At 46.0% G+C, this 72,089-nt stretch overlaps 1 protein-coding gene and 1 pseudogene across 1 annotated transcript; both read right to left on the bottom strand.

Moving 5' to 3' along the window:
- Positions 1–29,284: 29,284 nt before the first annotated feature.
- Positions 29,285–58,346, bottom strand: LOC120839200 (TBC1 domain family member 9). The gene is made up of 24 exons (XM_040209467.3): positions 57,967–58,346; positions 56,593–56,704; positions 54,265–54,316; positions 52,762–52,839; positions 50,840–51,019; positions 49,994–50,127; positions 48,295–48,360; positions 47,995–48,071; positions 47,591–47,716; positions 46,221–46,353; positions 44,489–44,596; positions 42,844–42,932; positions 42,442–42,482; positions 41,450–41,579; positions 40,604–40,712; positions 39,677–39,866; positions 38,769–38,915; positions 37,142–37,253; positions 35,704–35,764; positions 33,910–34,071; positions 32,202–32,312; positions 31,565–31,675; positions 30,543–30,713; positions 29,285–29,539 (listed from the first exon to the last, which is right to left on the bottom strand). Exons 1-24 carry the CDS (start codon positions 58,008–58,010, stop codon positions 29,285–29,287), a joined length of 2,799 nt encoding a protein of 932 aa, XP_040065401.3. The 5' UTR covers positions 58,011–58,346.
- Positions 58,347–64,841: 6,495 nt separating this feature from the next.
- LOC115311131 lies at positions 64,842–67,468 on the bottom strand (annotated as a pseudogene).
- Positions 67,469–72,089: the final 4,621 nt, after the last annotated feature.

Below are 72,089 nucleotides of genomic sequence, written 5' to 3'. Positions count from 1 at the left end.
TTAAACACGAAATCGCAAATATATGGTTGTGCTACTCAAAAGAATACGTGGGCAGGAAAGTCTACACGACGTTTCAGGCGGACGCCCTTCTTCCACCCCCCCCCCCCCCCCCCCCCCCCCCCCGAAAAAAATTCCTGGCTACGCCACTGTTACGAACGGTAATAGCTAATATGCTTCAGCATTAAAAAGGAGCTGTCAATCATAATAAAAGATTAACTCATTTAACAATCAATACAATCATTTTTTTAAAGTGATTTAGAAGACGTTGGCGTCTGCTCGAAAAGCATCAGGAGCAAGTCGTCTGTTCTTGCGCAAGAGTTGCAGTGACGTCAAAACGATGCCGTGCTATAATTGAAAGGATAGTGGGTAGACCTCAGTGCTGGATGCCTTGACGTCTACCCACTATTTTGTTGTTGTTTTTGTTTGTTTTTTTTTCAATCAGCGAATAAGATGTCGGCTGTAGTATTTAAATGTTTCCATTTTAGTTCTTTCTTGCCACACTAACCAGATGGCGCCACGTTCCGCCACACCGACCTTTGTAGCCAGGCGGCCATCGGGCCATGCCCCCGGGTTGTGCAACCCCTGTGCAAGAAGCAGACGAACTTGCGGTCCGCATATTTCGCCTGCTACAAAAGGCCAAATGCCGCTTCCATCACTGCAAAATGTCATCTCTAGAGAAGTGAAGCAGCACCGCCTAGCTTGCGTAAGCATCGTCGCCCGCACATCAAGCAGCGTCTCACAACGTGTACGACGCTGCTCGCGGCTACGCCAAGACGGACGCGCCTGCCGCTTTGCGGCGTCACTCGTCGATCTTGAGCGTGTTTGCCGCTGGGGGTGCGTCGGCGCCCCGAGCGGCACACGTCGCCTCGTCGCCAATGTAGAGTTGTTGAAGTGGTCAATAATGATCAGAAAGGCGGCAGAGACTGGAGCCAAGCAATGGCGACCGTCACTGTTCTCCACCTTTATTTCCTCTTCTTCTTTGTCCCCAATCTATCAACAAAGTCCAACCACTACAGGATCCACGAACTAAAGCTCCTCTATCCTGGGAAAAGTGGCTACATTTATTGCTGAGGAAATGCTCGAGACACGTGCCTCGCGCCACTTCTGGGAAGAACATGGCGTTTGAAATAGCTCAGAGCTGCGCTGTGCCGCCATGATCTTCCCAAGGGCTGCACGTTGCTCGTGCCTCGTGCATCGACGTACTGTGCGCTGCTTTTGAAAGATGAAGGGGCTTTACCACTAACGATAACGTCATATGTGCAGACCTTGTCCTAGGCGGTATTGCTCTGGCGTGCAGTGCAGCCGCTCCAGTTGTGGATTTAAAAAGCCCATGAAACAAATTTTGGGTTGGGATAAATTAATTTAGATTGGGACCTTACCAATAGCATACCGTTTAGTGAGGCAAAAGAAAGAAATGTAGAATGTCAAAAGCCTGATTTTAGGTACGAACATTTGAAAACATACCGGCTATTTAATCGTACCTCCTTCTCTTTGAAAGCGTTCTGTCTTTTCACTGTGATACATCCGTGGTACCCAGGGCGCATCGCCTGGCCCGAACGCACGTCCACACGACACCTGAACTCACTTATTCCCTTCATCCCTAAGCTGACAGTGCGGTGGAGGCTATGGGCTTGCCGGACCAATCAGCCGCCTCCCGATCCTCACCTGACCTCATTCTTTGCGGGTGGGTATGTGAGAGGGAGCGTGATCGCGTGGCAAAAGTGTGGCTGGCCCAATGAGCACGTAGCTTCCACAGTACTGTCAGCTTTGGGGTTAACGGAGTCAGGAAAGCAACTTTTGTCCGAGTTTCGATCAACGGGCTAATCTTCTAGGAAGAGAATGGCGGTGTCCAGGTACACAAACGAGGGTCCGAGCAAGAGGGGAGTCCCTCCTTTCTATCCTCTTGAACGGTTTGGTACAATGCGCATTTGTGAGTTGAGGAGAAAAGCTAAGAAGGAAAACATTGAAAAATCGTTGTCAGTCAGTCAGTCGGAGTCTTGAGAGCAAGGAAATCAAAGGAAGTGTTGCTGAGCCGGAAGCTGAATATGTCACCTTTGTGAAAAATCGTTGAAGGAGGACACGACCTTTTATTCATCCCCTAGATCGACCTTTTATTCATTGAAAAAAAGGAAACAAACTTTTTTTCTTTTTTTTTTGGGGGGGGGGGGGGGGGGAGGGGAGGGGGACGATGCCTTGTTCTTGGGGAAGTGGTGATCCTCTGTCTGCAATGTCACATCCATCCCGGACGTTAAATTTGTTCTAAAGGTATTTCGTAGCTTATCGCTCCGGTTATAGGTGTTTAGAAGATCATATGTATATTAACCACCGTGATATTAACGCGACAGTCATTAGGAGCTCGTGTCGCAGGAATGCTGGCGTCTGTGGCGTGACTGGAAAATCCTGATTGGTCGATAGGGTCATGACGTCACAACCACACGACCTCGCGCGGGAATGTCAAACAACCTACAACGCTCACGTGACGTCGCGCGTGGAATGAGAAAGTGATTAAAAGTAATGCGAATTAAACGTTGCGGAATGACTCAAATGATTTCACTTAATAAAGTAATTCATTTGCCTTAAAGAAACAATTTAAAGAATTTTAGGCGGGATTCACACCAAGGACCCTTCGGTTGCGAGCCAGACGCGCACTGACTAGACCACGCCGACACGATTGCACCAAAGTCCCTCGTGCGGTCCCGTATCACTACTGCGTGGTGCACGTTAAAGACCCCAGGCTAGCTGTTGTACTGCACTGGCTAAATTGCTCGTCTACAGCTGGGAGACTCGTCGCCCTTGTGAGGCAGACCAAGTTCTAGGCTGTATAAACATACACACAACCCAATTTTTTTCCCCTTGATGCTTCTTTTCCAAGTAACGACAACCAACGCAAATGGCAAAGAACATTCCGCTGAAACAAAATGGCGACATTCAGTTCACACCTCTGCTGTGTGCCACCATTCGCTTCCTAAACCTGCACCGTCACGCAGCCGGCGCTTCAAAGAACGTCGCTACTTGTAGGAAGCTCTCATCTAGGGACTTTATAGCTTGCATGGCTTGAAGACGAGCGGGAATTGATGTGTTTGCCTTTCGGGCTTCACTCGAAGCTAACACCCCAAAGGTCGTATTTGTTTGTTTGTTCTTTTTGTATAAAACGATGCAAATTGCAATCAAACACGCAAAAAAAAAAAAATTTTCTTGCGCGCGCGCGTGCCTTTTAATTTTTGCCGTCCTTCTCCTCGCCTCCTCACCTCCTCGCTTCTATTTGTGACATACTGTAAACGACTTCGTTTTCACGGGCTCAATATTTTGTGATTTAGGTCAAAGCTGAAGTTCTGGAATATTTCGCAGGTTCTCATTTTTGGCGACGCGGTCGGATCTCAATATATATTCCAATGTGGTTACATTTTACCGGAATTGTTCGCGGGACCTATTTTTCGCGAATGGACCTTTTTCCAGTAAGGAGTGCCTCATGACGGTTTCGCCGCCTACTACAAATGGAGGGCAACCGGACTCGCCTTCTCCCATAGGAACAGATTAGTGTCGCAAGAAAACAGTGCCCCCCAAGAATGGCGAAAGGGCGGTCAAGGTCAAGGGAAAAGGGTGTGCGCGTGCGCAGACGCTTACTGGAAAAAGGTCCATTGTAGGCGAGTCGCGAAAACTAGGTTCTCGCAAAAATTAAGTCGTTTACAGTAATCGATTATAAAATTTAGAAGCTTAGTTAGCGACATTTCTATAATATTTAATAACAGTATTCGTAAAACATGTTTTTTTTTTTTTTTTTTTTTAACGCAATTGCGAACGCACTACGGCTCTTCTTTTTGAAATGCCGAAAATCGGAGTCCGGAGTGATGCCGTCATTACGCCTCCTGGCTTTTTATCCTCCCTCAGAAAACATGGCGGCGCTCAACGCATGTAGTACTGAAGATGATCAGTAAACCGGACGAAGTTATCTTTTTTAGCCAAACGGTCAAAACAACTGGGTTTGGTATCTGTGCCTCGTAGTTTCGGTTGTCACTCAGCCGGGGCAGCCCTTCACACGGAACCGGCGCGGGGTGGCCCCTTACGTCACTTACAGAAGTCTACGGCGCGTTCCCTTCGACCTCACACCGTTTCAAAGAATTTGAGATCGCTGAAACAGCCCTAAAAGAACTTCAAACACGAAAGTGAAGCATCGGTCCGCTCACAGCGATAGGCAACTCGCATGGAGCGGTTGATCTTATGGCGAATTCGCGTGGTCATTTCCCGGCAAAATATTTTGCCATATCTCCGCCAAGGGCGTTCGCGTGGTCAAAGGCTGGCGAGTGCGCGCCGTTCGGGTGGCAGTTCTCAGGCGTGTGCTGGCAATTTACCGGCACAATTTTTGCCCGAGCTCCAAGAGGTCGGGCAGCTTGTCTGCCAGACTGGTTCGGTATTGTCATATCCGAATCGGGAAAGGGAACCAAACGAAATAATGGTCGCCGAGAGCGTGTTCGAGTAGAAAACGAAGCCACTGAGACAGACACCCCTCTGTGGTCCGAGAAAGGCAGCAAAAACAACGGAGATGAAGATAAAATATTTTAAAGGAAGCTTCCGCAAGATCAGTTTCCTATGGGACACAGCGTGTTATTACACCGCTGTAAAAATTGTATTGATAGTGCTGCAGCTCGACACTTGAACGCGCATTACTATTTTAGAGGGCTGGGTCAAATCAAGATGCTGAGGATTCCAGCAAAAAGGTAATAACAAGAAAATGGAATATAAAATGGCGACGCTGGTGAGCCTTCTAGGATCCTTGTAAGATGGCAACAGTTCCTCGAGAATCTAAACAAAATATATTACAATTTGTTTACCCACATCTCAGAGTCCGAATATATGTTGCTGATGCCTAGAGCCTGCCTATTGTATCATAAAATAATCGAGGAAGAAGTTAACGAAGTTCACGCGCGACCCAGGCAGACGAAAACGCCAGTTGCAGGCGCTTTGTGTTCGGGTGGAGAGGGTCACGTGGTGCGCCGCTGGCGCGGTTTTCGTTGCCTGTGCCGCCGGCGTGAGCTCGCCGGCGATTGACCACCCGAATTCGCCATTAGAGGCGGGACACGAGCGAACACGACACAGAGGCGTGAGAGAAACACCAGTTGCAGGACGACTTAATCGTTGACGTCACTGCATTGGCGCGGAACGCGCGGGGAACTTAAAATTAGGCTTTTACGAATTGTTTATTTTTTATTTATTTATTTTTTTTTTTTTTACAAATACCGAGTCCCCAAGTTTCGAAATTTGAGGGTAGTGTTCAGGCATCGTTTTCAATCGTTTCGGATAACAAAAAAAAATATATATATATATTCTGACCTGTCAGTGTCTCTTTAGCGTCCTCCTGTAATTTTTGTACAACATTAAGACATAAATTTTCTAAAAAAACAAAAAAAAAGTGAAAGCCGCTTACAACTCCCTGTAACGCCGAATTAGAGCGCAGCTCTTGAGGAGGAGGAGGGAAGGGCACTGGGGGGGGGGGGGTTCAACTAACCAGGGGGGTCACGTGACCTTAGGGGGTCACGTGACCTTGGGGGTCACGTGACCCCCAAATGCCGATGATGTCATCACTGACGTCACTGATGACGTCATCAGTGGCGATGACGATGCGGGTACCGATGACGTCATTAGTGACGTCACTGATGACTTCACCAGTGACGATGACGATGTGGATGCCGGTGACGACATCAGTGACGTCATCAGTGATGATTACGATGACGATGCGGATGTCGGTAACGTCATCAGTGATGATGACGATGACGATGCCGGTGACGTCATCAGTGATGATGACGATGACGATGCGAATGCTGGTGACGTCATCAGTGACGATGACGATGACGATGTGGATGCCGGTGACGACATCAGTGACGTCACTGATGACGTCATCAGTGATGATGACGATGACGATGCGGATGTCGGTAACGTCATCAGTGATGATGACGATGACGATGCGGATACCGGTGACGTCATCAGTGATGATGACGATGACGATGTGGATGCCGGTGACGTCATCAGTGATGATGACGATGACGATGTGGATGCCGGTGACGTCATCAGTGATGATGACGTCATCAGTGATGATGACAATGACGATGTAGATGCCGGTGACGTCATCAGTGACGATGACGTCATTGGGGGTCACGCGACATCGGCGGGGGTCACGTGACCTCAGGGGAGTCACGTGACTTCGGGGGGTCACGTGACCTCGGGGGGTCACGTGCCCCCCACGAGGTCACGTGACCCCGGTGGGGGGCTCGCGCGGTGCATTATGGGACATTTCCCATGATGCACCGGGGTCACGCGACCTCGGGGGGGTCACGTGCCCCCCCACGAGGTCACGTGACCCCGGTGGGGGGCTCGCGCGGCGCATTATGGGACATTTCCCATGATGCACCGCGCGGTTACGCCGACGCCGACGGCGACGCCGCTCAAGCCGGAAACGGGCCCCTAAGAGCTGCGCTCTAAAATAACTGGTCATTGAGCGGGCACATTAGAACCCGCGCAAGACGCGCGATCAGCTCGCGCCATTTCTCTAAATGAAGTTCCTACGCCCACCACTACGTGCGGCCTTTGCGCTGAAAATGCGAAGCCCCTTGGTGTGTTTGCGTTTGTCTTGCAAGTAGCGAGACAAACGCAAACACGAGGCAAATGTCTTCAAGCTGCTCTTGGAAGCGAATGGCTGCACAGCACTGGAATGAGCGGCCCTTGGAAACGAACGGCGGCCGAGCACCCGCTCGTGGCGCGTTTATCCAACAATGGTTGGCGGTAATTGTAAGGCGTGAATTTTATCGAGGGACTTTCAAAAAATGACCCAAGGAAACAGCCGCAACGCATCCACCCCGAATCCTCCCAGGTTCATTCGGTAGAGTTAGAGCCACTAAATGAGCTACGCTTAGAGATCGGCACTCCGTTCCCCGACATTGTTGTGGGCGCGCCGCCATTTTGGCTCGTATGCAGAGCAGACGCAACTGCCGATCGTCATGATTCAAAAGTGCGACTTCCTCGGCATTCGGTTCGGTGTTAGAAAGGTTATGTAACATTGCTTTGCTCTGCCGCGAACTGATTGAACATTTGTGGAGGGTGGAAAAGCGCTTCCTGTGATTTCAGATAAAGCTTCAGATAACTGACAACCATGATTTTAAGACACAATATGGCCAAGTGACGTTACTCTGAAGCGTAGCTTATTTAGTGGCACTAGGTAGGGTCTTTCTTTTAATTGAATGCCAGTGGCATAAATAATAGTCGGTGCCGTTGCAACTTCAAACTGGATGATTGGCAAGATACAGGACGATTCAACCCTCTAGCACCCGACCTTCAGGGTCCGTTTCCTCGAACCCGGTTAACTTTAAAGGGAGTAAAAACTTAACCGAATTTCTTCACGGAATTTTAGGTCAGGTGACTGGCAGAGTAGGGACGGCGTGGAAAGAGATTGTGCAAGCGTCGATCGCTTTGGAATTCCTTGATGCTTTGAACACGCACCAGCCGCTATTGCCGAGGCTTTGTCTTACTGGGCGAGGTAGAGTCTGGGGAGAATCGAATCTTAAATGAAAATAACCGGTCCGTTGCGGAAATCATGAATCCATGTTGTTTTTATTGCCAATTTTCTATTTTATTGTAAATCATTCTCAATTTTCCCCCGAACGGACTTCCCCCTCTCGTCCCTCGGCGGGGATCGGACCAGCGACATTTCGCTCAGTGGTCCGATGCGGTCCCCTCCGCCACGAATGCACCCTCTCATCTGAATTTTTCTACGAAATGACTTTTCCCCCTCTGAAGCTGGAACTGAACCAGCGACCTTTTGTTTGGTAGTCCGACGCGGTAACCTAATAATTAATTGGCTTGCTCTTTATGTTTATACAGCCTTGATGGAGATGCGCCTCAAAGGGTAATCGGTCTCTTAGCTGTAGATGAGAAATTTAGCCAGTGCGGTACAACCGCTAACCTGGGATTTTTAACGTACATCACGCAGTAGTGATCACACGAACGCGTGCCGGTACGAAACCCATCCAGATCGAAAGGGGCGGGGGCGGCGGGGATCGAACCCAGGAGGTTCCCAGCGCAAGCTTTCGCTCCACGCTCCGAGCTGAGACGCGTCAGCCCACTCGGCCACTGGCGCGGTAACCTCTACCACCGGTGCACTTATCTCTTCTCAACTTTCCTCCTTTCGTCTCAATTTGAAGAACTTTTCCCTCTTGTCTCTTCTCAACTTTACACCGTCCTCTCGTCCACGGGTGCACCTGCCTCTTGTGAGCTTCCCTCCGAAGGGACTCTCTTCCCTCTCGTCTCTCTTAACCAGCGACCTTTCGTCTCAATTTTAAAGGCTACTCCACCGATTTTTTCATTGTCTCCGATTTGCTTGAAATTTTGCTAAACTAACCAACAAACATCGCGAAAATAGTATCCCAAATATTAGGTCAAAATATTGTTTTTTCGCGAAGTTATTGAATTTACAGTTTTGGTCCTCACCGTTTTTTTCAAGCTCGAAGTCTCTACTGGCAACAGTGAAAAAGTGACGTCAGTGGAAGGCAGGGGTTCACTCTTTGGGCTGTAGATTTTGTTTTAAACTGATTCGAAGCAGTTTCATGGTGTCAAATGAATGCTTGGGAAGCTCGCTGCAGTCTCCGCGCTCCAGCACGGAGCAAATGATCGGCATATTCTATTTTTTGGCTGCTTGCTCGACTGGCAAGCCTGCCTGCTACTGACGTCACGGCCCTGAAAAGCGCGCGTATCATTTGAATGTTGGTTTTTGCATTATTTTCATTTGCCGATTTCGCAATAACTATTATGAATTTCGCGATTCTGAATAGCATACCGGAGAGAGTAAAGGCCGGGGAGTCAGAAAATATAGTTAGTTGAGGTAGCTCAAAAAATCGGTGGAGTACCCCTCTTTCTTTCTCTGGACCTTTGAATGGAATCTCTTCTCAACTTTCCTCAGAACAGACTTCTCTCTCTCGTCCCTCGGCGGGAATTGAACCAGCGACCTCTCGTTCAGTAGTCAGATGCGTTACCACTCCGCCACGGATGCATTGAACGATTTGCCAAACATGGGTTTACTGTAACCATCATTTGTACCACGAGCAACAAAAAGTGTTTCTTAAAGTACGCACGCAAAGGAAAAAAACATTTATTTTAAACAGCCAAGATGAAACAAGAATGTTGTAACACGAATTTACAACGAAAAGATATTAGAGCTATATGTACGACGCAAAACGAATTTCTAGTTGGCGCCCGCGGGAATGGCCTTCGAGATCCCGAAGTGCGCGGATCTCGGAGGCCATGCCGCGGGTCACGTGGTAGGCCTGTGCGCAGTCGCGCGGCGCCAGTCACGCTGTACACCGCCGCACTCTGATCGTGGTGCGCCGGTGGTTGTTTCATGCCGCCGCCACCGCGGAAGTTCGTCTGCTCCGGGCAAGCCCTCGTCAAACTTGGCTAACTACTTGTGCGTACACCTAGCAGGGAAGGGCGATTAACGTTTTGCCGCGGTTAAAGTTCACCGGCTTTTTAAGTATCACAGGTGGTGATACTTAAAAATAAAGTTAAAAATCCTCAAATTAATTCACATTGCCAAGTTCATGGGCTTTAATGGAGAAAGTTGATGAAGAACTTGCCGTCTTCTAAATTGCCAACAATAACCTAAAAAAAATTGCGATGGATTAGCTCGACCACGCCAGGATGTACGTAGCGTGAGCTTATGCGCACAAAATGAGAGGCGCTATCAAGCAGCTCCGGTACAGCGTCAGACTTGGCTACTGCGCAACGGAGGCGCACAGCTGGGCATGCACGTGGCGGCGCCAGTGCGTCCGCCGCGGCTATGAAGTCACTCCTCTGGAATGCGCAGACCAGCCAGGCGCGTGCGGCGGCGGCGGCTCCGGCGAGCCAGCTGTGCGCCGTGTGACGTCACTGCTCCTCGCGCTTGCGCAGCACGGCTCTTTGGGAGCCACGCGAAACTGCTCAACCTCGGCCAGCGTAGCTCACGCTACAAAAAAATATTACAGGGCAATATTCCTTTTGTGATAGACATCCAAGGTGAAACTTTTAATGGTCTCCAACATATAACAAAATTAAAAACATGCTCAAGATATGTACACAGAACAAATGCAGAGGCTTTGGAATGTACAGCACAATCAGCATATGAAAGGAACATGCACGAAGCAATTGCTACAACATCGCTGCAGCCTTCAGACACCCGATTACGTGCTCCCGTGAACAGCGTCCCCCCGCAGCAACAATACGAACGCTCCGTCGTTTTGCGGGAACCATTCGAATCCCACACTCCGTGAGCAAAACACAGGCAGTATTATGGACGGTCAATGGGTGACAGCCTGTAAAAGAATTTGTGCTCGGACACGTAACAAGTAGTGCTTTGTGCACCCGTGCGAGTGAGAAGCCACACACCTAAATATCTCTCCCTCTATACACCATATGGTGGAGGCAAAACTTCCATTATATACTAACGACCCCGCCAGCAATGTGACGCCATCCTCAACTGACCAATCGGAGACAAAAAGTCCGCTCCCGACTACGTGGTTGCCAATGACGCGGATGCGCACCGAAGAATGCACAAAACAGTTAGTATTCTCTTCAGTGCAGAAGCTTTCTAAACAAAACACCCATCGCTCCCCGCTGCTTACACTTTCTTCGAGCACCAGCACTCCACTGGAACTTATGAGAGTCGCTGAACATTTTGGCACTATGTAGACCCTTCAATGGTGTCCTCAGTGTGGCATTCATATCAACTTCACATCAGGGTTTAGTTGATAATCTATAGCGCATCCATCAAAACTAGTAGAAAGCATTTCGGCGCTCATGTAAGACGGCTTTAGAAAAATAGCTCTTGTAATTACCAGGCCTCTTGCTTCTCCTCAAGCATGTGGCAAACGCATGACTATGCATGACTCGCCTTGCAGAAATGCGTCTCCCTTTTCACTAGATTACAAGTCATTCTTATGCCACAGCTCGTGTAAAAACATTAACGTTTCGCACATGGCAATACATGACTTTGAATCTCTGGAATATGGACTGTCCACTTCTGCTTACAAAACAATTGGGATGTTGTACAGGAGTTACTCATGCCAATTCACCTATACATACAAGTCAATAATGAAAGACCATCGTAAGGGCACTGAAAATTGTGGCGGAAAAATTAGCCATCATGACAACTCTCGGCGCGCCAGCAAGCTAAAAAAAATTGCTGCAAAGCATACATCGAGCCAGAACGGCAAACTGCAGAATATAGGGAACAAAGACGGAGAATGTTTTCCGAAGATACACAACATTTGTGGATCATTATCAGGAATAATACTGCCTCCTTGTAAGCACTCCAATGTAGCTCACACAAACTCTTAGATCAGAAAAAAAACTATGCTCCATGAGAAGCGAAACACAGTGATTTACAAGTAGAATTGCGAGTGCAAGTGAATGACCTTGAAATAAATTGGAATTTGTTGTTCCTCTTTGGAAAAAATCTTTACTAGATCATTTTCATATTAACTAAGGAGCGTGTCGGTAACATTAACTGGCAACAGAAAGATTAAAACAAACTCGGGACGAACGACAACAAACATTTGCCGTCCTTCATCCCGAGTTTGTTTCATCTTTCTGTTGCCGGTAGATTATCTTTATTGCAAGTGTTTGTACAAGCAGTAAAAGCTTAACACAATTTTGCTTTACTGTATACATAATACTTACTATCAATCTTTACTATGTACAGCTTTCACTAAAATATTTAAACATTGTTTCTTTTCCATCAACACCGAAGGAAAATGAACAATACTTCAATGCTTGTTGTCTCAGGAAATATTTTTCCCCAAGACGATAGACAGCTTTAGAGAGAACATTCAAAAGCTAAATGCTGAAGAAACCAAGCTGAATAATTTGGAGACAATTATGTTCCTGTCTGCCCCTTCCCCCCCCTCCAAAAAAAAAAAAAGCAAAAAGGAAGTATGACACAGACAAAGCCAACCCTAAGCCATGCCATAGGTACTTTTCTAACACCTCGGAAGTATACCAAAATCGTCCTGGGACCTGTGCAGCATCATGATGAAGCCCTATCAGGTGGGCACAGCCGGGAAAAGAATCTCAAACTTTCACTCCAATATGAAACATCATCTTATGTTACGTAGAGTTGGACCCTTCATCATCCTTAGATGACACATTTTTTACATCCGAGACAATAACCATGCCATTCCTCAAGGTTGCACCTCCTCTCCACGGCTGCAATGCTACTTATAGATAAAGTTGGCGGCGCAAGAAAGACGTGTGGCCACTTAGAAAACTACGAGATGAATTGCACAAACATTCAGATTGAATTTCAAAAGTTTAAGTGAGCAGGGAAGAAAAAAGGTGCAACTTAAATATGGAACAGAAGTTGTATAAAAAAAAAGGTTTCAATCAATTGATAAAAAGCAAACCACACTTTTGAAGAGACGAATCAACACATTTTACAAGACCACAACTCATATCACCGAAAAGTAAAACTGCTACACATGTACTTGTGCACAGCGGTACCAGACAGAAACCAGACTCTGACAAGAACATAGCTATGCTCACAACTAACTGAATTCTCGCCAAGGTGCTACAGCGAGCCATTCTCTCTAACCATCCTTCTGCACAAACTCTCCGTGAGGACTTTTGTTTTGTGAGAAGCCACAGCAACAAGACGCATTCCTCGCAGGCTCGAGAAGATGTGGCCAGCAAAAGTGTCTACCCCCCCCCCCCCACAAAAAGAGATGGTCCAAGTTCGAAACTATGAATGCACTTGAAAAATATTGACAACATTTCTTCCACCGCAAAAACTAAACCACATGTTGCCGAGCACTCGGTCTTTGCCCAAATATAGCGTCAGCGATCTGGACCGGACGGCAAACTTTCGGGACTTGCTGTTATTCAATTAAAAACTCATAAGCGATTTTCCGAGATTTTCAACGAGAAATTAAGATTCGTACCAGCCATCCTCGCCGATTCGTGGGCTTTGTCAGCTACCGTTTCCCCATCAAGGGCTTCCGAAAATCACTTGCACCTTTCGTATCGGATGACGACTAGTTCCGAAAACTTTAGGTCTGGCTGTAGCCGATGTTAAGGTCCGACGCAGCCAATCAAGCGTCACCTAAAGTGCATCGTCACAACGCTGCCCGTCCTTCTGCGCTTGCTACCAATCGCGCTTGGTGAAGGCGCCGTGATCCTGCGTTTGTTTACGAGCGCGATTGGTTTAACCAATGATGACAAATCCGCAGAGACGAGTGCCATTACGATGCACTTCTGAGGCTGCTTCAATGACTCTGTAAAATCGCAGCGTCGGCTATGGCCGAACTTGGTGCGAGACGGGGTATAGCGCCGCGTTTGGGCGAAGACTAACCGTTCGGCGACGCAAAGTTTATTTTTGAGGTGAAGAGAACGCCCCGGCGACATCTCGAAAAGACGGTCCCAGCCGCAAACGGTCGGCCATCAGATTTTTACGGGTCCCTGGGCCGTCGGAACGGCGGACTTCTGCTGGAAGCGGCGGTTACGGAACGCCTCTAGCGCCGCGGAGAGCGCCACCTTCTCCTCGAAGAAACAGACGAGCAGGTCGTCGTTGTGCATGCTGGCGCGGAACTGCTGGAAGCTGATGTTCCAGTGCTCGTCCCACTTGGCCGAAGACACGCTCGCAGCGGTGGTGGACGACGCTGCTCCGTCGTCTGCCACCTGTTTCGACGTTGAGGCACTTTGTTACGGGAACGCTGAATTCCCCAAAAGGTGTATTTCACTGTAACAGTCGTCACTGGCAGGGGCAGAATTACTGATAGGCAGAGTGGGCAGCTTCCTAGGTCAGCAGAAATTTGGGGCGGCCAATTTGTGGCCGCCCCCAAATTAATTGACTCGTATTTTTAAATCTAGCTTCGAATTTAGCTACTTTAGAAACTCTAGCTCCAACCAAATCCAGCTAGTTTTAAAAATTTTAACTCTAAACTTACCTACTCCACTCCCCTACCCCTCCCTCCCTCCCTCCCTCCCTCCCTCCCTCCCTCCCTCCGCCCCCTCCGCCCCCCCCCCCCCCCCCCAAGTCCCGCACACCATGGTCACCGACCATGGGGAGCGGGGGTTGTGACGTCATAATGACAAGTGACGTCACAGCATTGTGACACCACAGTGTCATGTGATGTAATGATGCCACGTGACGTTAGCGTCACACAATGTCATGGTGGCACATGACATCACTTGCCACTGACGCCATGGTCTAGTCGACGTCAGTATCACACGATGTCATGCTGTTGCATGACGTCAGAATCTCAAGTGACGTCATGCTATCACATGATGTCATGTAACAACACAGTTTTACGTGACGTCATGCCGTCACATGATATAACGTCAGAATCACTATCAAGAATAAAATTAGGGGGAATGTTAGAATCGGGTAAATACAATAGATTGCATTATCCAATCTTTACTAACACAGACTTAATGTTTTTTTTTTATGTACTCAGTCTTTAGAGAGAAGAAATTTAATGAAGCTTCATTACTGGGGCAGTGCTACGATTTTAAAGTTGAAAGAACTTGCACCCTGTATTTCATGCTGCTTATCTAGGCACAAGTAAGAAAAAACGTGCCACCATCCCCCAGTATCTCGCTATTCCGCCGCATAATCGCGGAAAAAAGAATTCACCGTTAGCCGATTTGCAGCAGCGTGTGGCGGCTACGGGAATTAAGGTGTCACGCCAGTGGAATACACGCTGAAGTCAACATAACCGGACCCCTTCTGCTGCCACACTCAATGCCAGCCCCACGGCGAACAGCATTTTGTCTCTATTGCTCCGCGCCGCAACCTTTGGCGACGCTAATCCTAGAAAAGTCGACGATTGCGGAGAGAGCCTCTTAGGGCTCTGAAGACAGAACTTGACGGGAGACCCGGCAATCACCCGGCAACGTCACTCGAAAGACTGCATAAGAGTGGGAAAGCACTCCGACCTTCGATTTGTTCCATTTTTCCAAATAAAAAAACTAGCGTGCGCAAGAAAAAATGGTACGCGACACAGATTAATTCTCACAGTAAATTGGCCAGAGCCCGAAAATTGTTGCATTGCTTCCTTTAACAGCTTCACTCTCACTTCCCTTATCTGGACTATTGAAACAAGAGGTATAAAAGCAGGCTTGACCCTCTGTTTGTCTAAAAATGCATCTCAGCACTGTGATAATGCAAAGTCAGCGCAAAGAGTTATGAAAGCAGGTTTGACTCTCTGTCGGTCTAAAAATGCATCTCTGCACTGAGATAATGCAAAGTTAATGCAAAGTGTGTGTAGGCAAGAAGGGGGTCGCATGGGTTGGAACGCTGACACAGTGCTGATATAGCAGACAGTGAATGCTTTGTCTATAGTTTATGCAGCAGTGTGCGCATGAACAGGGCTATAAAGAGTTGTACTCCAGTTGTAAAAGAAAGAAAATGTTAAAATAAAAACGGCTGAAGAGCCTACCTCGGGTGAGACGGCGCCGGGGACGTCCCAAGACGCCGCCGAATCTCCGGAGGACATTGCAGTGCCGCTTTTTGCCCTATGCTGTTCCTGATGAAACAGCTCGCCCATCTGCAGCAGCTCCGTACCTGAGCACAAACGGCAAACTTAGCGTCATTCAGCAGAAACAGGACACCACCCGTTTTCCAGACGAAACCAAAAAGCTGTACCAGTTTCATAGTTTTTTTTTTTCTTTACGATTTGAATCGTTGCAGTCCATCTCTATTGGTGTGGCTGACATGTTATACGAGTCTTGTAAAGAGTCTTCTAGGTCCTTACTGAGCTGCTAAGCTGTATAAAATACCTACACAAAGCCAAGGAAAAGACAAGAACATACACGTGTAACCCAAGTTGCAAATGTCCAGTCTTTATCCTTTTTGTCTTCATGTGCAATTTTTTGTACACGACTTAGGAGGTCATAGTGATGATCAGAGTTCAAAACCAACTAGCCCCCTTCTCAAGCTTTGCTGATCATAAACAAAACAAGAATCAAATGCACCCAAGAATTAAAAAAAAAAAAAAAAAGTTCAGCCATGCAACAATATTTTTATGCAGCAAACAAACTTAACAGGCCTGTGCAAATAGTACATTTCGACTTTGAAGCAAATAGTGGTTTTGGCCAAATATTTTCTATTCGAATATTGAATAGTTCCTCTAAGCCTTTCACTACTGCAACATGTTTAAACGAAAAACCAGCTGAACTTCTGAAGGTTGTTGCCAAGCTTCCACTTGCTCACTTCTAAGATAAGTTAATTTTATCTAACTATACCGTGACCTCCAAAAGTCCAACGTTCACACTGAGATGGCAAGTAAACAACACATTTGACGTGAAATTAAACTTACAGAGGTGCCTAGCTATGCCTAATCAAAGGGACTTGTAAATTTGTTTGCTATGTGCAAATATCTCTTTTTCAATCACGTATGATTAACACAGGTTGCCAAGACAACATATACTCATGCGTGAATTCGGGAAATTTTACAGTAATGTATATATTAACATTCATGGAGTTCCCATTTCTAAATACGTCAGGTGTGCACATGCACCATCCCGCTTTGAAAATTAGGTTTCCTCCTAAGCAAGCAGCTGCAATATTTGTACTTTTTGAAGCGTTGACAGCGGCGGGTTAGCCCCATTGAGCGCGCTTCTCCCCAAGCACTGGAGCTCTGCGGAGAAGCCACAGTCACAAAGGCGAGCTCAGCAGGTGTGGCTTCCCCACAGCGCACCGGTGCTCGGTGAGAAGCGCGCTTAATGGAGCTAACCTGCTGCAATCAACACTTCGAAAAATAGAAGATCGCAGTTAATCTCGAAGCGAGTTTCAAATAGCGTATCATTCGCAACTACTATTAAAAAATTGGAATATTTTCACGACACTAAAACTTGAAGTATGAATTGGAACAAATGTAGGATATATTAGATCATCAAACCTAGAGTAAAAACAGTAACCAAAACATAGACTGTAAAACATTTTAGCAAGCTCATTCAAGCAAAGAGTTGATCTTCAATGCGATCCAACAGAAGAATAAAAAAAGATTTAAAAAATAAAATGCAGTTGCAACAAACAGTTTTAACAAAACTGCCTGAAAATGCAAAATCTTGAGCCAGGCTTACAAGTGTCTCAACACCAGTCTACTAATACAAAGATGTAAAATATGTGTAAAAAAGACCTCACCAGTGCACGCCAGAGCATGGTAAAAATCCTGCTCCTGCGGGTGACCAACGAAGAGGTTGTACACGCTCTGCCACATCTGCACAAACTGCTCCTAAAAAAGAAAAGAATGAAGGCAGAGAAACATCAGGTCATGGTTACTGCCAAATTTAAAGTGCGAGAGGATTAAGCAAAAATGCATGCAACACTGCACAACATGAGCTTTAGGTTGGCTATACAAAGACAAAATGCTGTAATGTAAAAAGAGCTACAGTAAACCTCTTCATCTCTGGGCAACATGGTATAGTACATTCCTTTCTGCTGCAAAAACGTCTGATAGCTATCTGTTGAGAAAAAGGGAACAGAAAAATTGAAGTACAAGTAAAAAGAATTGTGGTATCAGAGTAGTGAGCCCCAGTTTCATGACAATCTCCTGATCAGGAACATATCCTACATAAGCAACATAAAAAACTGCTTGTCTTCTTTGAGCAGATTTTGACTGTGGTCAAGTGGATGTAAAGTGGATGTACAGTCATCCATTTCGTAAAAGGTTGGCTTAGATGAGCAATTTACAAAAAGAACTCTTGGATTCAGTTCTAACATGCTTTAGTTACCTGATTCATGTTTGGCAGCACCTTGGACTCTGAGGATTTCGATCCATTCCCCTTAGGGTTCGGGCTGGCACTTTCGGCCCCGCTGTTGACATCTAGCGGAAAAAAACAAAGTACAGTCGCTCGTAAACCCAAAGTTGACCGTATCTAAAACGTTTTTCACTCCATAGGCGCTGTGCATTCCTTGGTGATCTGGGAAGCCTGGCAAGTCGACACAAAGAGCACCGCTCCAAAAGCTAAAAAGGAACTGGAATTACCGTATTTTACGGGCTACAGTCCGCGGACTATACATGTTTAAAAGTTGAAATTTCTGGCTGTACAGACTATCTACGCATGCGGACTATACAGGAATTATGTTTTTCAATATCGTTGATTATGACGAAACGTGACAGATTTCGTGAATAAAAGAGTATGTTATTGATAATTTATATATATTATAGGCTTTTTTTGTGAGCTAAGAAAACATACATATGTCAAGGTGTGCCGCGTATGAGAAGAATTTCGTGTCGACTAAGCACCAGGTGCAAACTATGCACTGGGTGCGGACTATGCAGCAGGTGCGGACTATCTAAGCAAAAACTTTCATTTTTGACCCCCAATTTGCCTCTGCGGACTATACACCGGGTGCAGACTATAGTCCGGAAAATACAGTATATTTTAAAAATAAAATAGGAAAATAAAAATATAAGCAGGCATTGCGTAACCATAGGAAATGTGCTCCACAGTTGTGCAATGCATCTTGGGAGTGTTTGTTTTCTTCTCAGTCTGTTACTGAAAAAAAAAAAAAACTTTCAAGGACCGGAAAGTTGTCTGCATCTTGCGCTGGAGTTAAGGTGACGTCAGAAGGATGCCGAGCTGATTGGCTCTGGTTGAGAGGATAATGGGTAGACCTCAATGCTAGATGCCTCGAGGTCTACCCACTATTTTTTTCAATCAGCCAATAAGAGCTCGGCGTTCTAAGATCATCGCAACACATGTGCAAGAGCAGACGAACTCGCGTTCCGCATGCAGTCGCCGACCGATTTTTCGTACGCCGACAACTCAGACTTGTTTAATATTTCGGCCCTAAAGCAGGAACTGTGATCTACCCGATTGAAATAGTGCACATTCATGACCATGTTTGAGACAGCTTGAAGTCCGAAAGTTAGAATTTTTCGGACAAAATCGTCGGGAGCGGTCAGCGGGAAGCGCCACCGAGAAGCTGCCATTTTAGATACTATGTTGGCTGCACATGGATTGGCTTGGTTTGGCAGAGCGACTTGAAAACTACTAAGTACTACCTAGACTCACTGAATATTCCCAGAGTACCGAAACCCCCAAGCTTTGTTTCAGAACCGAGTTGTGGCGCAGCAGTCCAGATTCCCAATACGGCGCTGACTTGTGCGGTTGAAGTGAAGCTCGTACAGTGTAGCGCTCAATCTCGTGCGAGCACTTCAATGGATCGGATCGGATGCGGATGTCAGGGGCTGCTTAAAGACACTCTTTTCTGAAAACAGCTGTTTTAGGAGGGTGCGACTCGCACAAAGGTGCGACTTGCATACAAACCTTCTTCCCGAAAATGGCCGTCACATAACAGGGAGGTGCGACTCGTACAAAGGTGACCCTTGTTGACCAGAAAATCAAAACAGGGTTTCTTTTTTTTTTTTTTTACTTTTGTTGGTAGAATTGTTTTGGAAGAAGTGTGCAAATGTAACGACTGACAACGGCTTTTCTCGAAAAAGAGCTGCTTGACGTGTAACTTGCACCCCCCCCACCCCCAAAATCCGTAAAACCCGAGAGCGAGCACTTGTATGGAACAGATGCCTCCTCCGCCATTTTACGGCATGCGACGACGTCCCAAATACGGCTGTATTAACGAAAAGACGTTCATTGAAAGGGACCGTAAACTCACTGCACGTCGACAAACCGCCCGAGCACGAGACGGTTTCGGCGTCCGAACTCCGCTGCCGCTTGAGCGCCGCGTCCAGAAGCTCGGGATGATGGCGAGGTCTGGGGGTCGGAGATTCGTCGTCGGGTTCGTCCATGGAACTGAAATACTCCTCCGCCTCTGTCGCAACTTCCGTCTTGTCCACTTGAAAAAAAAAATTAGTTGCAGTATAACAGAGTTGTTTCCATATTACTATGACAATTGCTGTTCAAAAATACACAGCCACACTATTGGTCAAAAGGTAATACACTAAAAGTGTGCTAATCCTGTTCTTTTAATGGGAAATGCTCTTTGGCTAGGGCAGAGCGTGGCTATCTGACGGCTGGCAGAGGCCTGGCGCCACGGCGGAGATGTTTTATTCGGGGTGAAAATGGTTGTATTCTTCGTCGTCTTTACAGCGGAGCTGTTAAGGGCTAGGTTTCCCAGGATCGTGTCCGGTATGTCGACACAAACCTACCTGGACAGCTACCGCCATCTATAAGCGACGGCGGCAAGCACACAACCAGTATGGTTTCCGCCGTCGCTCGTAGATGGCGGCAACTTTTCCAGCTATCATAGAAGAATGGATAGTTGGGCGCGTTGGTGGGAATTCATTGTAGGAAACAGTGCAAAAAACAGACAACGACGAAGGAGAAGCACATGTAACGAGCGCAGCGCTCGTCACGTTTGTTTCTTCGTCCTCGTCTGTTTTGTGCGCCGTTTCCTTTGCTCCTACGCCCTTATCAGTTTCGGTTTGGACTCAGGGTGGGTCAGCTGCGTGCCCTTCCGAGGAAAGAAGACTGGCTGCGGAAGGAGCGGCGACGTACGCAGCAGTGCAAATGGGTCCGTAACCGCCACAAAGCCGCTGTCGCCTCGACTTCCACTGCGACGAGCGCTTCAAATTCCTTTGCCAAAGAAGAGCACATCGCTCGCCTGGAAAGCCGCCGCCGAGAACAGAACCAGCGATGTAAAGGGCGCCGGCGGGCCAACGCCACTGACGACGATCGTGCCACGGAGGCCAAGCGCAAGCGCGAGGCCTGGCGACGACTGCACTCCACGCCGGCTAAACAGTTCCCGGGTGCGACGGCGATGTTCCGAAGGGAGTTCGTGGAGAGCCCGCTTGGCGTCACGTGCGCCGTGTGCGACTGACTCTGGTTCGCTGGAGACGTATTCATGATCGGCGGCGTGTTGGACGAGAAGAAGCGGGAATCGGGCGCGTTGCATCGAGTACAGCTCCGCTGGTCTTCCTTTTTCACAAGAGTGGAAAGGCTGAACGTTTTTTTTCTATTCGGTTGTGAGAAAGAATAAATTCCATCCTATCTCAAGCTCACGAGAAGAAAGCGTGACTTGCGCGAGTGGCAGGAGCTTATATTCAAAGCGCAAATTCCGTTTGGGAGCGGTCAGTTATTTCCATAGTCATGCTTCTTTAATTTACTTTTTCCTTTGCCTGGTGTAGAAGAATAACTGTCCATCTCACCTTACATACAAGCATTAGGAAAGCGAAGTTCGAGTGAGATATGATATGCGATGCTTGTCTATGCCACTTTAGTGTCAAAGCTATTTTAATTTTTTTTTTTGGCAGCTGTGCATTTTGCACACCTTTACTATATACTACTTAGTTTTTGTTCTGATGTTAGGTAACATCTCTTTTGTTTAGCATAGATTAATAAAAGGGAACATTTTCTTGACTTCTGCATTCTTAGCAAAAGCTTATAGACCAGGAAATGTCTGAATGCATCATATCAAAATAAACACCAAGACTGGCAAGATTAAAGAAGCAACTTCAACTCCTGTCTTTATTAAAAAACAATCCCACTTGGAGAAACTTTTTTTTTTTTTTTTTTTTTTTACATGTAGCAGAGGTCACACATTTTTCTTAGGCTTCTTTTTGTACTCTACATCAGTTTTGGTTTTTGACTTGCAACCAGACGATCCCATCCTGTGAACAGAGGTGTCGCTCGGCGTCCGGAACGAGGAGTGTTTCTCTTGGCATGCGATACAATCCACGCTGCACCCCAGCACAAAACAGCACCGCTCTGTCTTTTTACAGCGGAGCTGTTAAGGGCTAGTTTCCCCAGTATCGAATCCGTCAGCAAACAAATGATGACACGAAACTCTGGACAGCTACCGCCATCTATGAGCGACGGCGGCAACCTGACAATCAGCTTGGTGGCTCTCTGGTGTCCGCCATCGCTCATAGATAGCGGCAACCTTTCCAGCCTTTCCACTCTGGCATGCCGACTTGCGGCCGGCCATTACTTCATTACCACCATGGTACAGCTTCGCTGGTCTTCCTTCTTCACCAGATTGGAAAAGCTTAAACTTTTCTTCGTCGTATTTGACATTGTTGTGAGTCCCTTGTTTCTTTGGCGCAGCTAGCAGCCACACAATATTGTATCCTTTCAGACACAACGCAAAACAAGAAGAAATAGTCACGCCAACACGCCCCGAGACAGCCTCGCTAAATGCTGCCTGACCGGCCTCCTGGCCCTGCTGTGACTGGCAGTGCTACTCCAGGCGACTGCGGCAGAATCGGGCCACAAAACACTCAACTCCTATGAAAAAGCCGATGCGGTTGGCACACCTCTCAGTTCCAGTACACCCTAGCCTGGGTGAAAGCGCGGCAGCGAGGCTCCACACCAATTGGTTGACGGGTAGGAGAGAATGAGTGGGTTAGGAGGTTCTGGAAGACCACCAGGTTTATCATTTCAAGCGTACACATGCCACGCATTAAATCCTCCGATGAAGAGCGTCGTGAACGTACCGTTCACACAATTCTAACGCGCAGGCAGATTTAGCTTCCAGATATTCAAAAAGTAAATTGCTGCCCATTCTACCGCACAGGTGAAAGAATGAAGATTGAACACATACCTCATAGAACAGAGTTCATGAAATGCACGCCAACACCAAAATAAATACGGTACACCAGTCGCCCTGGTCAGAGCCCGACGATGGCTCTTCGCTGTCCACGGACATAATATTGTCACGGGTGGTGACCAAAAGAAACAATAAATACACAGAAAGAAATAGACGTTTAATGTGGCGAACTTGTGCCAAAAATAAAAGGAAATAGAAAAATAACAACAGAGCGTCGCGGGCGTCGAAGGCGGCGAAGCAGCAAGGTCGAACGCTGAGGCGAAACTGACTCGACAAGGTCGCGGGCGGCCTCTTATCTAGAGTGCGTCGCTATCTCGAAGATTCGGCGAAAGCGGCTCGAGCGTCGCGTGATCGGGCGAGAATGAACACGCACTTTCTAGAAAACAAAAGCAGGAATAAATGAGAGAAGTTACATGCGGTACATGAATAAACGAGAACTTTCTGGAGGTCCGTGACTGAGCGTTGCTTTCTCAGCCCTGGGCGCGGCATTATCCCCCCCTTTAAAAGTGCATCGTCCCGATGCAGCACAAAAACGGAAAACAAAAAAACAAAAGGACAGCAGAATTGCTAGCCGGAGTTCACAGTCCACAGTTCACTCGTCGACGAGAGTGGAGAGTCCTATCGTTCGTAATACGGCTTCAGCCGGACGACGTGCACTACCTCGGGTCGCGGCTGACGTCTTGCAGATGGGCGGGTTCCGTCGGGAAGGACTTCGTAGTTTAAGTCCCCGAGACGGCGAAGCACCTTGTAGGGTCCAAAGTAGCGCTTGAGAAGCTTCTCGCTGAGACCGCGGCGCCGTATTGGTGTCCACACCCATACCCGGTCTCCGGGTTGATAGTGGGCGTCACGCCGGCGAAGATTGTATCGGCCGGCGTCGACATGTTGCTGGTCTTGAATTCGTAGTCTTGCCAGTTGGCGGACCTCTTCTGCCCGTTGAGCAACCACCTGGGCGTCATCGCTTCCGTCGTCGACTGGATCGTGCGGCAACATAGAGTCTAGCATAGTGGTCACCTTCCGGCCATACACCAGCTGGAAGGGCGTCACTCTTGTGGTCTCTTGTACGGCCGTATTGTAGGCAAATGTGACGTATGGCAATACCTCGTCCCATGTCTTGTGCTCCACGTCGACGTACATGGAGATCATGTCGGCGATGGTCTTGTTGAGCCGCTCCGTCAACCCGTTTGTCTGCGGATGGTATGCAGTTGTCCGACGGTGGTCCGTCTGGCTTAGACGAAGGATCTCCTGGGTTAACTGTGCCATGAACGATGACCCTCGGTCTGTGATCAGGACTTCGGGGGCGCCATGCTGGAGGACGATGGACTCGATGAAGAACTTCGCGACTTCGACAGCAGTCCCCGAAGGAAGGGCTTTCGCCTCGGCGTAACGCGTAAGATAATCTGTGGCGACGATTATCCAGCGGTTTCCCAGGGTCGACGGTGGAAAAGGGCCCAGCAAATCCATTCCAATTTGCTGGAACGGTTTGGTTGGAGGGGGAATCGGCTGAAGGCGACCTGCTGGCTTTGACGGCGGTTTCTTGCGTCGCTGGCACTCATGGCACGATCGCGTGTAGAGATGGACGGTTTTCGGCAGCTTGGGCCAGTAGTATTTTTCACGTAATCGGGCTAGTGTTCGGCTGTAACCGAGGTGTCCTGAAGTTGGGTCGTCGTGGCAGGCTTGAAGAATCTCTTCTCGAAGGCTGGTGGGGACTACCAGAAGCCACGACGAATTACTGGTTCCAAAATTTTTCTTATAAAGTACACCTCTTCGAATAGCGAAGGTCGGCAGGACTCGTGAAAAGACACGAGAAACGGTACTTCCTCGTCCTTCTAGATGCTCAATCAGGGCGCGGAGCTCCGGATCGTCTCGTTGAAGTCCTGCCATGTCGTTGGTGTCCACGGCACCTAGGAAACACTCGTCATCATCCACGTCGGTACAGTCTGGCGTTTCGACGGGGGCTCTGGACAAGCAGTCGGCGTCGCTATGTTTCCGTCCTGACTTGTAGACTACGGTCATGTCAAATTCTTGAAGTCGAAGACTCCATCGAGCCAGGCGTCCTGAAGGGTCTTTGAGGTTTGCAAGCCAACAGAGCGAGTGGTGGTCTGTGACCACCCGGAACGGGTTCCCGTATATGTACGGACGAAACTTTGTGATCGCCCATACAACCGCGAGACATTCTTTTTCCGTCGTGGAGTAATTTTTCTCCGCTTTTGACAGTGTCCGACTTGCGTAGGCAATAACTCGCTCCGTGCCTTCCTGTAGCTGTACCAATACCGCACCAAGGCCGGAGTTACTTGCGTCCGTGTGAATTTCGGTTTCGGCGTGCTGGTCGAAATGTCCGAGGATCGGAGGTGTCTGAAGTCTTTGTTTCAGTTCGTCGAACGCCCGTTCTTGTTCTTCTGCCCAGTGAAACTTCACGGCGTCTTTCGTAAGATGTGTGAGGGGCGCCGAAATTTTTGCGAAATCTTGAACGAAGCGCCTGTAGTACGCGCACAGCCCCAGGAATCTGCGGATGGCCTTCTTGTCCGATGGTCGAGGGAATACGGCTACGGCGGATGTCTTCGCGGGGTCAGGGCGTACTCCTTCGCTACTAACGACATGACCAAGGAACTTAAGTTCGGCGTAGGCGAAGCGGCACTTCGTTGGCTTGAGTGTGAGCCCTGCGGTCTTGATGGCTTGGAGCACGGCCCTAAGCCGTTTCAAGTGCTCGTCGAAGTCGTGCGAAAAAACGACGACGTCATCCAGGTAAACGAGGCAGCTCTGCCACTTCAGTCCCGTTAGTACAGTATCCATGACCCGCTGGAAAGTCGCCGGCGCCGTACAGAGTCCGAAGGGCATCACCTTGAACTCGTAAAGTCCATCGGGCGTGACGAAGGCAGTCTTCTCGCGGTCCCGTTCATCGACCTCAATCTGCCAGTAGCCACTCTTCAAGTCCATCGACGAAAAGTACCGGGTGTGGCGTAAACGGTCGAGGGTGTCATCTATGCGGGGAAGCGGATAGACATCTTTCTTTGTAACAGCGTTCAGCCGCCTGTAGTCCACGCAGAACCTAAGGGTTCCGTCTTTCTTCTTCACCAGCACGACTGGAGAGGCCCACGGACTGCTTGAAGGCTGAATAATATCGTCGTCGAGCATTTCTTGAACTTGTTTCTGGATGGTTTCCCTCTCCTTCACCGAAACTCGGTACGGCGACTGATGAATAGGGGGCACGTCATCGTCAGTAACAATTCGATGCTTCGCAACCGCTGTTTGGCGTAGCCTTGACGATGTGGCGAAGCACTCACTGAACTCAGCGAGAATGTCAGTCAGCTGTCGTCGTTGTGGGCCTGGGAGGGATGGGTCGATGTCGAGCTTTGACGGCGTGGTTCCCTTGTGGTGCGTCGGAGAGGCGTCTTCTGAGATCACGGCGATGGCGGCCGAGTCCTGAATTTCCTCGACGTAGCCCACAGCTGTACCCTTTGTAAGGTGCTGCGACTCTTGCCGGAAGTTGGTGACAAGGGCTACGGTACGCCCGTCCTGGAGCTCGGTTACGCCTCTTGCAATACCAATCCCTCGTCCAAGGAGAAGTTGGACGCTTCCTTCCAACAGTGCTATCCCGCAGGTGGCTTCGTCGGTCCCGACGGGGACAAAGACACTGGACAGCGGCGGCAGGTTTACGTGGCTGGTAAGGACTCGCACTGCAGCTAACGTCGCTTTGGGATCTTCCGCCGAGGGAACAGGTTTCCGAAGCGTCAGCTTGTTCTCCCCAAGGTCGATGATGGCGCCGTATTCACACAAAAAGTCCATTCCGAGAATGACGTCTCTCGAACAGTCTTGCAGAACGACGAACTTGACAGGGCAGGTTTCACCATGGATCTCAACGCGAGCAGTGCACCTGCCGACAGGCGTGATGAGGTGTCCGCCGGCGGTTCGTATCTGTGGTCCATCCCACGACGTCGTAACTTTCCGAAGGCGACGAGAGAGTCTCCCACTCAAAACGGAGTAATCCGCTCCGGTGTCGACGAGTGCTGTCGCGTCGTGGCCGTCGATGATAACGTTGAGGTTGTTCGACACTGTTACAGAAACGTCGTTTCGGGGCGTTGCGGCGTTAGAGTGGGAGAGCTCCGACGATCTTGGAGGATCTTGGCATCGTTCGTCTTCGGCAACACCACCTCCCGGCATTGCCGCGCCTAGTTTTCCCGACGGGACGCAATGGGTGACAGGCTGTCTCGGCGAGACCGGCGGAAGGGCGATGGCGAGCGTCGGGGAGATGGCGAACGGAATACTCGGCGGGGAGACGACTCAGGAGTTGAAGAGCGGCGGAGGTAGTCCTCGATGTCCCGAGGTCGCTCTCCAAGACGTGGTCGAGGGTCGTTGGGCGCGAACCCTCGTAGGCCGAGCTGGCGGTAGGGGCATCGTCGGTAGATATGGTCGGCTTCCCCGCAGTGGTAGCACAACGGGCGTCGATCAGCCGTCCTCCACACGTCGGTCTTCCTTGGCGCAACTTGTTCTGGACGAACGTGTGCCCGATCTTCCTGGCGTCGGGAATGCTGCGGCTCTGGAAGCACACGTCCGGGAGGCGCCATGTACGGACGCGGTGCTGATGGTGCTCGGCGGAGCATTTCGGCGTAGCTTACGGCTGGCTCCTGCTGTGCTGCTGCGGTGACGGCAACCTCGGGATGGAAAGCTCGGTGAACTTCCTCTCGGACGACGTCGGCGAGTGAGAGTGAGGCTGGGCGATCTGCAGCAGGTAGAATCTTCCGGAGCTCTTCCCGGACGATATCCCGAAGGCTGTCGACACCGGTGGTGCTCAGGTCCGGAAGTGTAGCTGCGACGGTTGGAGAAGTAGGCGCGCCGGCGAGTCGGTGGTAGTGGCTTGCTCGGGCCGTCAGTGCGCGCTCGATGTTCGTGGCTTCACTCACAAATGCATCGACGGTCGTCGGGGGATTGCGAACCAGGCCTCCAAAAATTTCTGCCTTGACGCCTCGCATGAGGATTCGAAGTTTCTTTTCCTCAGCGGCCTCCGGGTCTGCTCGGGCACTTAGACGCAGAACATCCTCTACAAAGCTGGTCAGGCTTTCATTGGGGCCCTGCAACCTTGTTTGAAGCAGGTCCTCTGCTCGCTGGCGACGATGGTGGTTAATGAATGTTCGTTTGAGTTCGGCGACGCAGGACTCCCATGTGGGGAAGGAGGCTTCGTGGTTTTCAAACCAGTGCCTCGCAGTGCCTTCAAGCGAGAAGTAAAGGTTGTGGAGGCACTGCTCAGTCGTCCATCCGTTGTGGCGGGCTACACGTTCGTAGTTTCGCAGCCAGTCTTCGATGTCTTCGTGGATCTCCCCGTGGAAAGGCGTCGGAGTCCGGGGTGCGACGGGCAGGACGACGACTCTGGCGGTGGACGGGTTCTGCGACAACTGGCTGTCCATCGTTGGTCTCGTTGGCTGCTTAGTCTTGGGCGGCAGAGGTCCGAATTCCGGGTGTAGGCCTTGGGTGCGACGACTGAACCGGATCTCGGAAGTGCTTTCGTTGGTTCTTCGTGGACTAGGCGTCGGACTTGGACTGCGGGCCCTCGGAGGGGTACGCGGCAGGGGCATGCGGTACCCCGCACCTCCACCAAAATGTCACGGGTGGTGACCAAAAGAAACAATAAATACACAGAAAGAAATAGACGTTTAATGTGGCGAACTTGTGCCAAAAATAAAAGGAAATAGAAAAATAACAACAGAGCGTCGCGGGCGTCGAAGGCGGCGAAGCAGCAAGGTCGAACGCTGAGGCGAAACTGACTCGACAAGGTCGCGGGCGGCCTCTTATCTAGAGTGCGTCGCTATCTCGAAGATTCGGCGAAAGCGGCTCGAGCGTCGCGTGATCGGGCGAGAATGAACACGCACTTTCTAGAAAACAAAAGCAGGAATAAATGAGAGAAGTTACATGCGGTACATGAATAAACGAGAACTTTCTGGAGGTCCGTGACTGAGCGTTGCTTTCTCAGCCCTGGGCGCGGCAATATTTGCTTTCAGCGTTTTAGGAGCCGCGCTTGCGCTTGTGCGAGTGCGCAACCGTTGCCTCTGGGAGGGTCATCTTCCAAACAACACTTTGCGAGCTGGTCAGGTCGCTGGGATTGCTAGGCTATGCAGTGCTGCTCCGTTTTTCTTTTTTTCCCGCCAGCACGATGGCCTTTCGTCTAAATAAAGCCTTCTAATGTATTTTTTTTTTCCCATGTTAAAACATGTTTTTCATGTTTTTCCCATGCTACTGGTACGGATACCAAAATGGCGAATGTAAACGAACAGTCACGATGGCGATGGCTGACCCACCTGATTACATTTTTCTTTAGAGCTTTAGTTTTCGGTTTCGATTGTAACGCTAATGTAGTTTCGGGCACCGATTTTGGTGAAAAAATGCGAGAATTAGGAATGCAAACACGGTAGGTGTCCGGCTAACAAGACTAGACATGCTGCCAAACAAGGACATAAACGTTGACGATGCTATAACATTTCATGCATGCAACACAATTGCCTAGCAATTTGCCATACACCTCTATGAAAACATGTCACAAAGTGCACTTAAAGTATATTTTTAGTTTACTAATAGCACAATACTAAAGATATATTTCCGAAACATATGCACTTCAGCTGCTAGACTGGGTCGGCGCACAAACCGCACCACTAAAACATGAAGTACACCGAAAGAATCTTAAAAGTACTTTCCGCTTGACAGAAGTACTAAGTTCGCATATTTTTAGCGCATTGCTTTTACCGAGGGTGGGGAGGTTGGGCTAGAGATTTACGATAGGCTCAAGTATGGCAACGTCACGGGTCGCGTTAAAACTGGTGCCCCGTTCACGAACCGGAGACGCTCACCTGAGCTCTCCGCGGCGACGGAGTCGGTCTCGTCTTCGGGCGGACACGCAACCAGGTGCGCCGCAAAGAGGATCCTCAACCGGTCGTCCATGTCCCCTCGGCAGACGAGGCCGAGCAGACGGCAGAACTCGGCCAGGCTGACCCACCCGTCCCCGTTGTCGTCCAGCAGACGGAACACCTTTGCGGCGAATAGAAAGAAAAAGAGAAAAGAATATGCGGGCTCATTGCCGCACCCCGCAAATAAGATGACGGAGGGAGCCGCTGTGCTTTCCGACCTGCGATACATTTGCACCGTGTGAGAATGACTCGTACCAGAGCTTCCTTGCGCATTTTTGTGCTATATTTTAGGGGTGTGCGAATACCGAATAGTAGTTTTCGAATCGGATACCGAATCGAATTAAGAAAAAAAAAGCCGAATATCGAATCGAATATCGAATAGTGATTTTATTTGTAGGAATATTTCAAAGCGTGCTGCAAATGAGATTATTATATGTGCAGAGTATGCGCCTGGTGCAGAATATGCATCTCATATGGAACAAAAGCTCAAATGTATAAAAGTTCTGGTAAAAAAAAAAAAGAAAAAAAAAGCAGCTGCTCATGGACATTGGGCACTAAAGATCCAATTTTATGGCGCAAACATAATCTATCTACCCTAAACGTCACAAAAAACGCAAAGTTACAGCCACGCGTGCCTTTTCTTCTCGTTAAACACTCAACCCAACACCGCAACATTTAAATTTTTTTTTTTTTTTATATCTGTATATCTCAGAAAAGGGGCATTTTACGATAGTTGGTCTTAATCTTAATGGAGAAAAAGGGCGCCCGGGATTTTATTTCACATGAATAAACAGACAGGTTCTAAATCTGAATAAACACGCCTAAATAATATAATCTGAAGTAAGAAAAAGAAAAACACGTGGTTAGGTGGCGCAAGTCGCCGTCCAACTGCCGCTATGCATCCCTTCCTCTGCCCATCTATCCTGTTTTAGAGAGCCTGGATTTAAGAGAAGGAGCAAGCGAAACTGAAACCATGAAGACGGATCCAGCGCAGATTAGTCGTAAGCAGTGGCGTCACAAGGGGGCGGCGGGGGGGGGGGCGGTTTTGTGAGACACGCTTGTCTCGAGAGACAGGCTTGTCTCAGGAGACAGGCTTCCGAGTTTCGGCAACCCTAGTCGCTTACCCTCTGGCCCAGGTGTCTTGAGCGCTCTCCGATGCCCCAGGGGCCCAGCGCTCCGAAGAAGGGCACAAACTGCTCCAGGTCCAGATGGAACTGCTCCCCGTACGTGAACATGGGGTCGTTGGGGGGAGACGCGGGGCCGCGACCCCAGCTGTGCTGCGACAGCTGCTGCTCCTGCAGTCGAGCAACGACAGGCAGTCAGCACCCAAAGTCGAGCAAACACGGGCTGTCGGCTCCCCAAGTCGAGCGACGACGGGTAGTAAACTAGCAAAGTCCAGCAACATGGGCAAGATGGCACTGGCTGTCGGTGCACATCGTGTCCGTACCTGCTGAATTCAGCTGTGCAAAAACTTTATGGCGAATTGCTAGGCAATGTTATCGCGTACGTGAAACGTTCTGGCTTCAGAAACGTTTAGCGACACCCCCAGTTTCCAGACCTAGACGCCTACGTTCACAGCGCTCTTCATGAGATAGTTTAACGTGTGCCACGTGTACACATGAAAGTTGTTCCTAGAATGAAGCTATACTTCCGCTAATCAGGCTGATAAACCTGGCGATCTTCCAGAGCCTTTCATACTCTCCAGCTTCTCTTTCCCCGTGCACACAGGTGGTGGAGCTCCTCCGTGCCTAACCCTCTGGTCACCTGACCTCCCCGTTAACCAATCAGCATAGAGCACCTCACCCTTGTCCCACCCATCAACCAATCGGTGTCGAGCTCTGCGGCTGCACGAAATACCAACCACCTAGCCAAAGAATGTGTCACGTTAAAACTCATAATCCGCCACTTTTGACTTTCAAGATGCATTGGCTTTTTCTGAGGTTCAGCTAAAGACTACTCGAAACAAAATACAAATTGAGCTTGTAGGTATAAATCGACAAAAAAAGTTCTGGTTTCATGGTGATAATGGTCAATGTGTTACAATAACGTCTGCCACATTAAGATATAAAAATCCAGAAGGTCCGGCAACCATGGCAGTGGCACGGACTGCCCGGACGCAAAACAGCGTAGAAATATATTATCTCACCCTGATGAGGGCCACGAGATCCAAAAGCTCCTTGTGCGTCATGTATGACGAGATGCTGGCATCCAGGCTCAGACTCCGAAGCACGTTTTTCATGGTTGTGTCCTGGAGGCCCTGTGTCCAAGTGTGAAGTCACATTTAGCCAATCCGGTCGTCTCACACATCACGTCACACACCCAGACGCGTGTAATGACAAGAATAAGGGCAAGAATGCCACATATCAGTCTCGCAATGCTCAATTTTTTTAACAATGTGCATTTAAGGCAACGTTTTACACGCCCTTCCTATTGATACTTATTGTGCTTCACGTTACGGAGCATCTGGCAAAGGGATCACTTCTGGATTTGAACATCAGCAATAAAATCAACAGATAGATTGAAACGTGTACATAAACTGATGCATTACAACCCAAACAAAACACGACACCTTACTTCATAACTTCAACGAGATGTTTGAGCATAGGGTAACACACTAGAGCGAAAGAAGACCTACATCGCTGGAGCTCTTTGTTTTTTTATTTTAAGGAAACAAAAACATTTAGAAGCTCTACTAGGTAGTAAATCTATGAATACGCAGCAAGCGGACCTAAGAGTCCTGTAGAGGCGAGTTCAGAGGTGCGAATGACATTGCCTGAACGTACCTGCACAACGCTGAGCCTATGTTTGATACGAAGCTTCTCGATCATGCCGGACGTCAGGAAACCGTACTTGCTGTACGACTCGTAAACGAGCGTCGAGATCTCGACAGGCTCCTGCAAAGATGAAACGCGAAAAATATTCTTCTCGTGTGACGAGAACCAACAACGCTTGCGCCGTTAACTCCCATAATTTCGGGAGACCATGCAGACGCAAGTCATAGGAAAAGGTAAGGTCTAACGAAAAATTATACGAGGACATTTCTGAAAAGTGCTGCTACACCAAGGTCCGACACCATTAGCTACCTAGTGTCAGTCTTGCACACAATACTCAATTACAATTATTCTTGCTTATAAAAGATTCAATTAGACAATACCGTATTTACTCGCATAATGAACAGACATTTTTTACCGAAAAATTGAGAGACAAATTTGGGGTGGGGGGCGTTCATAATGCAAGGTAAAATTTTTGTATTTACACACTTCGTGCAAATGTCATATTAGGTGCCAATATGACACGGCAAGGTACTGTAGCACGTCTCCACTGATAGAGGCGCAGCCACAGATGGTTGGGGACAGACCACATTAGCCATGCTTTATAAAATGCAAACCTTTTTTAGGGCACTTTTGGCGTGCCTTTTGCCGAAGGAAAAGCGCCCTACGAAGCTCACTCAGCACGCAGAGCGATACGACCGTTCTTAAGCCTAACCACTTTCACTCACTGTCCGAAAGCAAACCACAGACGACGGCGTGTTTGTTGACATCAACGCATCTGATAGGCGAAGGATGTCCGGGGCTGGGCAATTCCTCAACCCAGCTTCGTCAAGTGTGCGCGCCGCTCGCTTTCACGATTCATCACTTCCAAAACTACACACTTGTAGCCATTACGAGAGCAGCTTGGCTTGGATTGGCCTGACTTGGCCTGATCGCTTGGTGGCAAAAGAAAATTGACTTGGTGAGTTGGACTCAATTCGAGACTTGCGGAGCCGAAAATTGGAGCTGCATTCATTACGGGATGGGAAAAAAAGAACTTAAATATTGGTACCCGTTGTCGGGGGTCCGTTCATTATGCGGGTGCATTCATATGCGAGTAAATACGGTACTCTATTACTTGAAAAGAAAAGCAATTGGTCGTTACCTGAAAAGTAACCGTTACTTCTCAGACATTTTCAGATTTTCAAAACGCAAAGTTTCCTGCCAGTTTGGAAACGGTTATTTCGTACTGTCCTTCATGGGATTAGAATCACCAAATTATAAACTACTTTTCTTCTTGATCCACCAATTTTGATAAACCATCATCCTCTGTCAGAGATATGGTTTGAGGGTTCCTTGCTAGGAAATTTGTACAAAGAGCACCATTAGAAGCGGGAGAGAAAAAAAAAAGAGAAGGTTACACATTATTTTAGTACTTCCAAAAGTAATCAGATTACTGCTCAGATTACTCCCTAATAAATGCTATAAAATTACAAAACTACTTCAAAGAGTAATCGATTACAAGCGATTTGACTACTCGAAATGACTACTGCAAAAGTCTCGCTAGTGTTAATACAGTAGCTCGAAAGCGTCACTACACCAATCGCTAGGGTGAATACGCTAGCACTGAAGTGTTACTATGCCAAGAGCCAACATAGGCAGAAACGACGGCATGGCCTCGACCGTAGGCTTGCTGTGCCCCGTCAAAAACGGCGCTTAAGGAGCCAACAGGGGCGGTGACCTTTCCGGAAGCGGGTATCTGCCGGGCGCAAACCGTGGCCATCGGGTTGTGGATGTTCTCGAGGTACTCGCAGAGCGCCATCATGGCCTCCCCGTCGTCTTTGCACCGCAGCAACCGCTCCTGGTTGGCCTCCAGCACCGCCAGCGCCACTTGGAACACCACCTGGCCGAGTTGGCAAAAGGTCGAGCAACCAAACGCAAACTCGAAGCAGACGCACAAATTTTTTTTACGGGCTCGACCACGCCGACAGGGCATAGAATGTGTCAAACACAAATCACGCTCTGTGCGACGTGTGTGCTAGATTATTTTTTCTTTCAACGTGAGTTGCTCCGGATTTTGTGCAGCCGCATTTCGTGAAGCTGTGGCCTGCGACGTCCCATAACGCAACGAGCGCAGTGCAACATCATGGGACGTCACAGACCCACACACCAATTCAGTTTCTCCGCTAGATTTAGCAGGGAAGTTGAATTCGTGTACAGGCAGAAGAAGACAATTTACCCGCTAAAATTAGCGGAAATATTTGTGTCCCGTGACCTACAGACCAATTCAGTTTCCCCGCTAAATTTGGCGGGGAAATTGACGTCGCGGGACCGATGTCTAGTGATATATACGGCATTTAGGTTTCTCCTTTAAATTTAGCTGGAAAATTATCGTCACGTGAAAAACAGACCAACTAAGTTGCCTCGCTAAATCTAGCGGGGAAATTGACGTCACACTGCCTGATGTCACAGATGCTAAAACATTTCACGAATGCAACACAATTGCCCAGCAATTTGCCATACAATTTTTATTACCTACTTTTCTATCTTCTTTGTTTTATTATCTTCGATTTTATGAAGTTCATTTCTATTTCTTTTTATTATTTCATTTTTACTCATTTATCAATGCAAATTCACGCAAATAAAATTGTTTCCTCTCCCAGGGCAGCTGTGCAACGCAGCTCACTGACTATGCTGTCAGACTGCCACTGCACGGGCCCAGGCTGGAGCCCCGGTGGGGCGTCTTTCTTACGTCTATTTGACTCGGGTCTTTGCGAGCTTTACATAAAACCTTGAAGAAGCGCGACGCACCCAGCGCGTCACTCGTTCACGACACTTGCCCCACGACGGTTGTCCACGACTATTTTCTCGTAGAAAACGGCGCGTGAATGCATTCCGCGTTAAAAGGAGGCCTTCTTTACGCATCTCTGAAAGGTGTTCTAAAGGTGCGGCGTTTAGAACGCCTTCGTTCGTGTACGCCCAAAACCGGTCTTCTGTCGCGCATGTTACATGGCGTGCCAAACCGATTGTTTGCGCACTGTTGTGCCCGCCCCCCCACCCCCCCCCCCCCCCCAGGTAGCGCAACTCTTTCAGCCGTTCACTGCTGGCTCTCGGACTCCTACGTGGCATCTTTGGTTCAAGCCCGACGCTTTGGCAATCGAGTAGCGAGCATAGGAAAGTAGAAACGCCAAAGGAAAGCACTTTGGCACCAACTAACGGCCTGGAGCAGAGCCGTGTTAGGTAAGTAGGATTGCCCACGGCCCCGACACAAGCCCCGCAGGCAAGAGCGTTCGTAGTGCGTGCAGTCTGCTCTGCCGCCACCGAACAAGCGCAAAAAAAGAAAATCCCCGCTCCGAGAGTGCTCGCACACTCTGCGTGCAATCGGCGAGAAAAGAACAGGTACAGTGTTAAAAATTGAGGACAATGAGGGCGGTAACCTTCGGCTCAAGCACCGTGTACCCAAAAAAGCGTGAGCAATTTTCAGTGAAACACGAGAAAAAACGGGCAAGACGTCGGCTGCGGCCCGTGCACTGACCTTGGCGCCGTCGTAGAAGAAGCAGTCCACGATGTTGACGGCGCATTCGAAGGGGATGACGCTGGAGGAGACAGAATGCAAAAATGTTCCAAAAGCCGGGATTCATGATTAAAAACAAATACCTCCGACTTGCATAACAATATCAACATTTATCAGACGTTTCGTCTCCTATACGGGAGACATCATCAGTGCGGCCTGGGAACACCCGACTAGCTACCAGGAATCCAACGCTTCATTGGAGCGTTGGATTCCTGGTAGCGTTGGATTCCTGGTAGCTAGTCGGGTGTTCCCAGGCCGCACTGATGATGTCTCCCGTATAGGAGACGAAACGTCTGATAAATGTTGATATTGTTATGCGAGACAGAATGTTCTAATGTTACACTCCGCAGTCGGAAAAGACGCAATTCGAGGTGGGCGGGAAACTGTTTAGTTTGCCGCGGTGGAGACAGTTGATTTGCTGTCTTATTTTTTGTGAGTATATTTCTTTTGATGTCTCCCTCCACCATTTCCCCCTACTTGAACTGGAACGGTATGTGATAACCTAAATGAAAGTAACTATACACTGTTGCAGGTTTACAATAACGGGACAAGACCCTCCCACCACAAAGCTCTCCACTTGCCATGGTAGGATGTTTCCTCCTCTCCAGAATTCACCCTCTACTAAAGTGGAAGGAGTGGAAAGCTTTGTGGAAGGTGCTTGTACCAGTGCTCTTAGCCTGCAATAGACTATGCACACAACCAAGATGTCCAGTACAATTGTGTTTACAAAATCCCGATGCACAAAAACAATGTCCTGGTCTTCTCAAGAAAAACAAAAATGTCTCAAAGAAAGAACACAAGACAGTAAAGCTCTCTTTAATCACTCTCAACTCCTAAACGCCTTGGTTGAAATGTGCCATTCCACGAATATTCACAGCTGATTGGGCTTCCTCGAAAATTCCAGAGGGAGTTTATTTGCAAATAACCACCCTTAGAGTAGGCAGTTTTCTCTGAAAGCCTTCAACCTTTTCTAGAAGGCAGTGGTGTAGCGAGAAAATATTTTCGGGTGGTGTTTCAAGGTGCCGGTGCAATCACAGACACAATAAGAAAAAGAAAAAAAAAAAAAGCATAATATAGTAAAATTTTGGGGGGTGTTCCGACACCTGAACACACCCCCTGGCTACGTGTTTGCTAGAAGGCCTTTGACTTGGCCTAGAGAGCCCTCAACTATCCCTAGAAGGCCGTTAACTTCCACTAGAAAGCCTTTGAGTTTCCTAGAAGGCCTTAGACTTTTCCTAGAAAATATGAATTTCTTTAGGCCTTTGACTTTCCCTAGAAAGCTTTTGACGTCCCTTGGAAGCCTTCAATTTTCCCTAGAAGACCTTTCACTTTCCCTCGAGAGCATTTGACTTTCCCTAGAAGACCTGCAAATTTTTCTGAAGGCCTTTTGCCAACATACCTGAGAAAGATGGTGAGGAACCATGAGAGGGAAATCATGGACAGAACACCCAGGCAGTCCAGCTTGTTGTACAGATCTGGCACATGGTCCTTGGCCAAGTCTTCCAGGACCCCTAAAGATTGAACAAGCCAAAAACGTCCAGTTGGTCAAGGATATCATGCATTTACATTCTCTGCATGCCAGGTCTTTTTGATGCACTTTAAAACAATCTTGGAGGCTACCAAAGACGGTAATCTGACTGGTGACTTTCAGAACAATGACTGGGACAAATATTTGTCGATTTCAACTCTGTTAAGAACCTGGTTCTCGTGCATCAAAACTGCTAACAAAAGATTCTGGTAATAATGTGACACTAAACTATCAAATTCTGTATCTCAAAACATTTGATCTACCATAACTAAGATAGAAAATTAAACGAGACTTGGCAGCCACCTTTAATGGTAACCACCATTAATCACACAATGCAGCATTTAAGGAGGGATCATTTCAATGCGCTTAGAAGACATTAAATATCACATGAGATTATGCTGCCAAACCACGGTGCCACGTAACACGACGTCACGATTCCACGTGACACCACGAGATCATCTGACCAAACATCACAGCCTCAAGTTGTGGTGCCATGCCACAATGTCAAATGACACGCGATTCTTTCACGTGACGTGACGTAACATCACAATGTCACCTTGTGGCATCACGTGACCTGCGCCCGTGTTTACCCTATAACACTGACACTGCCTCATCTAACACGGGGTACACACGGGTGCAAGAACGGACAAACTTCCAAAAGCTAAGGCTTCCGTTATAAGGCATTCTGTGCATTATAGAACGTCTAAACTGACATTGTCTAACTTTGCGGCGAGGACCAGACCTCGATTCCGTCAACACATGCATTTGCATTCTCTGCATGCCAGGTCTTTTTGGTGCACTTTAAAACGATCTTGGAGGCTACCAAAGACAGTGGTCTGACTGGTGACTTTCAGAACAATGACTGGGACAAATATTTGTCGATTTCAACTCTTAAGAACCTGGTTCTCGTGCATCAAAACTGCTAACAAAAAATTCTGCTAATAATGTGACACTAAACCATCAAATTCTGTATCTCAAAACATTTGAGCTACCATAACTAAGATTGAAAATTAAACGAGACTTGGCAGCCACCCTTAATGGTAACCACCATTAATCACACAATGCAGGATTTAAGGAGGGATCATTTCAATGCGCTTAGAAGACATTAAATGTAACGTGACATTACGCTGCCAAGCCACGGTGCCACGTAACACGACGTCATGATGCCACGTGACACCACGAGATCATCTGACCAAACATCACAGCCTCAAGTCGTGGTGCCATGCCACAATGTCAAATGACACGCGATTCTTTCACGTGACATGACGTGACATCACAATGTCACCTTGTGGCATCACGTGACCTGCGCCCGTGTTTACCCTATAACACTGACACTGCCTCATCTAACACGGGGTACACACGGATGCAAGAACGGACAAACTTCCAAAAGCTGGGGCTTCCGTTATAAGGCATTCTGTGCATTATAGAACGTCTAAACTGACATTGTCTAACTTTGCGGCGAGGACCAGACCTCGATTCCGTCAACACCACCGCATACCTTGATCGATGAGCGCTCCGACCACCTTGGTGTTGTAGTAGTCCGGGAGCAGACGCTCGCACAGTGCCACCAAGAGCCAGAAGGCCTCTTCTTCCGAGGCGTACAGTAGCAATACAGACGCCACTATGTTCATGGCCTGGCAGTATCCTGCAAGGGCATTTCACCGTGAGGGCTCCTAAGCTTTGTGCTCGCTTGAGTCCCCAAAATCAGATTGCGCGAGGATCGCGCAAACACTGTAGATTTCCTAGAGTGCGTTGACGAGTGTTCCCTCGTAGAAAAGCTCGCATATTTTGACGCCAGGAAAAATAACAAACGTGCAGAAAAGTCGTGATGCGAGCCGTGGCTTTTTGCTCGTTCTGGAGACAGACATTGCTGCTTTTTCCGTACTAATTTAGGTCGACTTAGAAAACGCAAGATGACCAACTGCTGGCTAATGAGGAGGCCAAAAGTGAAGACAAATGTTTTACAGTATTCTTCATATTCTAACACAGTAGAAGTGTTTGAATAACTCACTTTTAACAGCCCCACATAAAAGCATCTACAGTTACGACGGATGTTTACGGGAAAAAAACAGTCAAATTCCTCGTCAAATTTAACCTGTACTGACGCAAACCATGAAGTGAAAATAATTTTCATACAAACAAAATTTTGCATGTGTTGTACCCAGGTTACGGTTAAACAAATTCAAGAAGATAAGTAATTAAAACATCAATATTCAATAAATCACCACACTTACTTAAAAAAAACAAAAAAAAAACAATTTGTGAAAAGAGTGACATTAGTAATACATCAATGGCAGAAAATTAAACCAGAAAAATACTTCAAAACATCGAAATTCCATACGCTACTACACACGTTTAGAAAACACAAAACCAGAACGTGCCAGGGAAGTGGCATCGGCCGCCTACCAATGGCAGGGTTGCGCCAGGCGTAGGCGTTCAACACGCGCCGCAGGGCGTTGATCCCAGAGGGACTCTGAAACGCGGGGTGCTCGGGCAGGGAACGGTGCAGGTCCCGCTCAATCTCATCCGCCGTGAGAGTCCGCTTGCCCGTACTCTCCTCCACTGCCTTCCGGTAGTACCCCGGGTTCGCCTCCATCTTTGAGAGAAAGACACAGCTACGATGACACCCTCGCCCCAAAAGGCTGGTTCGCACATTTGCGCTTGAGTGGGATCGACTTTGTTGCAACCGCTTGCAACTGTCTATGAAGAGCGGCGCCACCTATGGGGTACCCTGGAACACTCCCAAATAGCCTATAAATAGACTGAAGTTTTTTTTGCAGTGTCGGTGACATAAAATCTACGCACTATATACGAGAAATGGTCGCTCGTAGCGCTTGGGATTAATTGAAGCCTACGGGGAAAGAATGGTGCGTCGGTGCCTGCGCGTTTCCTTAGCAAAAGTAGTCACAAGTGGACACAACACGCCCTGTTGCACAGAAACGAAAATGAATGAACCACTCCCAAATTTGAGTCGTTCGGCACTATTCGGCACTGTTGCTAGTGTACGTTTTGGTACGTTGGCTTCCTTGCGACACACCTGCGGCCTCTTGTGTAGCCAAGCATTCCACGAGTTTGCTTTACCGCAGCGTAGCGATGCAAAGCCGATGCGACATCATGTAACGCCACGACTCAATACCATAGCATCATGTGATGTTTGCTGCTTTCTAGACACTTTTAAACAATCACTCTTTAAATGCCGAGTTCCATGCAGTAAAAGACTTTGGAATGAAGGTTGCCGCCAATTTCTACCTTATTCGGAGGTGTGTAAAGTAAACGGGACAGTAAACAATGCGGGTAAGTTAAGGTAGAGGCGGACAAGGGACACCTTGTTACCTCATTTATGGCGCCCGAGTAAAGCATCCACAGCTCTCCCCTCAGACTGTCAGGAATCCCAGCCAACACCAGCTCCTGCGCTTTGCTGGTACGGTAGGTGCAGATGCCTCTGCAACACGTCAAGTCATTGTTATCGGTAATGCCATGCGGGCACACTGAGAACATCATGTTCGTGACGTTAAGCGAAAAATTGGGCCTAGCCTGGTTCTGCAATTCTTGCTGATGCCTTATGGGAAATTCCCTCAGTGGATTTGGAGCACGTGTTCATGACTATCTTTATGGGCGTGCAAATGTGCACTTGCATGTACCACACTGAAGGCGTGAGCATGAAGAGCTTTTGGATCGCTCCAAATCCACCAAGAAAAAGCATGGGTCAGAAGTTTCACAAGAATGCAAAGCACAGGTAAGTCCATAAGGATGGGAAAAAACAACATAAAGGACCACACAGGTCCAGAAAACATGTCAAGGGTCCACAGAGCTCCAGAACAGATGTCAAAAGTTCACATAGATGCAAGGCATAAGTCGAGTTGACAAAGATCCAAGGCAAGAGACCATAAGGATTCAAGGCACAAGTCGAGCGTCCACAAACATCCAAAGCATGAGTCAAGAATTCACAAAAATCCACACAAAGGGTTCACCAAATTTGCAGCTACATAAACCTAAAGCACAGGTCAAGGTTTGAAAAAGAACTAAGGCATGGGCTAAAAGCCAAGAAAGAATCCCAAGTGCAGAGCAAGAGCTCACGAAGGTCCAGAGCACAGGTCAGGGGCCCAGAGGGAACAAAAAGATCAAATAAACAGCAAACGAAGGTCCAAATTAGAGAGGACGGGTCCGCAAAGCACCCACCTGCCGTACTCTGCAAAGTGTTCCTCCCACTGCTTTTCCTTGAGCACTTCGGCCGCTTCGGCCTCTTTGGATCGCGGCAGCTCAAAGCACTTCGCCAGAGATCCTTCAAGCTTCCAAGGGGTCTCCGGACCTGAGCGCAAGGTCCAATTGAATTAAACCTTGGAGTCTAAACGGATACAATTTTGAGCATGGCCAAAGTGAAAGATTAGGCCTAAATTAATAAAAAAAAAAAAATTATCTGCTTAGGTGGCAGATGTACCGTAAAATACCAAGCAAGCGCCTACTCAAAATTTGGAGATAATCGCGAACAGATGGGGGACGAGTGCTTGTCCAGTCATCAATTTTACGTATAAATGTAGTGTGCATCTTTTCTCAGAATTTAATGCGGAATGGGCGAATGTGCGGTATTCTACGGTACCTTACTAAAACCTCACCACCCCTAAAAAAATCGCGGAGTGGAACATTTTAGTTGCAAAACTCATTCTGAGTGCCATATATTGCGGTTTATAATTTGATCTTTTCAGAAATAAATAGCTAAAAAAATGTATATATATATAAAAAAAAAAGTTTTTGATGGATTAGAACAGTGGTTCTTAAATGGGAGTCCGCAGAGCCCTTGGGGTCCGTGATGGCATTCTAGGGGTCTGCGAAGCTTTGCCTCATGAGCCAAAACCCAGCAATAAAAGTGGTCTTAATTGCCTTTAGTTATACTATCCCCTTATTAAATCATTATCATAATTAACCTACACTTTTCTTTTCCCCCCACCTTAAAAGGGGGCCTCCATCATTTCTGCCGATCCAGAAGGGGTCCGTGAAACATCAATGGTTCAGAACCACTAGAATTTGGGGGCGTTTAGGCCTATCTTTGGAGTTGAGCTTTACGCGGCAATATAGGGTATTATATGTACTATGCAACTGTTTTCAAGAGATAAAATGAAACTACTAGGCATTATTTGATTACAAGGAAAATGAAAACAAAAAACTTGGCTCACAAGATGCCGACTTGGGACTGCCATCTCCACAGTGGCCGGCGCTAAAAAGAACACACACGTGAACCTGTAAAACTTCATGGCAAAACGGCACACTATGGCTCACTCGGCATTCAAATTAAAAAGTGTTTTGTCCAAACACCTCTAGCCATGGTGCATTTATTACTTTTTACACTATTTCAATAAGAGAGTTGTTAAGATGCCTCTGTTAATAATTTATTTACTCCATGTTTTGATTTCATATCAAGCAGTAACAGAGCACTGCTTACATACCAGTCCTCAAGTCAGCTAAGGTTGGAAGAAGGCTTAACCTAGTCTCCATGCATCATGCTCTGGAAACTACCACCTCATCACGGACGAACAGATGTACAAAGCAGAGACGGTAAAACCAAGGGTTGCACCCACTCTTTGGGCTGTGGCAGTTTGGCGAGCAACTCGACGATCTTCTCGATCAGGAAGTCCCGGCCCTCCACTTGAGAGAACGAGAAGTTGATCTGCAAACAGTCAAGACGCAAAGAAAAACGCCCGTCGTCACGGCCCGAAAGGGAAGAAAGACGAGCAATCGCGGTCAATTGATTTGTCGCTCTCAAAACCGTAACGAATCCCCAGATACATAACTTGGCAGGCGGCAAAAGCAACGATCCCAGCGAGCCAATCGGAGGGAGACACGTGATCCATAGTCTACCTCATCAGTTACGTGCAGTGCTGTCGAAGCCACGGGCGGGAAAGGAAAGCCTCTTTTGCGCGAACTTTGAGCGACGGGCTAATCCCCGAGGGGGACGAAACCAACGCCTGGAATGCACAAAAGACGGTCCTAACAAGAGGGGAGTTCCCCCTTCCCCTCTTCTTCAACTGCACGAGCTACGCTCTTGTCCCTGCACCACTGGTAAGGGCCGTCACGTGCCTCGACTATATTGCTCCGATTGGCCCAAAGGGGCTGCAGCGTTCGCTCTTCGAACAAGCGACGGTGAAACAAAGTACAGAGTGTCGTATCCACCGAATAACGGTTGACGCCATGCGGTCAGAGAGAGGCCCGCAGGCCCTACTTATTGCGGCAATACACTAAAACCTTGATTATGCGTCCCCGGTTTATGCGACGACCCGCATTTTATGACGAATTTGCCCGGTCCCGACGAACTCTCCGTAGAAATAATGTATTAAAAGTTTGGTTTACACAGCACGCGATTCTACGCGTCCCGCGTCGTACGACGTTCCGGCGGGAAATACGCAACGACTTCGATGGTTGCGTGAGGAGGGGGGCGGCAGCGCGACAACGCGGAAGAGTTCTGTGCGCCTGCCTGCCGTCTCTGAGGGTCCAAGAACACGCCGCCGGAACCCAAGACAGCCGCAGCGCTGGGAGGAAGCAGGAGACAGCGCTTTCCCTTCTCCTCCCCGGGTCGTGAAATGCCTCGGTGTTTTCGCGTTGCGTCCTTGCTCCACTCATCCCATTGTTCTCTCGTCTCTCGTTTACCCTCGCTCCCCTCTGCGCAGCACTTCCTCCAACCCGTTGATTCTTCCAGGATTGGGCACGCTTCCACTGGTTCCCGCTGTTGCTGCTCTCGGAAAGCGTGAAAAGCGACAAGTATCCCATCGTCAGGGGGTAGAAGCTGAGCTAGTTGGTGGTACATATTACAACGGTTAAACCAGCTGAACTACGAAATTAGGGAGAAAGGAGTAAAGCGATCACCTGTCTTTACTCCTTTCTCCCTAATTTCGTAGTTCAGCTGGTTTAACCGTTGTAATATCCCATCGTCGCAATTGTGCACGCCGGCGACTGATGTCTCGCAAACGAACATCATTGACGATAAAAAAAAGATACAGCAGATTATTAGCTTAGACATCATTTAAACCCTCCGCTTGTCTTTGTTGCACGAGGCTGGTCACTGTATCCGTAATTATAGTTCTTTGGGATGATACGACTCGCGGATTATACAATGATTTCGTGCGGACCCGCAAAAAATTGTGGTTCCACTACATTTACTCCTTTTAAGAGTCGTGCCTGCGGGATAATAGTGTCCAAACAAAATTTTCAAGAGATGCGAGGGTTTACCTTGTTCTTGGTGGTCAGTAGCACCCCATTTGAAAGCAGGTGGTTCTCAACCTTTTCCGTTAGGAGCAGCATTCGTAGAGGAATGACCAAGCACACAAGGTTCTTCACCTGTACGTCAGAGAAGACGGCATATCGGCGTTTGTGCGGAATCAAGAAGGTGATCTACGCTATATAGTGTGTGCCCCCCCCCCCCCCCCCCCAAAATTAAGAGTGTTCATTTCACCGCAAAAATAAAGCGTGTATCGCCGAATGCCAATTCTCCGCCCAAATCTAGTGCTAACGCTCTGAACCAGATGCCAAGTTTCGGAATCATTATCTTATTCGAAAGTTACGAGTGTTTTTCTAAAAAGTTCAATGGGAAAATGGGGCCCATTCTCAGTACCTGGCGCCGTTCAGATCCATTTGTTCCAGGACTCAGTTGGCCACCATTTTCCCGTTGATATTTTGAGGAAAATCACTTGTTAGTTTTGAATAAGGTTACGGTTAGTTCTGAAAGTTTGCCATATGGTTCAAACCACTAGCCCTCCGTTTGGGCAGATGCAGGAACTTTACGTTTGGGTGGTGGAGAATAAGCATTCGGCAATGCATAATTAATTTTTGCAACAAAAATTTTTTTTTTTTTTTTTTGAGGTGCACGGTTTGCATGTGATGGTCATTATATTATGCCAGTGGTCATTCCTACTTGCTCTTCGCTGAGAAAAATAACTTAGATGGTGCAAAATGCACACTGCAAAAGGTACGCACTGAGCAACAAGGTCACCGCAATGGCGGCTGATGCGACATCGGTGCAAGCCACATATAGTCTCTAACAATATAAGACATCAGTACAAGCCCCGCCTCCAGAGTGAGCTTTCTGTCTCGGGGACACTTCGTCGTCTCGTGAGGATGCGCAGTTAAAGTACGACGGAAGGCAACGAGTGCATGCTGAGGGCAAGAACTTCTCCCACATATCTTACGCAGCAAGAAGTTATAGAACCGAATGGCACCAAACACCGAGATAGAGCCAGAAGAGAATTCTCCTAAACGCTCACAAATGCATCACAAACACCGAAGGCAACTCCGTAAAACTAGAGAAACGCATTTCAGACTGAGCGTTCTAAGATATTTTTTTCATTTAAAAGAAAAGTAGAAGTGAACACTTTAAACCATTATTGCAGCTGCCTCTCTACGTAAGGGCAGATCGCCCAGACCCCAGTGTTCCGGGCAGAGTTGGTTATAATTTATAAGTAAGGTTTTGTGTTTCCGGCATACACCGACAAACCCCCAAAATTAACTGCCGAGCCGATTTCATCAAAATGGGGGGAAACCGTAGAACCTAGAAATTCAGCCGTCCTTCAATGAAGAAATCTCAAGCTTCCGAAAAATAAACCTTCATCTACAGCTTCCTCTCCTGCTGAATGGGAACATAGCCTGCACTGAACTGACCATGGTGCTGCTCTATTTTCCAACGAACCACGCCCTGTTATCTCATTTCCTTCTCCTATCTCGGTACTGGAATGGTTTCTGAGTACATCCAGGTCGCACATATGTTTCCTAGCGGTTGAGGAATCCCACACCCCCATCTTGGCGTCTTCAACATGAGCCTCGATAAATGCCGATTTCTGTGCGACACTGGAATCGGATGCCAAGGAGCCCCCGAACCCACAAAAACAACAAAAAAAAAAACCACCCCCGAAAACATGAAACCCTGGTTGCTACGTAAAAACGACCGTCCGGCGTGTGGGGCGCTCACCCTGCTCTCGAAGCAGACGTAGTTTGGCGACAGGTAGAGCTTTCCACGGACCAACTGCTTGTTGTACGGCGTCCACAGGCTGCAATCCAGGGTTCCGTCCAGACGCTCCTCCAGCGGCAGCCGGAAGGTCGTCCTGCAAGGCGTAGAAGTAGTCTGGCAAAGCTCCGCAACCTCCCCATACCTCGGCAAAAAGGCCCACCCAAGCGATCTTTCAAAGCGATATTTTTAATCCAAAGTGCAGGGACACCCCGGCTGACGGAGGAGCCCTTCCGGAGTTTGCATCGATGCAATAAAGCAGTGCGGAAACCTATGGTAGACATGTGCAAATAGTGGATTTTGATTTCGAAGCGAACGGTGGTTTCGTTCTAATATTTTCTAATTAAATATAGAATAGTCTGTCCCAGCCTTTCACTACTGCCCCATATTAAACGAAAGCACAGCTAAACTCGCAAAGGTTGCTCCCAAACTTCCACTTGTTCACTTCTAAGATAGGTTTTATCTTAATCGAACCATACTTAAGGACTTTGGTTTCAGAAGATCAATGCCTATATTGAGATGGAAAGTAAACGACACTTTTGGCATAAAACTAAACTCGTAGAGATGCCCATCTATACCTAATCGAGAGGATTTATTAATTTTCTTGCTATATGCAAGTGACCTTCCTACACTCTCCAATTTAAAAAAAAAAAAAGACATTCACTAATCATGAAAGCTCATTGTCACGCCATCTTAGCCTAACATACTCTCACATAATCCCCAGTTCAACTTTTTAAAATTTTACTGCGATGTAGATATCAACATTGACAAAGTTTCCATTTCTTTTTAAATACAGCAGGCACTATCACACTCTGCAAGAGTGCTGCTCTTCTAAGCATGCGACCGCAATAATTGTACTTTTCGGAGTGTTGCTTGCGGCGGGTCAGCCCCATTGAGTGTGCTTCCTGCCAGACACGGGTGCGCTGCAGAGAAGCGACATCGACAAAAGCAAACTTCATGGGTGTTGCTTCACTGCATGGAATCACACTGCTCGGTAAAAAGCACGCTCAACAAGGCCAACCTGCCGCTATCACCACTTCAAAAAGTACAAATATTGCAGTCAATTTCGAAGCAAATATCGAATAGCATATTATTCGAAACAACTATTCGAAAATTCGAACATTCAAAAAATCCTAGTAAACATTAATGAATAACATAGGGCCTCTATGGCTCGTAGTAATGCGTCCCTCGATGGGTTAAATCTAAAATTAACCTAAAAAAACATTTTTTTTTTTGTTACATTGTTATAGGGATGGTTGAGAATATTTGGAAGCTTGAGGAACGTTTTTATGGCGCGAGGTAGGCCTATAATACTTTGAATGTAAAAAGATTACCTGTAAGCTTCGCTCTGTGCCCTGGCGTCCAGATCCCGCTTCAGGTGTGGAAGCTTCTTCGGAACGTTTCGACTCAGCTTCCGCGCTAGTTGCTCGTCCACCTCATAGTGCTCCTCCGAGATTAATCTGCATTAATCCAATCATTAATTAATCCACACAGCTACCTCTCTTCAATCATTACCAAATTACTACAACCGCGTTAACCGTTTTCCCATATCATACCGAAACTAATTAATGGAAAGGAGAGCATATCCTGGGAAAACAGGGTTATGAAAAAAAAAAACAGAAACGGACATAAGCGACCAATGAAGCTGTCAAACAGGATCAATGCCCACAGCAGTCGTAACGTTACCAGGAATAAAAAAAAACGAGTGCGTACTCAAAAAGAATGAGAGCATACTCACTGCCTCATTGCCAAGTTTGCCAACTGCTCCATGAGTGAAAAAGTCTCCACAATGTTGGTAAACATAGAAAAGTAGTACTGGAATGAAGGAAGGCAAAGTCATTGCAAAGAGAACACCAAATGTGAGTCATCCTTAACTAGCAGAAGTCACTGTCACATCATTTCAACACAGATGATGCAAGCTAGAGAGATACCTGGCTATATTGTCATAGAAACCATATCATGCTATTAGCAAGATGTCATTCCTCGAGTATTGCTCCATTGTAACACACAAGAACTGCGGAATCATCTTAATACCCACCTTAGATTCCCTGCAGGTCACTAGTATGCTTTCAGGAAACAAAACATTGTTGCTCCTTTCGAGATTCTGCAAAAGTGAAGAGAGGACACATCGGAGACGTGAAAATGCCGATATCTCGGACCAAGTCGAATATGAAGCGACGCCCCCTTGGCACCGCTTCAAACTAAACAGAAAAAGCTTGCGCAACAAATCTTTCTGCTGTCCCTCCGACCCAGGGTTGAAATGTCCATAATAAACCAGCTTGCCCACATTCTCGCTTCCACAGGTAACTATTTTCTGTAAAACGTACAACCTCAGCCACATTATTTACAGTGTAAAAACGAGGTGTCAGAGACTCTTCCTCAATCAATATGGCCGAAATGCCATCAAGCAAGAGGCAGATTGCACAGCTCACTTCTCATGCAAAGCTTCAAGTCGTTTTCAGATTTAGCTAAATGTCACACTTCCCCGCCGAACAGAGCAATCGCGTCTTCCGAGTGCCGTCAAGACCGACGTCCGATGCAGACGTACAAACAGCAAGTTCTTCAGCGAGGTAGAATGACCTCTGAGGTTTCTTTTTTGTCCCGATGCAAGAGGGAAGTGCAAAGTCAGGTGAGAGGGGACAAGGAAGGGAGGCAGCGAAGGGTGGAAGAGAGCACAGCACCTCCTAATTAACGAGGCTGCAGCGCAACGTCTCACGTCGCCTACTCGGCGTGATGGTGCACAAGCTGCTCATAGGACGAGAACGGCAGAGAGGCATTTTGGTTGTTCCGCCTCCCAGCGCAAGCTCCCCACCTTCAGCAACGCTTCGGAGTCACGCTTGTGCATGCGCTGCCAGAGCACGGCGAAAGGCAGCGAGCGCGTGACAGAGGCCGGGCATTCGGAAGAGATGCCTCGTCCTCCTCACCCTCGCGGTGACTATAGGAGGCATTGCTCTGCACACTATCTCTTCAAAGAAGAGGGGCGAAGAGAGGAGGAGAAAATGAATTTATGCGGAAAGTGCAGGGCACGTCAACGTCACATAGTCGCCACTAAAGGTGTTCGTACCTTTAGAGAGCTGCTAAGCAAATATGTGGAATCTGCGTGGTTCTAATATTACCGAAGCGATGATGCGTTCCTGCCATAAATCCCGAGAGAACCGAAAGACCGGGAAAAATCGTCAGATCGAAGAATGTTTTTAGAAATGCCATTTTTCTACTTTGTGACCTGCCAAACTTGTTTTCGCATTGAGGGGCAACGGAGCATAAACAACCCTCCTTCCCAGTCGGCTATGTTTGCTCATCTCCCGCTGCGGCCAACTAATCCCGTTTCGGCCGAGGTTGCCATTGGTCAAGGCACCAAAATTACTAGAAACAAACAATCTTTCAGTGCTTTTTTAAAAAAAAAAATAGTGAATGTCAAAAAAAGGGGGCAAGCTATTTCTCGGGGGTAAAGTATCTTTCGGGATATTACGGGATGTTACGGTAGTTTAATTTTTGCACGTACACATTTCGTTTGTTTCTAAGCATGTGTATGTCATTCTTGAGTGTAACTTTTATCGTTCTTGAGTGCTATATTTGTTACTTTCTTTTTATTACTATCCCAATTTTCGGCAGCCCATTTTTCGAGTAATGCCAAGGTGTTAATAAAAAAAAAATAAGAAGGGTCTGCAATGCCAACGTCCTGCCGCCAGCTCCAGACAAAACTGAAGGCAGTACTGGCTAGAACACCGTGTCCTCACCGTGATGTCGGTCCACCTTAGCAAGAGCCTGGTGGTCTGTCCGAAGAAGAAGGAGTGAAAGCCCAGGTGCTGCATGCTCAGATAGAGCCAGCCTTGGTGCGGGATGCGTCCTTTCCAGAAGCTGCACGAGTAATCTGCGACCAAAGAGCGCGCCACGGGTTCGGAGGACCACCCAAGAACGTCCCAAATTTTTAGCACAAATATGTTAACCATAGGATTCCGCATTTTCGAAGTTTAAGGTGTTTTTCCGAGTTAATTTTTCACCAAAAATTCGGGGTTTGTCGGAGTACTTTTGTTAAATTCCCAATTCTCTCAAATTCCAGAATGTTTATTTTACTGTGTTCCCAATTTCTAAAAATTTCTAAAACAGAATAAATGAAGTCTAGGTACCACGATGTGTCGCTTTGAAGGAACCTCGACGAGCTAAAAGGCAAACCCCTCTTGTCGGTAGTTATAGATATCGAAGGAAACTGAAGTTGCATCTTCTCAGGACCACTGACCTTGAGCCGTTATAAAATTTCTTCGTCAAACGTCGTCTTTTCTGCTTTCTATTTGGTCGTCGTGACCATTTGGATAAATCCGAATGCACGAAAATTTTACCGGCGAGTTTTCGGATTCTTTCAGATTTATCCGAAAACATGCAACCCTACTTATAGGGAAATCAGGGGATACCGATAATTGGGAGACCTAAAATTCAAAGTCCCGGCACCGCCAAACATTTTCTCTTCCCGCAAAACGATTCTTCCCAAGATGGTCGAGGGTTCCGCAGTGACGCAAAGTTTGAGAGGCGTCGTTCCGGAGGCGTCGTTCCGGAGGCGCCTCCGAAAAGGAAGCCAGCAGACTCACAGTTGACTAGTTTCTCCTCTGGTGGCAACCCAAAAAGGTTGGCGAAGTGGGTGGCGTTCACTTTGAACTGGGCGGAGTCTCTCTCGCCCGCGTCAAGGAAGCTCATCTCCCGCTGCGCCGCCAGGCTCTCGATTTTGCAGCACACAAAGTCGGTGGCCTCGTCTTCCGTGTCGAACGAGCCTGCAGGAGAAACCAGCACGACTCGGTCGTTAGCGGCACTGGCCGTGACGGCACTGTCAGCCGATCGCTGTGCCTACCGCGTCCTCAAAAGCGGTCCCTCGATTTCTGCCCGGTGACGTTGCAGAAGTGTTGAGGGGTGTTTCACTCGTTTCAACCGTTATGCAGCCGGAACGAGTGGTGGCAGAAAGACCGGTAGTGACAAAGATATGCAAAGTGCAAGTTCGTCTGCTTCTTTTGTAGGGGTTCTGACGATACCAGAATGCCAAACTCGTATTGGATGATTAAAAAAAACAGTAGCGGGCACACCTCAAGGCTTTGAGATCTACCCACTATCCTTTCAATCAAAGCCAATCGAAGCTCGGTGTCGTTCTGACACTGTTGTGACTTCTGCGCTAGAAGCATGCCGCAACTCCTGTGCTAGAAGCAGACGACTTGCTCTCCGCATAAGTACCAAAACATGCTCATTCACATGCTGCACCAAGAATTGGTGGTGAGAGCGTGCAGTTCAAGCCAACGTACAATCGTAGTTGTCAAGACGGACCCCGTTACAGACGCTAAACCTAGGGAAAGTTTTTTTTCCTACTTAAAAACGGCGCCTTTGAAAAGAAAGAAAAAATTGTTTTTACCTAATATTTATGCAACAATACAAATTTTTCGATTTGCGGGCAAAACCGAAATGGTTCCCCTGTGGGATGATGACAGCGTTTGTACCCAATTTGTATGTGCTCCAAGTTTGCTAAACCTCAGTAAGTGTTTTTTTTCGACAAACATTTATTTTGAGGCTGGTCCGTCCCAACTAGGTAGAAAAGAAAATTTTTGCTCCCTAGGTTCAGTGCTTTTTCAATGAATTACCCCACTACAGTATAACCCTGTCACATCAGAAGTAGTTACAGCAGACATTTGGTTCTAAGTCGTAACATACCGATTTGTGAAGTTTGGTTCGTCTCCCTGCTACGCCACTGAGACGACTCCGCTTATTACAGATTCCGTTATAACATACTTTCAGATATTATTAACTATGTTAGACAGTTGGTAAGTAGTGCACCGTTCCATTATGGCAGACTTTTTAAAAAAGGACGTTATTTTGGACATCAGGCGGCTTTGATTCGGTAGAGGTGGCATCAACTTTGCAAACCGTTGCCATTGCGCTCGGCACCTTGGGAGCCTCGTGAGACTCAAAAGCGTGTGGTGATGACAATCGTCGGCATGTCTCAATAAAAAATCGCTAGTACCTTTCGAAATTCAGAACTTTCAATAAACCAGTTCTTTTCTAATATTCATTCGCATGTCGTCAGTCCCACTCGATGGAACAGACTCCAGTCGTGATCTGCATCAATCTTTAGTAAGGGTATCTGCAGTCTTCATACTCCTTTTACAACACACCAAAATCTTCACCACTAACGAGGTCTGCTATAACCAGTTTATACTGTGGAATCTCATTAATTCAAACTCTCTTAATTCAAATTTGCGGATAATTCAAACTAACATGCAGGTCCCGTCCTATTTGTTTTTAGGTATGAAACTCCCTGTAATTCAAACTTTACATTATTCAAACAAAGTTTTGATCCCCCTCGGGCTCAAATTAACGAGATTCCACTGTCATGTGGTATCGGAATAAACTCCAGCGTCGAGACTGCTTGAGAAACGCAAGCCTAATGGACGTATCGAGTGATCTAAAGGCAGCTCGCGGGGGAAAAACAGCCACGCACAGGATGGAAGCGGCAGCTAAGTTTGGAACTCACCGAGCGTGTCGAGGAGGTTGTTCTCGATCCATTCCCAGTTCTTAAAGATTTCCTCCCTAAACAGAGATGTTGCCACCACTGGAACAAAGATTAAGTACGACTCATTTCGCAGGCTTTACAGACTCTGCTTTATCTTCAACAATTCAGCAGGTGAGAAACACAGCCGCTGTCCACTATTGTAAAGTGTTCAGGCTCTGGCACGCCTGTGTCCTCTTTCACTGCTTGTTCTACAGTTCCAACTGTTCCAACAACAGATGCATACAGCCGCTCTTTCAATAGATCAAGACACACCAGTACTTGCCGAAGTCCTGCTTCTACTAGTCTGGGAATAAATTTAAAAAACCGACAACCACACACACCATGTCGAAACACAGGTACCGATTTTATTCCACATTGTCAGATTTACACTGTAGGGTTAGTTGGCATACGGACATAAAACAAAAACAGCGCGAGGACGAGGTCAGCGCCGTGTCCTGTCAGTTACCTTGTACTTTCTTATCATCTTCATGCTGTTTTTGTGTTCACATTTATACATTCGTGCGCCCTCCCAAAACATTTCTCGCGTTCACTGTTGTCTTGTCGCGAGGGGGGTGGTAACCTTCGGGGTGGGTGGACAAATGTATAAATGTGACTACGTGGAATAAAATCAGCAGCTGCGTTTTGAGACGATCTGTGTGCCTGTCCGTCTTTTTAGTTATTCCCAGTCTTGGGTTTTTCATTATGGAGTTAGTTCACCAGCTTACCTGCATTTTTTTCTCTCATCAATCCTGATACCAAAAAGAAATACACAAAAAAGATACAAAATAAATAAGTTAAAGGAATGAATGAATATATGAATGTAAACAGACAGTGCCAAACCCCTAACAGCATCAAGAACAAAACTTAATGTAATTTTTTAATAGGAATACAATATTGTTCACATTTTAGTAAAATTGTGATATCGCTGTCTACCAGTCGTGCTTCTCATTTTTTTTTTCTTTTCGAATATTGTAAATGATTGTGCATGGTTTATATCGGGTCCGTTAGGAATTATAAGCTAATTACTCAATATTGTGACCTCTGCTTTCTGTAATTAGTCCGGGTTTGAGGCGTCCTTCATGCAGCATGAAGCAACAAGTAGACCGTTTCCTTTATCGCCTTCTGTGCGCTGCAATCTTTGTCTTGCAAGCTGTAGAACACGTACAGAGCACGTGCAGGAGTCCTCTTCTGCGGAAAATCGGACGCCGCGCACAAGTTCGCGGCTCAATGGTTTTGTATTTTTCGCCCGAGCAATAAGCAGTGGAGAGGCGTGTAGGACGTCTATGCAGCAGAAAGTGAAGTCATCTTCGAGTGGCATCTCGCGTCTCCGGCGCCGTAATTTGACCAGCGCAGCGCGACCGGTAGCCTCGAGTTACCGTTGCACCTCGTACATTGGTGATCAGAAAAACCCAGGGTGCTACGGCACCGTAAGCTACAACCGCCACTGATCACCACATCTGTGAGAACGAGAATTTGCCGACTCACCGTAACTGACTTCCGAAGATGGCGTGCGGTGGAGGATGCGGTAAGGTGCTGGCTGAACACCAACATGAAAGGAAATAGCGCAATAAACTCGATGCTTCTAGTAACTGCCACGGACCGGTAGAGGTAAATCACTTTAGTCACTGACAGCGTAAGGAAAGAAGGGTACAAACAGTCTTGAGCATCTTATCGCCGCTACGCAGCCAATGAGCTTGCTGCATTTGCACACAAGAACACCGGAGAACGAATTACGAAGCGAGAACCGTGATCATAATAAGCTGCGCCCTGCATTTCCCGAGCTGCCGGTGATGTGCGCACACTTTCAAACGACACACGAAAAGAAGCTAGGTGGGTCTGAGCACAAAACGAGGTTTTAGAAAAAAATACTATGGCACCAATGCACGAGGCCCGAAACAATCCATTCGGGAGTTTAATGGTTCACATACGAGTAGTTCGATACTTGCTGCAAAACTTTATCACGCAAGGGTTCACAGAGCCGTGCGGTGGAATGTCGTTACGGTGGCTACAATGTCTCGTTTCTTTGCCTATTCCTCCTTAAAGGGCCCCTAAAGTGGATTCTGAGAGAGTCTCCCTATGGCACAAGCTCAACCTATATGAGCCCTAAGCATTTCATAAAACAAAATTGCAATCAAGTGCAGCCTTTTTTCCTAATAAAACTAAAATAGTGACAAGCTCCTAGTTCTGAGATAGATCTCAGAGAAAAGGGGCATGCCCCAATGTTGGGTCACATTTCTAATAAAAGAAAAAACGGCCACACACTATCATCATTTTTTTTTGCTTCCTGGGATGCTCGAGGAAAAGGGGCGGGTCGCAATGTTTTGTCACGTTTTCAATAAAGAAAAAGCCCACCCGTGGTCGCAACTTTTGCTTTTCTAGGACACTTAGGGAGCACAGGTCGAGTTTGCGCCATAAAAATACAATTTAAGATCCACTTTAGTGCCCCTTTAAGGGGACATAAACGGCTTGGTATAAAGGATAGCATACACTCCTAGTATACCAGTGGAGGCACTCATTACTCATCAATATGTTTCCCTTCCTAATTTCTGTGTTCATTAAGCGGCCAGGCAGCGATAACGAAACCACCCTTTGTCGCAGCCGCCTTTCGAAGACCCTTTGTCCATCGATTAAAAAGGGTAGAGCTGTCAGTGCGATAACAAATCTCCAAAGATAGGCTGGGGTCAGTCAACATACCGCTTCCCAATCACTTAAAGCTAGTTAGAGTTCAGGGTACAGTTCGGTGCCCCTGATCTGTGCTCAAGTTAAGAGATCACACACTGGAACCGGGAGAATAAAGGCCCAGATAGCTTCAAGGATAAACATATTTTTTTGCTTGCATGACAGATTATACAAACCATCCTTATCATGTCCTAGTTATTGCACATCACATGATCCCTAGTAACGGACAATACACAACAAACAAGATATTCTGCAGGACTTCGCTTGAAAGCAGCATACTATAATGACACAATCAAAATGTTCCATGGTAGCAGGTCAATGCTAATTAACCTTCCACCATATTTAATTACCTTTCACTCGATTAAACCGTGGTAAAAGAAACAGCTACTAAATAAGGTACGCTTCACAGTATAGCAACACTTCGGATATTGTGGTGGATAAAATCATGGTTGCGGAAACATTTTTACGTCCTCTGGAAATGTCAAGATAGTCGGCAACAGAGCAAATTGATGTCACCCGAGTTTTCTGACACCGTATCTGTAGCTCAGGAAGTTGTACTTTTTAGTCGTAATGACTGCCAATTATAGCCACTCTGTATTCAGCACCAAAATGTCAATGCCCACATAAAAATGGGTGAATAAAGCACCAATACACTAAGCGTACTCACTTAGTAGTTTTAGTAAAAGGTATTATGCTGCACTTGCAATGAACATTTAGAACGTCCGGTGCTATCCGAAGCGACAGTTACAATTTGAAATGCCCCATTTCATTCATTTTTACTGCCGCTGATTTCCAAAGCCAGGGCAAAGCCCTCGAGGAGGGCAGGGCATCGTTGGATTGTGCCATAAAAAACTTTTTTTCTTTTCTTCGCGTAGTGACTCTATTTTGAAAGTTTTGAAAGTGGACATGGACAAACAAAATGAACCATACACACGAGTAGCCACTAGCAATGAGAATGTTGCCTCAATCTTGAGACCATTTTGAAAAGCAAAATTTTAAAATTTTTGTTGAATTAGTAGGTTTGCTTTTGTAGAAATCTTGCTCCAGGAATGTCAAGAAAAAAAAAAGTTTTATGGCTTTATTTAGGTTGAAAGTAAAGCTACAAAGCTGACTCAAGAACGTAACATTTGTTACCTTGCTGTCAAAGACTGAATCTAGTGTTCCGACAAGCACGGACGACAGTCCCTTGGTGCCGTGTCCTTTCCGCCGCTGCAGCGTAAAAAATGCATTAGACTGCTCCGTCACCCTGAAAACAAAGTGAAGCGATTGATTATTAGGTGTTTTGTGGCGCAACAGTGAAATGACCGATTGATTGATTATTACGCGTTCCGTGGCATTAAGGCTACAAAGTGAAATAATGCACCAGGCGACAGTGTCAATCCTCCTTTATATGGGAGCATCACGGTTATCTAAGGAGACGAAGGAACGCTTGAAAAATGTAAATGCTCGTGAAATAACATTGACGACAATGACAGTACACAGTAAAGATTATTACAATGTAACAAGCAGTAGGCGATGTAATCTGGCCACAGTATGCGACCACTTGATTATAGCTGCATTCTTTATTGCTTTGGCAAGATTTTGGCAGGTTGTCAATCAGGTGCCGCAAGCGGCACGATACGTTGATCCGGAAAAATTCTCCTGGCTAACACCATAGCTGAATCTTTGGACTCGTGACTTTGTTCTACTGCACAAGTGGTTATTCCAGCCTCAAAGAGCTGCTTCCACAATGCAAAATGGATAGAAGCACTTAGCCATCAATATGACTTACAAAGCGACGACAATGCATGCCAGCTGCGACTTTTAGGAATACTGTCTGCCTGATGCCTGTACTGCATACATTTTGAGATCACCGATATCAACCCCCTCTCCACAAGCAAACAAACACACACACATACATAAAAACTTTTCTTTTTTTTTTTTTTTTTTTTTTTCAAGCACGAGTTGCAAACAAGAACAGTTTACCTTGGAAGATCTAAACAGTACACCCGTTATCTTTCCGGCAACTCACTTATCCGGAAACTCCGCATATCCGTACAAAGAAACCGATCGGTCGCTTCCGCGGATTTTGGCAAAATGCCTCAACGGACGAGAATTTATTCGGACGACAGGGATAAAAAGTTTGTCAAAGAGAGTCGGCGATTCACCATCGTATGCAAACAAAAACAAGCTACCAAAGAAAGAAAAAAAGAAGGGGGGGAATCGTGCGCAGACGTTTGACATTCGTGCCAACTGCCTCAACCAAAAGCGTAGCGCTCTCGAAACAGCTGTGCATGACGTGTTTGCAAGGAGGTTTGATTTCATGCAGGCTTGCGTCACACACACACACACGCCTCTGAACGCATGCTAAAACTACTTGCGGCAGAACCCGACATAATGCTCGGAAACTAGTCGAGGCCTGGGAAAACTGAGGTTAACGGAAACCTTGGATTTTCACGACGTAGAAACAGACAGGGGGAGGTGTGTCGGAGACAAGCGGTTGTGTTTGGCGTCTCGTCGGGAACTCACCACAGAGCGTTCGCTAGTAGCACTTCCTCGGGTTTCATCCACATCTCGACGCGTCGTCAGTGGCACATGGGTAAGAAGTGGACGATTGTCAGGTTGAAACAATGACGAGGCAGTTTCTGAGGCGGGGAGACACGGATGACTAACTACATGGGAGCACAGCGGGTGGCGAGCTCACAGTCCAACAAACTCCGCTGAACAACATCAGTCTCACTAGAAGGGGAAAGTTGGCGGCAGGAATTTGCGTCGGCATTCGTGTGGAGCGAAACCTTACGGCTGTAACGAAAGCACGGTGGCGCACGTCAGCCTGCAGCCTAAAACAAAACTATTTTCGTGCAATGTTTACAAAAAGAAAAGAAAAGCTCCACCAGCGCTGGCTTGCAAACTCGATACGCAAAGCGGGTGAAGACAAGAATAGGTAAATAAATGGACAAGTGAATGCGTCAAAAGTTTTAAATTTGGGCGGTAGCTTCTGCCACCTATCCAGCTGTGATGTCCGAAGCGCCATTTTGCGATCGAAAGGGGACATTGAATAATACATTTTTTTAAATCTTTAACGTTAATAAAACGCCACATTATAATTTTGGTTTAACTTTAGTTTACTCACATACCCACAAAATTTCGGTGTTTTCTTATGTTTTTTTTTTTTTTTTTTTTTGCGTGCTGGCGCGTTTATTTAAATCCGTTGCATGGTAGTTTTAAAATATTCCGCTTCAAGTTCCAAAAATAGACGACTGGCATAGCTTTAATAGCTGATAATCAGCGTTCCATATTCTCAATATGTGCCGATAAACAACCAAAAATAAAGCCTGCGCGCGGGTGTTGTCAAAACTGGACAAGACTGAAAATCCCCGTGTTGCGCCTTCCCTTGGATAAGAAACCTCAAAGCTTGACGGTTCGACCTAGAAAATGAAACCCGGCTCTTCGGCCTTCGTAAGTAAACTAAGCATTGCAGAAAGCTTAAACTCTGTGAGAGCCAGGGTGTCGAACCGGATCTGGAACTGAAACGCTTAGTTTGCCCAAATCGAAACAGAACCCGAACCGAAACCTTCGGCGCCATTTCGGAGTGAACCTGAACCGGAGCAAAAGAAAAGAACGGTTCTGAACCGGTTCGGTAAACGGTTCGGGCGCGCATTCGCGCTACTATTCCGTGCGCTGTGCGCCGGAAATTTTTAGAGGCTTAGCTAGCGCTGCGGGGCAAGGTGTTGCCACTTATGCAAATATTTTTGTAAGCATATTTTACAAAGACGAAGGTCGATAGCCGCTGTAACCGCTCATTCACACTGGAAGCGGATCCGCGTTCGCAAAGCGGTTGCGAACGCGGTTGTATAAAGATTCGGCACAATTGCACGCGCACTCGATGACATCAAGTGCGCGTGCGATTGTACTGAATCTTTATACAACCGCGTTCGCAACCGCTTTGCGAACGCGGATCCGCTTTCAGTGTGAATGAGCGGTTACTGGCTCTCACAAAATCCGCCTGAGCCGCTCAAAGTCATCGTGCCCACGTGCCCGGCAAAAAACCGTCGCCACGTGCTGACGGGATTGTGCATCGAGCTGTCGCGGAAACAACAACGTAACATCAAATTTGGAGTTACTACGGTTGATCGAACGCCATTTTATCAAGACACGTTTCAGAGAACCGCCGTACTCATTTTATCGAAGCTCGGTTTAAAGAAGGCGGAGCCTTAATTTTTAAAAAAATGCCGTTTATAAAAAAGAAGAAAGAAAAAAACGCTGTTTGAAAAAAAAGAAAATAAAAAAGGATCCTTCTTTTTTCGCGTAAGTCTCAGAAAAAGACAGCAAAGGAAGAAAGAAAGTCTCAGAAGATGTAGAAATTGTTAGAATAGAGGTCTTTGAGTCACTTAGGGCCCGGTTAGTGTCACTGAAAAATCGATTGCTCCACGCGTCTGAAAGGAGCAGTTCTCGGCGTAAACGTCGAACACGTCGAAAATGGGGAAATTTACCTGCAAACGATGGCAATGAAAGAAATGTTCGAGTGACACACCGCGGAACGTTTGAAAAGCGAAGCTTTTTTTTTTTAAGTACTTTCAAGGTACGACGCACAGTATAGCAACATACAATGGAGACAATATGCTGAAAACAGTTGCTTTATTAGCAGATAAATCTGCTGGCCCCGTCGCGGCAGGATCCGACCAGTCGGAAGAGGAAGACTTGCACGCGTATGGTGGCGCCTCAGATGGTGCCTCCCACCTCGAAGAATTAGGGGTATAGCTTTTGCTTTTTCAGATGAGGGACCTCTTCAGGAATGAGGTGTGCTGCCTGCAGCTCGCTCTACATGGCGCTCTCAAGTCTACAGCTGTTAGCGACATCGCACAGAAGGTCCAAAAAGTTGTGAAAAAAATGAGGTCGCGGAGCAGAATATTGTCACGAATGACAAATGATGAGGCGGCGAATAACTGAAGAAACTAAACGTTTATTTAATGGGGCCAACTTGTGCCCAAAACAAAATAGAGAAAGGCTAGCGTCGCAGGCGTCGATATCGGCGAAACAGCAGGATTGAGCGCTAAAGCGAGGCTGACAGCGAACCAAAAAAAAAAAAAAAATTGGCTTGTTTTTGCATGTTTATACAGCCTTGATGATGGTATATACGCCTCAACGGGTGACCGGTTGCTTAGCTTCCTTTACGTCGCGTAGAAGGTGACGCTACACCGTCTGTTGAAACAGGCACCGCGAAGCATGTTACAGGGTGGCACCTCTCGATCGCTCCGACCCATGGGCATTTTCGGGTGGGTTGTACAAAAATGTATTAGAAATGTTCCATTCAAAACTTTTATCCACCTCTGTGCTTTCGATTTGTCTTTTAATGAACACCCCGTAGCATTTTTAAACTTTTTAATAATAATGCAATTGTGAAGAACGGGTATGTGAACGCCCCATTCATGGCAACCGCGTTAGAGTCAATTTGGTCCTATTTCCCGCATTAAAATAGTGCCACACAAATATTGCATTATGATTTTGCATTCACACATTTCCAGGTGAATTCGCACGTGCGATTTGGTCGAGTGCACCTGTCGGCGACTCTGTTAGTACATATTATAAACGTTAATTTCTGAGAGTTCAAAGAATATTAAATATAGCATTTTTAAATGATTATCAAAATAATGCATATTTATTTGATTGCCCCTGTGTGAGCAATTCTCATAAATTTCTCCCGCTAACCAGGACTACCACATTTCATCCAAAGATGAACAATATAAAGGGCAACACACTGGTAAAGTTTTGAAGACTTTAGCTTTTATAGATACGAAGAAAACAAATCTTTGATCCAGAGCGTTATTGCGGAATGCTCCGTGTTTGCGAGTATATTTCTCTAAAGAAAGACAATAATACTAGTTGATTAATACTTTTTGTCAATCCTCCTAATGCCTAATTTGTCAATAAATATTTCTAGACCCGTAGCCAGAACAGCGTTTCGGGGGAAGCCGCCCGAAATGCCAACGTCGCGCGATATACCAAAACGTGCACGTGACAGAGAGAATGCTGATATTTTTTTTCTCGCAAATACATTTTTTTTAAACAAAAATTTGTTGGTGCACGAAGCCAGCAGAATATATTGTTTTCATCACATAGAAAATGGTCGGCGGACATGGTTGTTCGATTTTATCTGAAAATGCCCTCGAGTAAAAGATGGGAAACTTAGAAGAAAAAGGAGTCTTAGGTAATTTTCATCACAATCATCACTAGCAGCGAGGTTCATATTGGAAAAGCTTTGGCATACAAAATCGGCATTGGTTAACATCTCTTGAAGTCGAGCAGTGATTTGGCTCAGAAAGTCGTAAACCCACTGTGAAGCATCCAATGTCCGAATCGCTGTATCATGAAATTGATATGGTATGATCACAAAGATAGATTGGGTGGTTCATTTGACTTCCAATAATATGTAGGTGCAATATTAATCCTTGCCACCATAAAGCCCCCTTTAAAAAAAAATGTGGGCTATGCACTTCCGGAAAAGTAATATAAAGATTCTCATAATATTTTACGACTGCCGAGTTTTGTAGATATTCATATAAACAAGTGGTTTACTCAATCTGGTAATGTTTATTTACGTTCGAAGAATTATTGGGAAATATTTCTAAGCGAAAATCTGTTTTTCTTAATTTTATATACATTTTGGCAAAATCACACACTTGTAAGCTGACGCAATTTTAACTCGGAATAGATTGTCATCGAAAACAAATAGTTAGGAACTATTACATGATGCAACTTTCATTGTTTAGCTACAGATATGATAAGCTGTCTGGTCGTAAACTTTTATGTTGGCAATAATCGTAATTACGTTAGAGAAAAAATTTGTGGAACATAAAAAATCTTACAAAAACCCAGAATTTTTTTTAACAGTTTGGGTGGGACACGCGTGTTAACAAAGTAATTTACTTGAAAAAAAAAATATTTTTAATGCAATATTGACGGCGCGTAGACGGTAGTAGTCAGTAGTAACCTCCTTTCCACTTGTTTTCTACCATGGCTTGGCCATCACGTTGAGGGGGGGGGGGGGGGAGAGTGTATGACCATCTCGTTGAGGTGGAAAGAGTGTATGACCATTCCGTGACGTCATGGACTTTGCGCGCAGGATTTTAAACAAATCTCGCGCCGTCATTATTGCTCTTAATTTCTTTTTCACGTGAAAATAATTTATTGGCGCCTGTTCCAACGTGACTGATTAAAAAGAAACCTTTTTTTTTCTGTTGAGGGGCCTTTTAAGATATTTTCCATTTGCTTTGTCAGGGAAATGTTTGTTTAGTTTGTTCGTGCCTTTAGTTGATTAGCCATATGTTCAAAAATAACTATATAAATATTGGTTTACTTTTTTGTTTTATTCATGAAACATTCAGTAAATAAGTACCTGTCAATGCTTATTCGGTTTGGTTCGGTTTGCCAACTTCGATCTAATACCCCTGTAACACGGGCACCCTTAGCCGCAGTTAACTCCCCTTTAGCTCGTCTCACGCTGCACCAGGGTTACCGCGCTATACCTCCGGGCTGCTATTTTAGAGCAAGTGAACTGTGCACGTGCACTGCTTTGATGGGGGCACGCGCACAGAAAAGTGCACCTACGCCTAATAGCTTTGACTGCAGTGACACAAAATGTTGTCCGCAACTATTGTGTGGTAACTGTAGCCCAGCGTAACTGCAGTTAAGTGTGCCCGTGTAAAAAAAATATACGTGCCTTGCACCTACGTCACATGATGACGTCGGACACCGGTATCCACCATGCTGGTGGTTGACACCACTGCCCTTCGCAGCGAGAGCAATATGGTGAACTGCGTCGCGCTCGGCTGTAGCAATTACTACGTATCCCGACGATCGTGTGACCGTTTCGTCGGCATGCCACGCGAGGCAGAGTGGCCGTCATGTTAGAGAAAGTACGAGCGGCAGGAAAGGGATGCGGCCGCGGATTATCGAGTTTGCGGCACGCATTTCATAGCGGCGAGCGACGGTACTTTTCTACCGTTGTTTACGTTAGCGCGCGCCTTTGCATCGGCTTTTCCCGTTCGTGGCACAGATGGCTTCTGACTTTCGTTACATAACCTTTGCAATGAGCGAAAGTATGTAGGCGAGCCGGTTAGGAAACAGAATATAAACCTTGAGACAGTGAGAGTTGTCTTGTCTGTTATTTGACTTATCCTTGTCTGAGGGTTTAGAAGACGGCAACCTTGCATTGTTTACCAGTATTTCGCAAAATCGTAACTATGTTTCTACAAGCGACTCCTAGAGCCGCTCGTCAAACTTGGGGCGCACAATCAAGCTTTTTTTTATATATATATATCTTTTTTTTTTTTTTTTTTTTTTTTGTGGCACGACAGTTTTTTGCGTCAGAACTTCGTCGGCGGCATATCGAAACTTTCTGCACGCAATCGCACCAATGCCTAAAAAGTCCGCACGTACTGGCTAGACGTCGTCATCGTAAGCTCGGTACGCTTCTCCAAGTTCACATGTAGCACAACAAAGGTACCTTTGTTGAAAATATGGTGCATGTCAGCGCATGTCCGGGCAGTTAGCGGTATTCTACGCCCATGGTGTGAAGTCAAGCACAAGTATGGTGCGGGGCCACGTCCTTCCCTAGAGTGACGTCACTTGCGTGGCTTGTAGAAGTGATCACAATAACTGATGTCGCAGATAACTGCTTTAATGGAGCCATTTACAAGTTTTGACTTATCACAATATTGTTTTCACGTTTAAAAAAGACGGCCAAGTCCTATGGTTCTCAAAATTTCAACAAAAAGAATCACGCAACTCAAATTCTTACTGCTGCTCCCAGTATAAGCGGCACCCGAAGCTAGTGGTGGCAGAAAATTAAACACCACAATCAACAGGGCTGTGATGTGCCTAGTGAGCGTCAATGACAGCGCCACCTTGAAATGTGGTGGCAGCTTCGTTCTGCGCCGGGACACCACCCTTGAATCTTTGTGTGTAAGTGTATTGTGAGCAGCACTGCTCTGCTAATGCATGCCATCCAGTGAACGCTTCATAAAGATTTCGTCCATCTGCATGCGAACGAGGTCTTTCCAAAGCTATATCATCGTTTTGTGGTTAGTATGGTATACTAACATTTATTGCTACACCACTTTAGCGTGACATTAGATAAAATCCATTTTGAAGTTTGCGGGAATATGCAGACCAGCTGGTGAACTAATTTCATATGAAAAACCCGAGACTGGGAACACATACAGTACCGAACAAGCACGCACTTGTTCGTTATCTTATTTGTTCCCAGTCTGGGGTTTTCTTATTGTGTAATTTGAATTTTGATTGGATTCAAATCTAAAATTCCCCAGTTACCCCAATAAAATAAAAAAAAAGTGTACTCGATTTTCCTAAATGTTTTATTTAGGATTTTTGCACTTTCTCGTTCAGCAAGAAGAACGTCCGATAACCAAATGAACTTCATAAGGTGGCAGACCTCCGGCTGCAGCTTGAACCAGGGTCCCCAAGAAGCAGCTCCGAGGGGCTCGGGCTCAGCACCTGATAACATGTCACAAATCATTAAATATCAAGACGTTCCGCGAGGCCTTACTGGCTATTCTTCGGTATATGTGCGTCGATCTTGTAGAAGTGGAGACGATACATTCTACTGTTATTAAAAGGTTAGTGATAAAGTTATAGGCAGTAGTCCATTCTTGATCAAATAGACAGTCCTTTATCGCAAATGGTTTGTTGATAAGTGATCGCGGAATATGTAAGTGTAAACAGCTTTTGCGCGAGTTTACAGCTGTGAAGCAACCGTTAAAGCGCGTAATTCGATTAACATTAAACGTAACGGCGCGGCTAACAGGCTAAGTACATTTCATGTGTGAAAATAAAATATTTTATACTTATTCCAGCGTGAAACGTCGCTTTAATATCGAAAGATGCACTCGTGCGGTGGCATAAGAGGAAGACAAATCTGCCGAAAACTCAAAAGGCATCCAAAGAACTCAGAAGTGGAATGACACATTCTGCGCCAGATAATGAATGCAGCGCCAGTGTTAGCAGGAACAGGAAATCGACGTTTTCTTTTTCTTCTGGTTTTCTTGTTTCTATAATTGAATATCTCCAATTAAAACTAGCGTAGTAACAAGACTTCGTGCCTTTCATTGCCTTGTTTTACTAAAAAATTAAGAGAAATTTTGATAACAACAGAGACTTTATTGTACAAAGTTCACTCGAGAAGAGATTTTTTTTTTTTCGAATTTGGAAGCACTTTAATTGAGGAACGTTTTTGTTTCAGGGAATCAGAGGAAAGAAGAGAAAGAGAAGAGAACGAGGAAAATAACCAGGTTAGAGAAGAATTTCGACGCGCGTGCATGACTAAATAAGAGTAAAATATACACGATTAAAAATACACAAAATGTACACACACAGAAAGCAAAAGGAAGCGGTCAGCTATCACTTTAGGGACAAAACATAGAGAGAAACAGACATACACACCGCTGACTGTGTCTACACACACATACACCAAAAAAAGAAACATTTACTAAAACACAGCAATAATTGTTTAAAAAAAGCGTTTTTGACTCATTCCCATTTCGCATCCCATCATTTCGTCAATGTCGTACTGTAGCGATATGAACAGGTACAAACTCGCCATGTTATCCATTCTGTTATGTAAAGAAGCGTCGATGTCGTGTTCGCACTAGCTTTGTCGGGTAGTATACAATCAAAGAGTAGATGTTTGTCATCTGGTATAATTGGCTGATTCTTGAACAGTAGCGCTTAGTTTTATGCTGCGCCAATTTAATCTCGAATGACATGCTCTTAATAAAATCACAGGAAAGCATATTAATGTTCAAATGGCCTTCTAACTTCAGAAACGGTATCGTGGGTTATTGGGGCACTTTGTTTAGCAAACACATAAAAGCCGTAGAATTAAATTCTTGGAAATTTTCTCACGTTCCTTTTTTTGTCCAATCAAATACCTCGCTGGGCCGTAGACAGAAGGTTTGGTGTTTACTTGTAAAAGGCTTTACTCTAGGATTCCAAGTAAATAGAGTGCATTTTGTTTCCTATACTTTTGACTGAGGCGTTATTCCCTTCATATCTTCACAATATTAACCTACCTCGTAACCGCACGTTCCTGCGGTTAGGAATTGATAGTAAATATGATAATGAGATGTGATGAGCAAACTGTGAAGCTCGTACTTCACAACATGTGTTTCACAACAATCGTAACACGGTGATATGATTTTTAAAATTTACTAATAACATTTTAGATTCATTTGGCTCGCTCGGTATGAACGTTACGTCAACTCACCCTTGAACTAGCAGCTGGGTCTGATTGGCGAGGCAAGTCCATTTGACACAGGGATTTGACAGATTTTTCACTTCTCCGTTCTGCATTATGTAGCCGAGGTATTGGCACACTTGATCTAGTTGTAAAACAATCGAGTTATTAAAAAAAAAGTTTATCTCACTCTGCACATAAGTAAGGGCCAATGCGGGATAATCGTACAAATGCGGGATTATTTAAATACGCGATCATCGCATTATTTTTAATATTGTGAGTGTGCGCTAATATTTACACAATTACTGCTTTTCAAGATAGGCGAACCCTACGACTGCAAACATACTTCTGAGGCAGCTACATATTACATTGCCGTAAAACCTGTGAGGTAGATTTGACCGTCACATATGTGTAACGTATCCCATGAGGTTGGTAATATATATATATTCAATTGAACACTAAGTTTAGTTTCTCCATGAATAGCACTCGCTGGTAGGTGAAACGTTGAGAATGGTCGTGTAAGTTCATATTTATCTAAGTTACAGACAACAATTAAGATGCCTCGGGATTTCAATAACGCGCCGGGGGCGTCCAAGTTAGGTGCACAAAAGTCTATTACATTGTGCAATTTTGTATATTTCCATAAAAATAAAACTTACGGTCAAATATTAGAAGTGACTGTTCTTGAATTTCGTAATTGGTTTTTCCAGCTTCCTCCACATTACCTTGGGATATTACTGCGTTGGCTATCACAATGCAAACAATCAAAATATTCATTGTGCCCACTTGATGATCTGTAAATAAATTGATACTGGATATCAGGAAGTGTATTTCTACGCTAATAATATGTTTCAAATCACTTTGCACATTTATTTTTACTATGATGTGCCCAGCTATACGATGCGTCATTTTTATATAAGAATATTAGGCGCCTTTTTAAAATTATTTTCAGCGTATAACACAAAAAAAAAACAGATTGATTTAATGGTTTTATCAACTTCCTACATGAAGAAGACAGTGAAACTGACTTCAAGATGTTGACTTTACTGCGGAGTTTACTTTTGGTACAATGCGTTCATTACTCGATAAGCACCATTTCAGACAAAGTGGGCAGACTATTTATTGTACGATTTATCACATTTATTTGCAATCATGGCAAATGTAATGTAAAAACCATTGAACGCATCTGACTGTTTTATCTTACCTTCAAGGCAAGAAATAAAACTAAATAAGAAATTCAGGTTTTGGTGCACAGGTATTTGTGCATAGTTCGCACGTAATTAACTTTCGGTTGTTACACTCATTAGTATTTGTACAGCAAACCTTCAAGGTAGGGCGCCGCCATGGGGGGGGGGGGCTTATGAGGGCCCAGCCCTCTTGATATGTAGTTGACCCCTTAAGCATATGTATGCCCCACCCCACACACACACGCACACACTCTAAGTCACATTGAAAGTCCCAGCGAACCCCCTCTTCCTCCGAAAATGTTCCCGGCTTCCACTGCAATCAGGCTAATATACTTTAGGCTTTTGGTAATTTAAACCGATATTGTAGAATATAATATAAATGCACTGATATTAGGCTTGCATAAAAGTCAACGGAAACATTTTGCAAAACAGGCAGCTGTGTAGAATGTGGTGATATTACCGTCACCTTGACGATTGCTGGTCTACGCTTGAGCCTGTCAAGAGCAAACTTGATCAGGGTATTTATATCTTAGTTGTTGGTTCCACGTGGGAAGACGTTTTTAAATTTTGACCTTTCACAAGATTTCGAAGCAAAGATGTTTTTAGAGATGTAGCCTGACGTTTGACTTTATCTGTTTCCTGCCATGGGTCGGAAAACATATGGGGCTAACCGAATATGTTTTTTGTTGTGACATTTCAGTTTGAGCTCTTCTGAAGCTGTTCACCCTGATGTAGACGTAATACACAAAATTAGACACATTTAATTTAGTCTTTTGATATTATGCTTTCCTTATGTCTGGAGTTAAACATGGGGTCTGATTTGCGTCATCGCGAAGTACTGACACCAAGTGTTTATTTAAAAAAATATATATATTTTTGATATTGCAGTTTTTGTTGGTCTATTGCGGAAGTGAGGAAAAAATTGTACAATACATAAAACAATATATAAGTAATAAATGTAAAATATCACCAATAATCACCAATGGTGGACAAAAATTCACGCAATGGTAATAAACGAACATCACCGGGCAACTAATTCACAATTTAATGTCACGAGGAAAAATAATTTAAGCCCATCTGCACGTGGATGAAAATGGGAAATATTTAGGTGGCTGCCTCTTCTTGACGAGGGTGCTTTTGCAAAATTTAAATACCTATTTAATGACGCGAAATGTGATGAGTTAATTCAACTGTGCACGGTTTTCAAGCATCCAGTTTACTACGCCCGTGAAACCTTTCCACAGCCAGTGAGGAAAATCTCACGTCAGGCAACACCACCACAAACACCACCCTCAGCACCATCACTACCACCACCACCACAACCACCACCGCCATTACCACCACCACCAGTTTACTATGTGTGGAGAGTGGGGAAAAGTTTAAAACAGAAAGATTAAAGGGTGAAATATCTGGCATACCGTTGACAGATAAAACGTACTGCTTCCTTCTGAATAGCTTCAACCTTGTTTATATCAAATGGCCCTAGGGATTCCAAATGACGTATTTAAGAATTGGTTGTATTAAAGGTTGTTATCCCAGAGGCTTTGTATGTTGTATGACTTAACGTAAAGTACGCAGCCGCTATCTGAGTCTTTTAATTGTTACATGTGAAGTCAATGTAATCTATCAGGACATATCGTAGAAAAGGACATAAAAGCGGTTTTGCAAAAAGTTATTGACATTTGCCAGGTTTGGCACCACTTAGAGAAGTTGGCAAAAAAATTGTTAAGAAAATATGACCCCGAGATGACTTGTAATATAAAAGACGATCGTCTATTTATAGGCGTATTTTAGTGGTAATGTTACGTGGAAAACCATCGATGTAAATAAAAAAGAACGCCTTGCGAACCACCCGATGACACATTTGCATCCGAAGGATTGAATGAATTGAAAGCTGCACACTGTGAACGAAGGCAACGAAAACTATTCACCCAGCCAGCCAGGGATCATTCTTTAGAATAATGCTAAGCTATATGTAAGAGTATAGTTATCTTGTTCGCTAAGATACTGTAGGATGATATAATTACCAAGATGTTCTAGAAGAGAATATTGAAAGGTAATTCGTTTGAAAGATTTGATTATGGCACCACAGCCGTTTTCCGAGTGCCTCAGAAAGTGTTATTAACTATCCTCACTGTGGGAACCCAGAGCTATAAACAGAAATGGCCATCTTTAGAGGTTTGCTGCTATGACGACCAACTACGCGTGACTGATCTCGGTTTCGGGTCTTTCTTATATGCCATTCAATACTCGACTTCTGCGCGCGCTGCCATCTTTGTTTACTGGACTGTGGAATGTGTTTGGAGCATGCGCAATAGCTCTTCTTTTCTAAATATCAGGCGCAGCGCATGCCTCAAGAGCGCAGTGATTCGGCATTTCTCACTTCACTTGGGCATCAAGCCTTGGTATAATGTGCAAACCAGAAAGAGAAAATAGGTGTCATAGTTCAATATTCTTCCTTTTTGTTAACCATGTTGAATCAACCTGAGACTAGGGTCCAGAAGAAACATCAAAACGTAGATGGGACAGAGGATAGACAGGACGACGTCTCTTTTTGAGACGTCGTCCTGTCTCTTTTCTGTCCCTTCTACGTTTTGATTTTTCTTCTCTACCCCAGTCTCAGGTTCATTCAACATGGTTAATATTCACCAGCTCGCCTGCACCCTTCCGTTTTTTTTATGCCTTTTTGTGGTTTGTTCCTTTTTTGTTCTGTGTTGGCTTTCCAGAAAGCTGAAAGTTCACCAGCTATCTTTCTTCCACTTCAAAAATTGCGCATGGGTTTCGTTCCTTCTCACATTTGGGACTAGTTCTGTTTACAAGCTTAATTCACTCCAAGGGTTTTCGTCTTTGTTGAAGTTACAACCAAAATTAAATAAAATTTGATAATTATCGTTAAAATTGTGATTCTTAGCGCAGCAACGAATATGGTTATTTTTTTGACAGAACAACACACTTTGAATTCACTGAAACGCAACTCTAACGTTCCAAAAAATTAGGTACTTCCTAGACACTACAATATTTTTTAGAAGAGAATCTGGTATTATGGCACATACTGTGTTGTTTTTAATAATATTTGTTTAAAATGAGTCTTGATTTGCTAGGTATATTTCTACACCCGTGCAACAGCTTCAGAGGTGCTAACAGCAAATTTTATAGGTGTCTAAACAGCGAGAAGCTTGCTCTATTAGTAAAGCGTCCTGCTTGTTTTGCCGTAAAAGACCAATTTGCTCAGTGCAGCACGACTGTACTGGCCATGTTGAAATGGAATATCGGATGTATAAATACGCATGCATTATAGCTTGCATCGAATGTCTGAAATACTTGTAACTAGGAGAAAGCATTAGAGTTTTTTTGTCTAGTTACAAAAAAAAAGTGATGAAACTTTGCGTTTAAATATTTCGATTATAGATCTGCAATCTCAAGGCAAAGTGTTCTGACGATTTCGTGTACTGAATATATACATATATATATATATATATATAAAGTTGAAAATCCCAAGTCAGAGAAACAAAAACACGGAAGGTTTATTTCAACGTTTCGGCAAGAGTCTTGTTTTCGTCAGGAATTTGTATTTTACGCTATGTTTGTGTCGATTTTATGTACCAAATATATATATGTATCTACATATATATATATATATATATATATATATATATATATATATATAAAGTTGAAAATCCCAAGTCAGAGAAACAAAAACACGGAAGGTTTATTTCAACGTTTCGGCAAGAGTCTTGTTTTCGTCAGGAATTTGTATTTTACGCTATGTTTGTGTCGATTTTATGTACCAAATATATATATGTATCTACATATATATATACATATATATATTTGGTACATAAAATCGACGCAAACATAGCGTAAAATACAAATCGAAATGCCATGAAAATCTGGAAGTACGATAAGAAAGCATATACTGCGTAGTTTTAGTAGGCTGTTTTCACAAATTTGCGTAAAAATAGTACACTCATATAACCCGTTAATATGGAACCCATTAATATGGATACCTCGCTATATGGGCGCCAGTTTCGGGGACAAACTGGGGAAATACGTGCATTTTTGTTTCGTTATTATGGACAATTTGCATTATGGACGATTTTTGGGGTAACGGCATGTCCATATTAACGAGACATCACTGTATGAGCTCACCAGTTATTTAAGCTGAACAAAATAGCCTTTTCAGAGTAGATATATAAAAGGTACCACGCGGT

Source organism: Ixodes scapularis, unplaced genomic scaffold (assembly GCF_016920785.2).
Source record: "Ixodes scapularis isolate PalLabHiFi unplaced genomic scaffold, ASM1692078v2 PGA_scaffold6__148_contigs__length_123643588, whole genome shotgun sequence".
Taxonomy (NCBI): domain Eukaryota; kingdom Metazoa; phylum Arthropoda; class Arachnida; order Ixodida; family Ixodidae; genus Ixodes; species Ixodes scapularis.
Note: the sequence above shows the minus strand (reverse complement) of the source record. Positions and strands in the feature narration are given on the sequence as shown.

Bases quoted from the DNA above. Each gene is read 5' to 3' on its own strand.
- LOC120839200 (XM_040209467.3), bottom strand. From the start codon at position 58,010: ATGTGGATGAAACCCGAGGAAGTGCTACTAGCGAACGCTCTGTG. The intron at 47,717-47,994 runs GTGAGTATGCTC...GGATTAATGCAG, and splicing joins GCAAACTTGGCAATGAGGCA to ATTAATCTCGGAGGAGCACT. The intron at 42,933-44,488 runs GTAAACCCTCGC...GACTGTTTGCAG, and splicing joins TACTGACCACCAAGAACAAG to ATCAACTTCTCGTTCTCTCA.